The 72,089-nt window shown below is 41.9% G+C and overlaps 2 protein-coding genes and 1 long non-coding RNA gene across 3 annotated transcripts; all 3 read left to right on the top strand.

The window, feature by feature from the left end:
- Window positions 1–14,940: 14,940 nt before the first annotated feature.
- Window positions 14,941–52,940, top strand: LOC112058655 (myeloid protein 1-like). Its single transcript, XM_065553646.1, has 12 exons — window positions 14,941–15,550; window positions 17,320–17,457; window positions 18,716–18,865; window positions 19,772–20,809; window positions 25,706–25,802; window positions 27,482–27,633; window positions 28,257–28,420; window positions 29,345–29,492; window positions 47,481–47,582; window positions 50,409–50,505; window positions 51,726–51,874; window positions 52,519–52,940. Exons 4-12 carry the CDS (start codon window positions 20,653–20,655, stop codon window positions 52,683–52,685), a joined length of 1,233 nt encoding a protein of 410 aa, XP_065409718.1. The 5' UTR covers window positions 14,941–15,550; window positions 17,320–17,457; window positions 18,716–18,865; window positions 19,772–20,652; the 3' UTR covers window positions 52,686–52,940.
- LOC135973196 (uncharacterized) lies at window positions 35,029–37,425 on the top strand. The gene is made up of 3 exons (XR_010589917.1): window positions 35,029–35,126; window positions 36,227–36,383; window positions 37,007–37,425. It is a non-coding gene; the product is annotated as an uncharacterized LOC135973196 (long non-coding RNA).
- A 2,676-nt stretch (window positions 52,941–55,616) lies between the features above and the next one.
- Window positions 55,617–70,328, top strand: LOC101939228 (myeloid protein 1). Its single transcript, XM_005310376.4, has 9 exons — window positions 55,617–55,688; window positions 57,903–57,999; window positions 58,540–58,685; window positions 59,329–59,493; window positions 59,826–59,892; window positions 66,671–66,723; window positions 68,091–68,187; window positions 69,382–69,533; window positions 70,111–70,328. The coding sequence occupies exons 1-9, from the start codon at window positions 55,643–55,645 to the stop codon at window positions 70,275–70,277; spliced, it is 990 nt and encodes a 329-aa protein (XP_005310433.2). The 5' UTR covers window positions 55,617–55,642; the 3' UTR covers window positions 70,278–70,328.
- The last annotated feature ends 1,761 nt before the right edge of the window (window positions 70,329–72,089 follow it).

Below are 72,089 nucleotides of genomic sequence, written 5' to 3'. Positions count from 1 at the left end.
GTACTGAACTGACATCCATGCTACTCTGAAGCCGCTATATATGTATCCTTCCCAGCAGCAGCATCTCCTTGATGACATCTTTTATCCTTAATGTCAATTCTTCTCCTCTTTGTCTTTATTCAGACTTCAGGCCCAATCCTTTTCAATCAGAATTCTTTCTGCATTGGGGCTCTGATGCAGGAAAGCATCTGTATTCAGGAAGATGCCCTTAACCCCTTGCTTAACTTTCCTGAATCAGGGCTTCAGAGCGCAGCATTGATCGTCACTTGGTAGCATTTTCATAAACACCAAAAATACTGGATATACAGTAGCTTAAACACTTAGCAGTAGCTTAGACAGTGGTTTATAATGATGTAGCTTCCTTTCAGAAACCAGCCAAGAGGTCATTCCTATACACAAAAATAAATACTAGCAGGAAGCAGTATTCTTATTAAAGAAGAATTAAAGTATTCTATTAAAATGATCAGCACAGGGAGACGAATGGGCCAGTTCATGCATCTCAGAGCTATGGTTTCAGGCTGTCTGCGGACTCCAGCAGACAACACTGCATCGCTTAGGTTCAGCTCCCGTTTTCCAGGGGTTTCTTTGCAACCTCTAAGGGGCAGAAATTTTTTTTTCTAAATGAAAGCTAAGAGTCTGGAGCACAATTCTGCAGGAATTCCCTGGCCTTGGAATAGCAGAATTCACAGGGTCTCACCAATGATCCACATGCTGCATGACAGAGAGAAGTACAGAATGTGGGCTGGATGGGCCGGTAAGAGAAGAAAGGCAAGTAGGCACCACATTACTTCCACCACTACCTGCAGCAGATCTCCTACTGTAGCAACAGACGGTCAGCTCCTCATGTCCAATAATGAGCACAGCCTGCAGAAAAAAAGGAGTGACTTATTCTGCAACATGCAGCTAATAGCTGCCTGTCTGCACCATGCAGACTCCATCAGACAACTTGCGTATGAGGAGCCAGGAATAGGAGAAACAATAGCCATGTGGCATAGGAGCAGCCAGACAGTGTCCAGTGCTGGTCCCTGATGGTACAAGTGGCCAGATGTGGGTGAGGCAATCCTGAGCCTAGTAGATAGCACACTGGCCTGGAGCTCAGAAGACCCAAGTTTATTTGCAGCTCTGCCACTGGCCCAGTGAGTGATATTGGGGAAGTCACGTCACTGGCCCTGTGCCTCAGTTTCCCCATCTGTAAAATAGGAATAATAAGGCTGACCTTCTTTTAACGTGCTATGAGATTTACTGATGAAAACTGTACACAAGAGGTACATATATATGCATCCGAAGAAGTGGGCTGTAGTCCACGAAAGCTTATGCTCTAATAAATTTGTTAGTCTCTAAGGTGCCACAAGTACTCCTGTTCTTCTTTTTGCGGATACAGACTAACACGGCTGCTACTCTGAAACAAGAGGTAGGTATTTTTATATCCTGAGATCTACAAGTTTTGCATTATGATTCATTTAACCAGAGATCAAGTAGGGTAGCGAAGATGTAATCTGAGGAATCAGGAACTAAGTATGTGCATGCATTGCGGTCAGCCATCCATATACAGAGGCCATGAAGAAGGGGGAGTGGAATTAACTATGAAGACTCTTAGGCAGTCATAGAATCATAGAATCATAGAATATCAGGGTTGGAAGGGACCTCAGGAGGTCATCTAGTCCAACCCCCTGCTCAAAGCAGGACCAATTCCCAACTAAATCATCCCAGCCAGGGCTTTGTCAAGCCGGGCCTTAAAAACCTCCAAGGAAGGAGACTCCACCACCTCCCTAGGTAACCCATTCCAGTGCTTCACCACCTTCCTAGGGAAATAGTGTTTCCTAATATCCAACCTAGAACTCCCCCACTGCAACTTGAGACCATTGCTCCTTGTTCTGTCATCTGCCACCACTGAGAACAGCCGAGCTCCATCCTCTTTGGAACCCCCCTTCAGGTAGCTGAAGGCTGCTATCAAATTCCCCCTCATTCTTCTCTTCTGGAGACCAAACAATCCCAGTTCCCTCAGCCTCTCCTCATAAGTCATGTGCTACAGTCAGTCAGTCCTAAAACAGAATCCAAAAATGCTAAGGAGGAAGCTGATGTAGTTTAGCTCAGAAGGAAGTGCTGTATTTGTATCCACTCTCCTGCAGAGGGCAGTGCTACACAGTCCTTTTCACTCTCCATGTGAGGAACTGTCTAGTACAGGGGTGGGCAAACTACGGCTCGAGCTTTGGATCCAGCCCGTGGGATTGCCCCCCGTGGCGCCGTGGGCCCCGCGCAACTCTCAGAAGCGGCCGGCACACCGTCCCTGCAGCCCCTGGGTAGGGGGGCAGAGGGCTCCGTGCCAGGGCCAGCTCTAGGTTTTTTGCCGCCCCAAGCTCAGATGGGGATGGGGCTCGCAGGCGGTGCTGGAAGCGGAGGGAGTGATGTCACCTTCTCCCAGCGCCTGCAGGGGCTTTACCCCCTCCCCTGCCCGGCCGCGCAGAGACGCCCTGATATAAGGGGTGGCACAAGGCAGCGCAGCCCCGGCTCCCCGGCAGGACTCGCCCTCTCCTCCCCAGGTAGCAGCTGGACCCTGGCAGCTCAGCATCCCTGGGCTGGGGCTTCCCGCTGCGGCCCGGGGTGCAGCGCCCTCGCCCCGTCTAAGTGGCACAGCTCCGAGAGCGCAACTGCCCCCCCAAAGAAAGGGTGGCTGGAATGCCGCCCCTGGAAATGTGCCGCCCCAAGCACCTGCTTGCTTTGCCAGTGCCTAGAGCCGGTCCTGCTCCGTGCGTTGCCCTTGCCTCCAGGCACCGCCCCCCGCAGTTCCCATTGGCCGGGAACGGGGAACCACGACCAATGGGAGCTTCGGGGGAGGTACCTGGAGGCACGGCAAGGGCAGCGCACGTGGAGCCCTCTGTGCCCCCTCCCCCCCAGGGGCGGCAGCACTTCCTGGAGCGGCGTGGCGTGGGGCCAGGGCAGGCACGCAGGGAGCCTGCCCTGGCCCCGGTGCGCGCCACTGCCACCTCGGAGCCGCTTTAGGTAAGCAGTGCTGGGCCGGAGCCTGAACCCCTCCTGCACCCTGCCCCCCAACTCCCTACCCTAAGTCCCCTGCCTGCACCTCGCACCCCTCCTGCACCCCTGCCCTGAGCCCCCTCGTACACCCTGCACCCATGCATCCCAACCCCCTGCCCTGAGCTCCCTGCTGCACCCTGCACCCCTGTGTATCCCAACCCCTGACCTGAGCCCCCTCCCGCAATCCGCACCCCTCCTGCACCCCTGCCCTGAGCCCCCTCCTGCACTCTGCACCCCTCTTACACCCCAACACCCTTCCCTGAGCCCCCTCATACACCCCACACCCCTCCTCTGCCCCAATCCCTTGCCCTGAGCCGCTTCCTGCACACCGCACCCCCTCTCACACCCCACACTCCCTCCCGCACCCCAACCCCCTGCCCCGGCCCTGCATACAATTTCCCCACCCAGATGTGGCCCTCGGCCCAAAAAGTTTGCCCACTCCTGGTCTAATAAATTGTGTGATTTAGCACCACATAGAATCATAGACCAAAAACACACAAAACATCCCACTGACTTTGCCGCAGGCGTAATACTGCCCTTTCCGGATCCTGGTGTGTTTCTCAAGAGTCTGATGAAAGGATATGACTGACCCCAGACATCATCTCTCATCCCCTCCAAAGCTTGGCCTAACCCTAGCTTCATAAACTGACAAGAGGTTTGAACGCCACCGCCGGGTTTGCCTATTCCGGATGCACATGGGCTTCTCCAGAAGCCTCTCCAGGATATTCATGTAAAGTGTCAGTTGCTTGATTGTTTGTTACATGTACAATTTTGATATTTGGTTGCTTTGTTTTGCAGAACTATGGTAGAATGTCATTCACGAGGGCTCAGCTGTGAGCTGCCTACATCTACCTTAAGTCACAGGGGAGGAAGGTGGTATAAGATACATCCCTAGTTCTCTGCACTGGCTTACCCCCATTGCCAGTCCGAGTGCAGGGAGAAGAGAAACTGCCTCCGGGGGATTACTTCCTCCCTGCAGAAATGGGTAGAATCTTGGCTCTACATATCCACTTCTCCCCCCAGTGCTTGCTCTGCTCAGCAAGTTGAGCTGAGGGGGAACTAAGTGGTGCCAGTAACGTAGCTTGCACAGTTTATTTCCTATAGGAAGAGATGGGGAAGCAAGGACTCAGCCAGAATTCAGTCTGCTCTGCTCTGCACCTGGGGCAGTGCGACTACATGATGACAAGGGGCGGTGATAGACTATGAAAGCAGTTTACTCATATTTTAAAGGAGACTGATTATTTAGTGTTGCACATGCGGTATAGCTAGGAGTATGGGATAAAACTGAGTATCAGGAACAGTATTCAAAATTGTGAGATATATTATGGAATAGTCTCTCAAGTCAAGTGCCAGAAGCCCCATCCCTTGGGACTTTATAAGGAAGACAGGATGAAATGCACTGCAAGATATAATCTTGCACTGGAATGGAAATGGGGTGGAGGACCTGATAGGCATCTTCCATCACTAACTTCTTTGATTTTATACTCACAGGCTCCAGTTTGGTTTCCTTTTTCCATCTGAACCGGTTTTAACCCACAGGAAAGATTCCCACATTTTCTCCATGCTGTTCCAAACGATCATTCAACCTCTGTGTTAGCTAATCCTAAAATTCTAACGGCCTCGGAGTCAGAAACCTCTGAGCCTGCTTACTGGATCGGGTTCTGCAGGCAATAGGCGGGGGAAGGCTTATCTTCCCTTGATTTGGGGATCACACTAGGGCTTAGGCATGAGTGAAGCAGCAGTGCAGATATTCAGAGGCCGAAACTTCAGTGACTAGGGAACTTTTCCAACAGAAGTACAGGTGCCCTGTGAGTATAGTCACCAAAATAGTTAGGTGGCTGCTGAGAAAGGATTGTGTAGTTCACAGTGTTGCTAAAACTGGGATTTAGGTGCCTAAGTACCTTTGTGAATTGAGGCCTAAGTCTTCGCTGGTTTTTTTTTTCTTCTTCAGGAGCAAGGCAAGTCTCAGCAATGTGCTCTTCTCCTCCTACTTAGCAAGGCTGAGATTTTCAAAGACGATTATGTGATTAGGCTACACAGCTCCCATTGAAGTTAATGGGAGTTGAGTGACTAATTGCCCTGACCGGCTTTGAAAATCTCAGCCTCCACCTTTAAACGAATCTTAGCTTTTGTTAAACACATCCCAACACAATATAGTCCTGTGGCACGTCAGCTGAGATAATCCTACTCTGAGAGAAGCAGCTGTGAGCATGAAGGCCAGCAAAGGCGAGTGGAATTGCATCCTGGGGGGGAAAAAAATCTGAAACCGTTTTGGGCGGGGCAAAGCCTTGACACTATTTAATGTGTTTAATATTATGTAAATTTTAAATTGCTGTAAATGGTCAATGGCAGAAGAGGATCAGACACCTCTTTACAGCACTGTAACACGGTTCCTGCCACAACCCTAGGGTCTCTACGGAGCCCTGTGTTTACTGCTGGAAGTTCTGAGGCTCTGTATCGGGGGAGGGGAGGGGAGGGTCAGGTGGGATGTGGGAGGAGCCTGCTTTATATATATTGCCTTTGGGCTGCTTGCACCCCTGTTGAGTTGCTTGAGGGTTTGCCTAGGTTACACTTTTTGCTCATGTCATATCCTGCATTAAGGGATTTCCAGTTAACTTGGGTTAATTTACATGCTCTATTAACTTGCAGCTTGCACCAACACTTCTATACACCGTGGAATTTAACATCTGGAGTTCTGACTTTTCGGAAAGATCAAGAGACAATTTGGTGCCAGAGTATTATTTTGCGTACCCCAGCATAAAGCCAAATGTTACACCACTAAGGTCAATGGCACACCTGCCCGCTGTCAAAAAATGTAAGTCGGGTGCCTGCACTTTTGGAAATCTGGTCCAACAATGTCTAAAAGTAACCAGACACCACCTTAAAAATTTCCCTTCCAGGGCTGACTGCTTACTGGGTGTAGCTGATCTGCCCCGCCCAAAACTCACCTGTCACTTAAGAGATTCCTAAATTTGGTAGATGCTTTCAAAATACAGAAGATCTATGAAAATTTGCACTCAGACCTTTGGAACGAGCTATAGGGCCTGTTTTTCTTTCTCTCCTTTCATTTGGTTTCCTCCCACCCACCCCACATTACAGATGGGCTTAGTATTTTGTTATATTGTGCTAAGTCAAGAAGGTGGAAAGTCAGTGGGAGTTAGGTACCTAATAGTCTTTTGTAAATCATACTCGGCCCCTATCTGTATCTTTAGGTGCCCCCCCTCACCTGTGCCTCAGTCCCACATCTGTGAAATGGGGATAATAATATTCCCCTCTCTGACGGGTGGTTGGGAGGATAAATATATATTGTGTGGAGTGCTGAGATACCACAGAAAACCCGGTAAATAAGCCTAGTTGTGTCCTCAGGTGTTGGTGAACAATCTCTTTTACTCCTCTCGGGGGTTCTTTATGAGCTCTTTTGGGGTGAAATCCTGGCCCTACGGAAATCAATAGCAAAACTGCACTTGAGTCCAGTGGGGTTAGGATTTCCTCCATAGGGTTCTGGAACAGTTCCCCTGACACACACACACTCCCTCTCTCCTGTATTGTTCTCAACAATTCTGAATGTTAGCTGTGTTATTCGGAAAGAAAACATTCAGGTTTCTGGCTTCGGTATCTCCAGCCTTCCACACACTCTTACTTACTGGCTCTTAAACTATGGAAGTTAACAAGATCTAAACTTGCTTTTGTATCAGTCTGTCCATCTCTGGCTCTCACACTCACCATAAATGCAACATCCCAAAAGCTATTGCTCCAACCCTTTCTGCTACTAGCCGCTCAGCAATGGAAAACCAGCCGTGGTTAGGGCTCATAGCAAATGGGAACGTCAAGCATTAATAAGAAATTCACTTGGGTGTTCACAATAGGTAAATTTGTACTCATTGTTACTTTGTTAATTCATGCGAGACAAATGACAAGAGAAGGTACAGAACATGAACAAGAAAGAGATTGTCTCCTTGCCTCTCCCACTCAAGGAACCAGCTAATGAACATTAATCTCTTAGCTTTGTCCAAGAGGATAGTGTAAAAAATTTACCACAAATTTAGCAAGTTTAACCTGTTAAACTATTTTCATAAGGAGTCTGAATAAAATTAGCTGAAAAGCAAGCCCAGGGGGTACAAAGGGGGCAAATCTTGCAGTCCGAACTCAGCAATTTCCCCCACTGAACTCCATTTCCCCCTCAGTAAAGAAAGCAGGATTTAGTCAAGGGTCTGTGACAGGGATAGCGTCATATGTGTTAATTTAGGTTTCCAGTGACCTCTTCGCAGCCATTTTATCAGTATCGAGGAAACAAAAGAAACAAGCTTTCAAAGGCCCACTCACCTAAATTCATTTATGGCGCAGCAACGTTTTATATTCACGACGAGCTGAATTATTTACTGTGCATGAGTTTGTTGAGTGTTATGAAAATTTTGTCTTTAGAAATCCCAACGTGCCAATATGTTTTGTATTTGAAGAGTACACGCTGGCTTGCCATTTTCCTCTCCTGATTTAACTCAACATAAGATTGTCCCCTTTGTAGTGGATCAAAAGAGTATATGAATCTGGACTGCTTGGAAAGCCAGTGTGGCCTTCAGTGGTATTCGTAAGTAGCAGGATCAGAAAAAAGTCCAGTGCTTTCTTTGAGCACAGAATTGGGGTAAAATATACAGAATGATTTCACACAATTTTTTTGCTGCCTTTATTTCAACTGGTAAGTCTATAATAAAGTCAGAGGCTGTCTGGATGAACGTACACTGATCCCAATAATCTTGCTTTAACTTCATTGAGATCTATGAATGAAAAGCACTGTATAACAGCTAGTTACTATGATTTGTTATTATTGTTTTTATTAACATTATATTTTAACTGCAAAATCTGCACACATCCATTTTTGTAAAATGCTATAGTAAAATCGACTTTTTATTTAATCTGTATATAATGGCTGTGGAATGTGAAATCAGTAAACAAAAATTAAGAGTTAATCAACATTCTCAGCAAACCGGAGTTATTTCCAGAGGGGTAGTCTCCAAGAGGGTTTTCACTAGGAATGTGAAGTCTGGAAAGTTTTGGATTAGTCTAGTCTTTGTTTCCCATTTAGCAGCTATACATTAATAAAATGGAACTAAAGAGAACCAGACAGTTTTGGTGTTAGGTAAATTTGTTGCTGTTCATTATTGATCAGTTTAACTTATTAATAGCTCTATAATGGAAAAGTTTTTAAAGAAAATAGTTTGGGAAATATCTGAAATATCTTGTGAGACTCGTGTTGAACAAGCATAGCCCTGTCCTCCGTTGGAGAAATTAGAAAATTACTTTTTTAAAAACAACTCTGAAATGTATATGCACATTTTAGGGGAAGTTTGGGGGAAACATTTTAGCAGTTTTTTGACAAGTTTCCAGTGGGCAGTAATTTTATCCTACCTGCTCTAAATAGAACAAAACCTTACAAACGATAATGCTGTTTAGGTGTTTTCATTCATTTCATTCGTGAGCAGCACAGCTAACACCAAAGTCTTTTGGGCTTTTCTCTCCTAATTATCTTTTCTTTGCCAACTGTTCATGGTTGGAAGGAGGAAGAAAATTGCCTGTGTAAATGTTAACATTATTGAGCCTGGTGTAAGCAAAGTTGTGAAATTCACATGAGTAAATGAGATGGGGGAGAATGACACCACCCCTTTGCTGTTGCTGCTGTTGGTGGGAAAGGTTTCTGGAAGGCTGGGTTACCAGGGCAGCTGTATTTGTGATTACAAATCAAAGGCTGGGAGTTCACGAAGAGATAGCAGCTAACTCACCAATCTAGCAATGTCTAGACTGGCCTCCGGCACCTCTGCGGGTCCTTTTGGGACTGGTCTCTGCATGGGCACAGGGCTCTGACCTGGCAGCGACTGGGATCCAAATATGCAGTTGGAGGATTTTGCTATGTGCTTCTCAATGAAACATTTGAAATAGAGCTCAGGCAAATTGTCCCAGAAGCAGCCTGGATCAAGCAGTTCCCCCATGACTCTCAACTTGACCTCTTACTCACTGCCCAGTGCCATTCACTCTGCTCCTTATTGATATTATTTAGCAGAGGTGGGGAACATCTAAACTATATATTTGTAAAAAATAGCACAGGGCCACTTAGCATGCTGAGAAGTAATTTTTCAAGTGGTTAACAGTTTCTCATTGTTGAATGGCACCAGCCCAAAAAGAAAAAAGAAAAAAAAGTGGCTCTCCCTCACACAAGATCAGTTACACATCGTATTAAGACTTTTTTTTTCAAAACAGCACATACAGAACATACTGCTGTTACAATTTTCACATACAAAGAGATGAATGTGCATTTTCAAACATAGACACACACACATCCCCTGCCTCCCACCGCACCAGACCCCCCACACACGCCTTCTCTGTCTCCCACTGCTCCAGATCCTCCTACAACCTCCTCTGCCTCCCACTGCTCTAGACCTTCCCATATCTCCACTGCCTCCCACCCCTCCCAACCCCCCTCAACACCTCCCCTGCCTCCCACTGCTCCAGACCCCCTTCCACGCTTCATCTGCCTCCCACTGCTCTAGACCTTCCTACACCTCTTCTGCCTCCCACCGCTCCAGACCCCCTACACATTCCTCCCCTGCCTCCAACTGCTCTAGACCCTCCCATCGTCCCCTGCCTCCTACCACTCCAGACCCCCTCCATGCCTCCTCTGTCTCCCACCACTCCAGACCCCCACTCCATGCCTCCTCTGCCTCCCACTGTTCTAGACTTTCCCACACCTCCTCTGCCTCCCACTGCTCCAGACCCCCCCCGCCCCCCACACACACATCTCTTCTGCCTCTCTCTGTTCTGGACCTCCCCCCACACTCTTCCCCTGCCTCCTGTTGTTCCAGACCCACTCCCACACACAGATTTATGGTTGTGTTGGAGGAAAACTATAAGAATATTATTGTACATAATAGTGTATCTCAAACTAAACAGGAAAGTTTGTTCCCACACGTACATTACATTCCTATCAAGTTTTTAATAGCAGGAGACAACTGTAATCCCTTTTGCGCTCTAAAGAAAATTTAAAAGAATGAAAACAATTGAGTTCTTCACACAAAAAAACCAGGAGTACTTGTGGCACCTTAGAGACTAACAAATTTATTAGAGCATAAGCTTTCGTGGACTACATATGCATCCGAAGAAGTGGGCTGTAGTCCACGAAAGCTTATGCTCTAATAAATTTGTTAGTCTCTAAGGTGCCACAAGTACTCCTGGTTTTTTTGCGGATACAGACTAACACGGCTGCTACTCTGAATTGAGTTCTTGTATCAATGAGGGATTGCTTACAAACAAAAACTAATGCTCCCTCTGCTGGCCCGTACTGCAAATAGATATTTAAATTCACTGAACGGCAACAAGGCATAGAGAAACCTACAAACCCCTTATGTGCAGGGGCTGACTGTTTCCAAACAGTTTTCCACAGATCTTTGCAACAAGGGCTCTCTTTAAAATTCGACTCGGACTAATTTGGTTCAATTCACATCATTCGCCTTTGGTGCTGATTACACAGAATACTTGCTATGTTTCAGGAAGACATTTTAATGTTAAAAAAATGGTTTCCTTGTGAACACAAGTTTGAAACGCTAATTCACCTTTCTGTAAATGCGTGAGACATTTAGCGGGGGAAAAAAGTTGGTTTTCCATCAGGCCTTTTGACCACTGGAGTACAATGGAAATCATCTCTCAGGATGCTTCAGTGTTTTACTAATTAGCATCAGCTGAAATGCCCTGCTTGCTCTGTGCTTTGTAATCAGCTTTTACCTTTTTTTGTTAAAGAGAAGAGACAGAAATAATGAAATACTGTTGACACATTCTGTAACAGGCGGCTTTTATGACTGAGTCACGCCCCTCTTTTTGTCTGCTCACTCCAACCTGTAGAAAGCTAATGAAAGAAACAGAGAGCCAATGTGCAAAGAAAGAACATGGGAATTGACATAAATGATCGACAAGTGGTCCATCTACTTTGGTAGCTTTGTCTGACAGTGGCAAGTACCAAATACACCAGAGGAAGATCCAAGACTTTTATAATGGACCATTCTGAAATTCCATGACTGGGGGAAATACAAACCTGTGGTTTCCGGAAATCTGAATATTTTTCGATCTAATTCTTAGACTGCAAAACAATCCTCTCTGTCTTCATTATTGGAATTCACAAGTATCCGTCACAAAATAGGCTAGATTTGATTCTCTTTTAATCTGTAGCAGTTTAGATGTTTTAAACTGGTTTAAGGGTGTTTTCATTTGTATCTGCTACTAAAAAGAAATAACAAGACACTTACTAGATGGGCTATTTGTTTTATATACATGGAGTGACTGATAGAACTAAAAGCACAGAGCAACATTCATATTCCTGTACCTGGGTTTCTAAGAAGCTCAAAAAATTAAATAAAGGATGGATACATTTGTCTGCATGTGTTATTTAGGCTGGGAAGTCATCCCGGTGGGCGTTTTGCCCATAAAGCATGTTATACCAAGGCAACTATTCTATTAAAGCTACTTATGTGACCCACCCTGTCTGTGTGATCTATTGCTTCATGATAGATTTTGAGTCAGCCACATTTCCTTTAAGGAAATCTTTATGAGATCACAGCATGGGTAGAGTTCTTGGAGATTGCTTTTGCTGGGTTTGAGGAGTTCTGGGGTAGGATTTAATGAATCTGTTATCTAATTTTGTTTTAATTAAGTTTCATTTGTACTTTTCTGACGGAGGCGGCCTTTACATTTACGCAACCTACACTGGCTTGACTCTGAAATGAAACTGAATCCATTTAAGCTCTTCTACTCATTTTCTGACTCTCGAACACCCAATGTGCAGCTTGCCCCACCATTTCTATTCACTGCGGAATTTAACTGCCAGAGTTCTGACCACCTGGAAGGATCAAGAGACAATTTAGTGCCAGATTCTTATTTCACTTACACTAGTGTAAAGCCAGTGTTACTCCATTAAAGTCAATGGGACACCCACCCGCTATCAAATATGTAAGCCAGGTTCTGTGCTTTTGAAAATCTGGAACAAAAATGTATGAAAATAGGCAGACACCTCCTTAAAAATTTCCCTTTCTCTGCTGACTTCTTACTGCATGTAGCTGATTCTCTCTCCCCACACTCCTCCCATCCCACCTGTCCCTGAAGAAAATCTTAAAATTGATACACACATTCAGATACAGAAAGATCGTGAAAAATTATACCCTTGGAACATGTTATAAGGGCCTGTTTTTCTGTTTTTCCATTCATTTGGTTTTCTTCCACCCATCCCACATCACAAGTGGACATAGTCATTTGTTACATAGTGCTAACAGCAAAAGATCCAGAAAACACTTGTCAAAGAGGACACATCAGTAACCATGCATCTCTTTGAACCTGTCATGATGAAGAAATAAAAAGAGATGGATATAGAGCCCCGATTACATTCTGAATCTGTTACCTTTAGAACAGCGGGCGTACACTGCCTACTCGGTTTGGAATCAGACACATTGTAATTTCACTCACTGCTATAAATTGGCTCTGGGTGTACCTTTATCTAGGTCACTAACTCCCCTTCAGATGTAATTTGCCTCTAGGGTGACCAGACAGCAAGTGTGAAAAATCGGGACAGAGGGTAGGGGGTAATAGGAGCCTATATAAGAAAAAGCCCCAAATATCGGGACTGTCCCTATAAAATCGGGACATCTGGTCACCCTATTTGCCTCCGCTGTTTAATACATTACTAAGTCAATTCTGGTTCCTAAAGAAAGATGACCAAGATAAATCTTTATTCCTAGTAAAAGATGAATATGATGGAATACACTTTACAGATGCATTTCTAGTCCCTGATTAAATTCTTTGTTCTTACCAGATAGGATACAATGGGAGATGGTGAAATTAGGATAGCTGGTCAGGGATCACCTCAGTATGTGTCCTCCTCAGCTTCAAGTAATGGTGATAACTTCTGTGAGGTAGGAAGAAGGAAAGGTCTTATGGACTGGGACTCAGGCAATTTGAGTCTTGTTCCTAGCTCTACTACAGATTTTTCTTGGAGACTTTGGGCAAATCCCTTAATCTCTCTGGGGCAGATTTATAAAGGTATTTTGGTGCCTAAATACACATATAGAGCTAGATCCACAAATGGATTTAAGTGCCTAACAGCCACTTTAGCTATCCAAATCCAAAATCGACATTCTTGAAATCCCTGCCCAGCTGCCACCTCCCCTGTAAGCACCTAAAGTCCCTAGCACCTACAGTTCCGCTTAGCTGCTCAATGCCCAAGCTCTGGCAGGAATCACAAACTTGGTGTTCATCTGCCTAATTCATCTGTGGCACCCAATTCAACGGGCATGCTGAGAAGCTGCCTTAGGGCACATTTAACTGTTTAGGGCACAACAAAACACAGTTGGAGGAGAAGAAGGTGGTGCTGCCCCCATTATATCTGATAGCTCAGTGGTGAGAACATTTACCCAGGATGCAGGAGGTCCATGGTCAAATCCCCACTCTGCCTGAGTTGGAACAGGGACTTGACCATCATGACGTATGCCCTGACCACTGGGCTACAGTACATCATGGGGAGGCTTTTTCTCAATCTCTCCTGTTGAAGCTGTCCCACTTTGTTGTATAAAATACTTAAATATTCATCAGAGTAGGGACCTTAACTTGGGTCTCCCACCTTCACAGGTAAGTGCCCTAACTACCAGGCTATAGAGTCTCTCTCACGCACTGTCTGGCCCACTGAAGATGTAAGAATTGTATACAAAGTGGAATATCATCAAGAAACCTACCCGCGGATATCCTATAGCCCAGTGGTTAGGGAGCCTGAAATCCTAACCCACAGCTGTAGAATCACAGGAGCAGGGTGCTAAAGTTAGGCATTGCAATGTTCTATCTACATCCCTTCTGTGGATCTAGGCCTAGTGGGTTTCACAAAACTCCTAAGCAGATTAGGTGCCTTGTTGAAAGTCAATGGGAGGTATGCACCAAACTCACTTACGCACACTTATTAAGGCCGCTCTCCACCTCGCTGCATCTTTAGGTGCCTAAATACCTTTGTAAATGTCGCTCTCTGTGCCTCAGTTTCATGATGAGAATAATGATACCCCTATCTTACAGGGGTGTTGGGAGGGCACATGCATTGGGTGCTGAGATATTATAGGGTTTTCTGTGGTTTGCCACAGTAAGGCCCAAACTGTCTTCTAAGGTGTGGGTGAACAATCTTTTACTTCTCTTGGGGGTTTCTTTAAAAGTTCTTTTAGGATGAAATACTGGCTCTAATGAAATCACTAGCAAAACTGATATTGACTTCAGTGGGGTTAGGATTTCCTCCATAGGATTCTGGAACAGTTTCCCCGACCCTTACTCTTCCTCCTGTATTGATCTTACCAGTTCTGAATGTTAGCTGTGTTATTCTGAGAGAAAACATTCAGGTTTCTGGCTTCAATATCTCTGGTCTTCCACACACTCTTACTTACTGGCTCTTCAATTATGGAAGATAACAAGGTGTAAATTTGCTTTTGTTTCAGTCTGCCCATTTCTGGCTCTGACTTTCTCTCACTTGCTCCAATTCTTTCTGCTACGAGCTACTCAGCAAAGGAAAACCAGCTATGCTTCGGACTGATGGCAAATATGAATGTTAACCATTAATAAGAAATTCCCTTGGGTCATCAGAATACTTTTCTAGGTCTCGGCCAATGGAGCAGATACTCACATTTGTACTCAGTGTTCCTTTGTACATTCATGTGAAACAAATTATAACTGAAGATACAGAACGTGAACAAGGAAGAGATTGTATCCTTGCCACTCCTGCTCAAAAAAAAGCAGCCAATGAGCATTCACCTCTTATCTTTGTCCAAGAAGATAGCCTAAATTATTTGCTGAATGTTTTATGCTTAGCAAGTTTAACCCATTCAACTAATTTCATGAGAAGTCGGAACAAAACAAGTTGAAAAATAAAGAGAGAGGATACAAAGGGGGCAAATCTTGCAATCCGTACTCAGCAATTATTCCCACTGAACTCCGTTTCCCCCTTAGTAAAGAAAGCAGGATTAGTCAAGGGTCTGTGACAGAGATAGCGTCATACCTGTTAATCCAGGTTTCCAGTGACAGTTTTTGCAATATCTAGGAAACAACAGAAACAAGCTTTCAAAGGCCCATTCACCTAAAGTCATCTGTGGCACAGCAATATTTTAGAGTCAAACATAGCTAGCATGTTTATTGTGCACGACTTTGTGGAGAATTGAGAGAAAATCCTGGTTTTGGATATCTCTCAGGCAGAAATCCCCATGTGCTCATATGTTTTGTATTGGAGCAATACACACTGAGACGGCATTTTTGTCTCCAGATTAGCTCATGTAATAAGACTGCCTCCTTTACACTGAATTGAAAGTATATGAATTTGGATTGGCTTGAAAGCCAGGGTGGCCTTCACTGGTATTCATAAGTAGCAGGATGAGAAAAAAGTCCAATACTGTTGCATGAGCATAGAATCGTGGTGAAGCGTACAGAATGATTTCACTGATTTTTGTCTTTGCCTTGATTTCAGTCGGTAAGTCTATAACAAAGTCAACTTGTCTAGATGAACTTAAAGTGACCCAGCTTAATTGATACCTATGGATAAAAGATGCTATACAAGAGCTAGTTATTAGTAATTATTATTATTGAGATTATACTGAACTGCAAATTCTATAGAAGTTTATTGTTTTAAATTGCTACAGTAAAATAGATTTTAAAATATTATCTATATATAATAGTGGAGGAGTATTACACCAGTAAAAATCAGTTAAAAGTTTATCAATATTTTCAGCAATACAGAGTTAGTTCTAGAGGTATAGTCTCCAAGAGGATTTTAATTAGAAATGTGAGGACTGGAAAGGATGGTGTCATGCTAGTCTTTACTTTCTCATTTAGCAACTCTAATTTAATCAAAATAGAACTAAAGAGAACAGATTTGCTGATAGGGAATTTTGCTGCTATTCAGTATTGATCAGTTTAAATTATAATGGAATATTTTGAAATAAAAGATTTTGGAGAACATCTGTAATGTTTGGTGAGGCTAGTGATGAACAGACCTGGCTTGGTCCTGTGTGGGTTAATTAGGGATGGGATAAAGTTTGAAAATTAAAAAACAAACAAACAAATGTATATGAAAATTTTAGGGGAAGTTTGGGGGAAACATTTTTGCACTTTCTTGGCAAACAAGTATCTTTCGCTTGGCCTGAATAGTATACACCTTCATGAATGGTATTGCTGTATCTAACTTTTTCATTTGCTAGGGGAAAAACTGTCTGTTAACAATTTCCTTTTCTAACAATCCTCTCTTTGCCTACTGTTCGTGGTTGGAAGGAGGAAGAAATTGCCTGGGCAAATGTTAACATTATTGAGCATGCTATAAACAAGGTTCTGAAATTCACATCTTAGATGAATGAAATGGGGGAGAATGACACCACCCCTTTGCTGTTGCTGCTGTTTGGCTGGAAAGATTTCTGGAAGGCTGGGTTACCAGGGCAGCTGTATGTGTGATTACAAAGCAAAGGTTGTGTGTTTGTGAAAGACATATCAGCTAACTTACCTATCTCGCAATGTCTAGTCTGGGTCCCTGCATCCCTGCAGGGTCCCTTGTAGGACTAGACTCTGGATGGGCATGGGATTCTGAACTGGCAGATCACATTGCAGAGCCTGGGATCCAAATAAGCAGTTGGGGGATTTTGCTATGTGCTTCTCAATGAAACAGTTGGAATCTCAGGCAAATTGTCCCAGCAGCAGCCTGGAACAAGCAGTTCCCTCATGACTCTCAATTTGGCCTTCTGGTCACCGCAGAATGTAGTTCACTCTGCTCCTTACTGTTATCATTCAGGTGGGGAGGGGAACAACTAGGCTATACCTAAAATCTTAATAAGTGGCCACTGAGCATGCTAAGAAATACGTTTTCAATTGGTTAAAAGTTTCTCATTTTAGAAATCAGACCACCCCCCCAAAAAACTAAGTCATTCGTCTTCACAGAGGGTGAGTGACATTCTAAATTAAGCCTTTTTTCTCTCTCTTTTTTAAAAAGAGTAGGGCACTTACTTCTGTTCGGATTCCACACTGAATGTGCATTTTCAATGCGGATGACTTATTTTAGAGAACTAGTGAGAAAATCCTCACAGCTCAGCTTTCATAGAGGTACAGCCAAGTCCAGAGTAATAGTTAGTGAGGAACTCCTCAGGAATTTTATTAGCACTTATTTACTATTCAGTTACCCCTTTGCACTTCACTGTAATAGCCCAGCATAACATGTCCGTGACATTTCTGAACCAAGTCTTTTCTACTTGTTAGTTGCTGCTGATGTTCAATGTGAGAAAAAACTTGGGAAGTGCTATGACTACCGGCAAAAAAGATGCTGGTCTGAGATGGTTTCTGGGTTGTGCGGAAGTGATAAAAATAGAAAATGCTGCATGCCTTGCCCTACTTCGTGTAAGTACAAGCTATTTTATAGTCTATTGATATCAGTTTTCGAAAGTATACATTTATAATACATCGAGACTTCATAAGAATAGTCTTAGAAAGACAAGGTGGGTGAAGTAATATTTCATTAGACCAACTTCTGTTGGTGAGAGAGACAAGATTTCAAGTTACACAGAGCTCTTCTTCAGTTCTGAGAAAGGTACTTAGTGTCAAGGCTAACTACAAGATTGAAGAGAGAGTTTACCATAAGTGGTTAGCACATATTCTAAGGAATCATTCAAGGTGAAGTGGCCCTCAACTGACTTGTGACAAACCCTTGGTTCCGCCATCCCTTATCTGAAGTTTTCTTCTGAGGTACATCCCCTTCTCTTCCCTCAGATTCCATAGGAGAGAGCGGGGGATGGCCTGGCTGCCTCCTTCCACCATTTTGTGCTTTCATGGAAGTGTGGAGGAGACTCCTTCCCTCCATGGGAAGGATCATCTGGCTAGGTGGATTTCCATCCCTAAATTAGTAGGAGGACCAGAGAAACACCTCTTCCTGCTTCTTCTGCAATGGCTCTTTACATTTTCTGGAGCTGAGACTCCTCAGAGAAAATTAAGCTCAGGGGAAACCCCATCCAGGCTATGGGAAACCAGCATAAGTGGATTTGAACCATGCCTCGTAGGTGTTCTTTAGCCCAGCATGTCACCTGGTCACCAGCTGGGGTCAAGCTGAAATCTTCCCCTCCTAAAAATATTGCAGATTTAGCCACGTAATGGTGGTGAGGGTGGGGAATGGTGTGCCTTCCTCTGGAGGCATATGGATGGAACCTCTGTTTCATCTGGCCCACTACTGTATGGTACTGAGATCGTGCCTAGATCTCCATATACAGCTGTGAGCAACCAATACCCATAAGGTGCCAGCAAACGGAAGTGGTAATAAAATGATGAAGAGGATCAAAAGATTGGCTTTTGAGGAAGGATTAAAGACTATACATAGCTTGGCTAGATAATAACTAAGGGAGTCAGGATAACCATTTACAAGTGTTTGACATTTGAAATCCCTGAGAAAGGGGAGGAATTGCTTAGGGCTATGCAAGAGGATATAAGGACAAGTAATGGGGTGAGTCCTTTACCATTGGTCTGGACACAGTCCTGGAGAAAATCTTTCATGGACAGAGTCTGTGCCAGTGATTAATGCCGGTGTCACTGTGATCGTGGTTACTCAAATAAATGATGGATAGTATCAATTTCTAATGAGATTTTAAAGAACTCTGTTATTTCCTAGGTAAACTGAACGAGCACGTGTGGATTCTGTTCCGCGATCGAGCTTGTTTAGACCGCAGAGGGATATGTCAGTATAGGAGCAATTATTGTTCTGGTTCATACGCTAACTATAGATGCGGGGGACCTGAAACGCGCCACTGCTGTTTGCTACGTAAGTGCAATGACTAAGGTTAATCAAATAAGATTTGGAAAGGATTTTTAGTAACTTCACAAAAAAGAACAAAATATTCACTCTGTTTTATTAGGAAAAATAATTCATCCAATCTTATTTATTAATGGTTTGAAATACACCTCTACCCTGATATAATGCTGTCCTCGGGACCAAAAAATCTTACCGTGTTATAGGTGAAACCGCGTTCTATCGAACTTGCTTTGATCCGCCGGAGTGCGCAGCCCCGTCCCCCCGGAGCACTGCTTTACCGCGTTATATCTGAATTCGTGTTATATCAGGTCACGTTATATCAGGGTAGAGGTGTATTTTGTGGTCTGTGTATTTGGACTTTGAAAACGAGCAGCCTTTACCCTTTGCAACATATGAATTCCTAGCACTAAATCATACCTTGAGAGTAGAAATGGCCAAAATTTTTCCTTCAAAACTTTTTTGGGGGAAAAATTGCCTTTTATTAAGCACTCGATGATTTCATAACCTCCAGCCCCTTTTCTTAAAGTGTCCAGTTTTTCATCAAAATGAAAAGAATATATCAACATTCGAGGTTTCTTGACTTTTCCCCATTTCCTTCCTTTTTTTCCGTGTTGCCACTAAGTACAGAAGAATACATACCAACACTCTTTCTTTCTATTGTTGTATTTAATTTCATTCTAACCCCCTCCAACTTTATGAGGACAAGGATTTTTTGTTTGAGTCCCCTGTATCTAAACCTCCTCTTCTGGTTTTGTCACCAAGATTGGAAAGGCAATTGCTTTTCAGAAGCAAGTTTGATACTATGAAAGGAAAGAGAGGGGGAATGAAAGGAAAAGGGGTGAGAGTACATCCACCAGGTCTGAACGGCCCATAATCAAATTATATGTAACCTATTTTTTCATTTTTCTTTTACAGGTAGGCCATCTGGGAAATAATGACGCCCTAAAGACTTACACCTGGCAAAGGAAGAGACAAGAATATAAACTTAACTCTCAGCCTCTGGATACCACCAATAGGTCACATTCCCTCCCTTCTCCAAAATAACTACAGTTTGCCTTATTCATGCTTCAGCATTCTCCATTTCTTGAATTTCCTGTAATTTGGTTTAATCACATTACTAGAAGGTTTCCTGTTTTTACATTCAGCCATGCTCCAGACTGTAACCCTGTGGCTTTTCCTGGTGTTAACTCTGAAGGTGTATCAAATCTAGGATGTATAATGAAATAGACTTATGTAACTCAGCAAGAAGTGTCCCATTTTCTGGTGAGACAAGGAAGAACATTTCCTGGAACACTGTAATAAGGTTCTATTTGCCCACAACTTTTCCAAAATAAGGTTGATTACTCAGTGGTCACATTCTGAAGTACAGTATTGTCCAACTAGCTGATTTCCTTCCCAAAAGTGATGTGTGTGTGTGTCTGCAGACCTGCCCAAGTACCTTTACAGATTAGCTGGAATTCTCTTCCTACCTTCCATCCAACTATCTTTCTGAAATCAGGAATTTAGCTACAGACTTCTGAGGAATGCAGAAATAGATATCGCAATTTGTCCTTGAATTCTCCCTTTTTTTAAAAAAAACCCACTGTTCAGTTGTTAAAAATACCCCAGACAAGTTAATTGCATTGCATTCTCCTAAACAACATCATTACTTTTGCCGAAGGGTTTGGCGTTTCCACAATATTTATTATCTGCCCTGCCAGGACGCCCCCACAAAAAGGCTCTGTTCCGGTTGATATTTGGCTTTACAGATTAAGTTCTCAACCAAGATAATGGGTTCCTATTAAATTTCCCTGCTAATGTCTGATTGGCTGGGAACTAAGACACAACCTCTTTTGGAATGCATAAATAGAAAGCAAAGTATTTTAGACCCTTCACTTGAAACCACAACTCTGGTGACACAGACGAAGATGCTCATAGTCAGAGCAATCATTGTTGCTACCTTGATTTCATCTGGTAAGTCAAAATAATATTGTAATGTTGCTGATTTTAAACTAGCATTTTTTGCTGGAAAAACACTCTTAAGGAAGGGCAGATCTGGGCTTAACTGCAACTTGTGCTTTTGAAAAATCACATCTTAATTTTGTATAAATACTTTAACAGCAAAATCCATACAAGTTACTGATAAAGATTACAGTAAAATATTAATAGTATTAATCTATGTCCATTGCATAAGAGAGACTATAGACAGGTAACAGTATATTAACTCCATCAGCAATTTGGGGTTTCTCCCAAAAACCTGTAAATGGTTTTAAATAATGACAAAGATCAAAAGGTATAGACCATTTCAGACTGTTTCTCTATCTGTGATCCTGTAATAAAAGGACCAGAACAACAGAGGAGGAAACGTTCTCTGTTTTTAAATAAATTGCTGTCATGCAATGTAAGTTTCTTGGATGTGATTAGATTTAGGTATTTTTCGGTTACTACTGTATAAAAGGTCTTTCCTCCAAGTGACCAAGTCCTATTCGAGGAAACAGGTTTGAGAGAAATACACACTTTTTACCCCATTTACTCTATATTACTTGTGAAGGCCTTTATGGAACCACTAATAGCTCAAACATATTTCTCACATCCCTCCTTCACTCGTGATTTGGTATGTGTATCCGCTTCTGTATAACCATTGGATATAATTGTTTATGAGGATACCACCACAACACCCATTTAACCATAAATCCCTTTGTTAAATCTAAAGGCCAAATTGTATTTGTGCAATTGCTTCAAACATGTCTAAAAGCTTCAGCAATAAGCAGTCATCCATACAATAAATACACATTCATAAGCATTTGATCAGAATACTCATGAGAGGATCAGTCTCGGGATAACCCCTTGCATCCTGGCTTGCTTCAGCGTGATTGGATAGGATCTGATAAATACCCTTAGCAAGCCTGGTTCTTTTATACTGTGCATCAAACAAGTGATGTCATATTGACTCTCAATATCCTAGCTAATAACCAGGTTTTGGTCTGATTGGAGTCATTGCTGGTTCATTAGGCACAATCCTCCTTTATTGTTAGAACCATCTGGGATAATTGAGGCCTTTTGCAAGGTCCTATGTTATCAGTTACCTTTTAGGTCCATTTTTTTCCAAGTAAGCCACATTTCAAGCCCAGTATTTCCAATCAAGCAGACCATTTTTCAAAGCCTTCCCACAACTGCTAAGTGCAAGGCATATATTTTCTTTAACCAAGCTAACTGACCCCCTTATATACCTATATTATCCAACAACAGCTATATCTATAGTCAGGGCCGGCTCCAGGCACCAGCTTAGCAATCAGGTGCTTGGGGCGGCCAACGGAGAGGGGCGGCACGTCCGGTTCTTTGGTGGCAATTTGACGGTGGGTCCCTCACTCCCTCTTGGATGAAGCAGCGGCAGTAGTGCTGCAGATCGTGCCTTTTTTTTTTTTTTTTTTTTTTTGGCTGCTTGGGGCGGCAAAAACCCTAGAGCCGGCCCTGTACAGTATCTCTCTATACAATCACTGTATCAAGAAATAAAAAATGCTCTTGGATTCTTTGAATAATTGTAGAGGATTTAAAAATACTATTAAAGCATGAAACCATAAAACTATACTCTCCTGTGTGTAGATAAAGGCATGTTATTCTTTTCCATACATCCGCTATGTAATTACTAGGTGAACTCGTTATGGACGTGGCATACATGATTAATGTCTTGTGGTGAGTATCCGATATTACTACCTTTTCCCTCTGCTGTAAATAGTAATAGCATGGCTGAAGAGACATCATCCTAGAATATTTCTATAGGTTTGTTTCTATATTAAATTGCCAAGGGATGGATTCTGCTACCTATACTCACATTGAAAAATATATTATTCTACAAAGGGTCCATAAAAATAAATGGAGCATATCTAGAATAAAGTATTGTTATGAGCTGGGAGGAACCCTGTTAGACATAAAACTGCTACCTAGGACAAAAGAAGGGTGGGAAACTGCCAGGGAGCTTTTGGCTGAGTATTGTTTTGGGGTGGTGTGGGGTATGGAGCAAAACGGGCAATATGACAGACAGAGAGTGCGCCTAGAGTATCAGAAAGTGCAGTGGCTGACCCTGGAAAAAAAATTGGAGAAAGGTTTTTTGGATCAGGGGAGCTGGCTGAAAAGGTGCTCTTGCTATTTTCTGCTATTCGATTCCTTCTGTGTTCAGAGACACAGGACTTTAGACATTATTTGTAAAGAAACAAAACGGCATCAGAGAAAATACCAATCCTATCAATTTCTACTTCCAACTGGAACAGCCCCCAGGGCCCTGAAACTTGGACTAGCCACTTGGGTCAAAAGGGGTAACACTGATGCTAGGGCAGGATCTAGTTTCCAAGGAGAGAGATTGTGAACTGGTATTCTTATTGAACCAAGATGGAACGAATAATGGAGGCACCAGCAGAATTGTATTGACCTTCTTTGGTGTGGTCAGTAGGTACCTTTCCCAACCTGCACAAACACTATATATAGATTCCAAACTCAGCTCCTTGCTGGGGTCTGCCTTTCTTTAAACAAATAAATAAATAAATAAAAAGAGAAAGAACAGTAAGGATTAGCTCAAACCTTCTTCCTCTGATTCCTCCCTCAGGACTGTTTCCCCTAGACAGAGCTACACCTACATCTTTTCTCTCTTGGTGGGATAACAAGTCATTGCCCTAAGGGAGTCAGCAGAACCCACTTATCTCTTTCCGAGCAGGGTAATAGGATGGTATGTTTCATTCCAATGAGCGCCTTTTACAAGAATCTTCAAGGACTAAGCCATATTGCCAGTACCATGGTCACATAGTTTCTTAGCGACCAATCTCCAGCCTTGGATATGCCCAGCACTTACTTCAGTGGGAGCCGCACATGTATTTAAAGCAGTGATTATCAACCTATTTACCATTGTGGGGCACATCCAATACTACCTGTAAGGCCCTGAGGATGTCACATGGGCCACAGCTGTGTGCTGATTGGGTGACAATCAGCTCATGGGTCGCAGGTTGAGAATCACTGATTTAAAGGCAGAATTTATTCCTCCTACAGGAAAGAGACTCCATAATGATATTTATTTCTTCACCTTATTAGTTCTTATTCTACACATTCCCTCACCTCTTCATTTCTCCCATTTTGCTCTTTTGTCTGAACGATGAACGAGCACTAGAGCTGGAAAAACACTTTGGCCACAACTCTTTTTTTTTTTGCAGAACAATGCAGATTTGGGTTGACTGAAACATTTCATGAACATATGTTGAATTAACTGAATTGTTTTGGTCAAAAAAATCTGAAAAAATCTAAGTGTTCCAACCCAAACACTTTCTTGACCGAGACCCATGCTCCCTATAACTAGGTTAATCTTGTGAATATGGGTGTTTAAAAAACTCCTTCCCACACACTCTGTACAAACAACATGGAAGTACAAAGTGTGGGCTCCATTGCACAGCTTTTCAGTGCTCCCTTTCCCACCACTTGGTTTGTTTGTATGTTATCTGTTAAATTGCAAGTTCACCGGGATAGGGACCTTGTCTTCTTACCTAACTATAAAATACGTAGCATGCTGCTGCAAGACAAATAGTAGGCTAAATGCTTCGCCCTTTGCACTGCTCTGGAGGCACAAAATGACACAGAAACTTGGTTTAATCAGCCAGTTAGAAAAAGCCCTTGGATAGGAATACCTGGGGGACACAGCCACCTCCATGCCACCCCTTCCTGCCTACCACTCCTCCAAGAATTAAAAAGTCTTCTGGGGGAGTTGAAGCTCGTGTTCCTCATGCTGGAAGAAAGGTGGCAGAAAGTCAGTTTCACTCTCCCTTCCTCAGCTACACCAAGCAGAGCTCAGGCCCAAAAAGTGTTATCAGAAGGAGGTAAAAAACTCAAAAAGGAACAGTTTTAAATCAATATTGTGAAACAGAGAGGCCTGGCCTTCCACTTAGCAGTTCTCAAAATACATCCAAGTAATTTACGCTTCATTGTCACCTGGCATAGAACCTGATCTAGAGTGCGCTGAAGTCCATGAAGGGATGTCAGGGGGCTTTTTATGAGGGCTGTGTCGAAACAGAAGCTTGCTGGGTCAATTATGTCCTATTAATTATATGACTCTTACAGAATGCAAATCCCCAGCTCTGCAGGTTCACTTTTCTGAGACTCAGGCCGAGGTAAGCTGGAAAGGTGTGTTCTTCCGCTAGCATAATCTCAATTTGCAGTTACAATGGAGTGTTGTTTTGTTTTCTGACTCTCTCAGTGAGCTACATTTTCCTCTAAATAGTTCAGACTGATGGACAGCCAACATTCATAGCCTCCTCTGACCCCTCACGCATATTCTTCTACTTCAGAGCTAAATAATAAACTCAAATCCTTATTACCATCCAGAAATTTCCACTGAAGAGGGAGGATAGTATCTGATCCTTAGCCTAAGTTATTATTCATTATTTCTATTGCAGTATCATCTACATGCCACAGTCATGGGCCAGAATCTCAGTGTGTCAGGTGCTGTACAAATACACACAAAAAAGTGAGCCCCTGCTCCAAAGAGCTTACAATCTAAGTAAAGCATGGGAACCCTTCCAGAGTTCTACAAGAAAAACTTGGGTTGGATCAAAAAATATCAAGATCTTCTCTTCTATACTGTGTATTCTATTTAAAAGGAAAAAGAACACCACTCTGTTCACACTAACTTAAAGAAATAAAGAGCCATTCATCCATGGCACTCACACAACCAATGTATATTTGGAAGTGACACATTATAACACATATTATTAAAGAAAGTTCAGCGTCCTCCTATTTTAAATCTATTAGTTGCATACCAAACATTTAATATGAGCATTATGTCTTGTACAAGCCAAAAAAGCTTTACTTTTGTATATTCCATTTCTTCTTAAGTTGCTGCAGGACCATGGGGACAGATATGTGCTGGGAATCCTAGGAACAAAGCAAGGGGCTGCGATGGATATGGCTGCGGATATTATACAGCTCCAAGGTAGGATACTGAGAGCACTTTTTCTGTGTGTGGAACGGGTGTTTTATTGGTTCATTGTTGTTGCTAAAATAACGAACTGTTCACTAAGAACCAAAACTTCTGAGTTCAACTGTCATTTAAAGCACTCAGGGCTTCTGAAGTCTGACGGAATGACACCACTGAAGAGCAGTTTGCAAAACAAGAACCAGGGCAACAATCCTTCCAGCGTGCATTGATCCCTCATTGACAGAATCACACTGAGAATAGGGAGAGAGTCGTCACCAGGACCCATTCAGTCCTTGGCCCTCATGGATGGGTCCTTAGTTACTTTAGTGCTATTTCTAAGGATTTTTGTGATGGGGACAGGACATTTGCCCTCTAGGAACTGGACTCAAACCACCAGATGATTTCACATGCAGCTCTCTAGAGGCTGTTCAGTTTGTTGTTCTAGACGCGGGTGGGACAGAACTAGTTAAGGACTAACATTGAAATGGTCTCACTTCCACACACTTGAGTGACCCCAGTTCCCAACTCATAGGTCAGGTGCTCAGCTTGTGTAAAGGGGCGTAGCAGCGATGAGGTCATTGGAGTTCTTCTGATTTACACTCGTGGAAGCTCCAGTGTTCTTTTGAGCCTTGTAAGTGAGTGAACAGGCTGCAGCACCAGCAAACTAATTGGAGATATTTAGAGAAGATGGAAATGTTTTGACCAGTTCTATCAAACTTACTAATTTACTGTGGGGTCCCATGCGGAGCGCATAAAGCACACGACCAATGTGGTTGCAAGCTGAATCCGAATTCTGTTTATTGCAAGCTTTCTTTTATAGTTTTTCTTAACATTACATAACACAATTAGGCTATAATCACACATCTACGGATTGGACAAGAAGGAGAATCATGTGTTTATCACATGTATAGCCCCACACCGATTGGTTCAACCGTTCCTTACATAAGGCCATGATTTGTTTACCTCATCTTATATAATCCTAGACCACCAGGGGGCCTTACATAAGGCCATGATCATTTTATATAATCCTAGACCACCAGGGGGCCTTACATAAGGCCATGATTTGTTTACCTGGCAAGTGTCCCATCGTGACCCTTACCTCCTCATGGAACTTTTCATTAGGTTGGTGTAGGGATGATACATCCCCACAATTTACTTTGTTTTTAATCTCAATGATTAAAGGTTTATTTTCCTCCCAGGCCTTCTTGAGCAATTTTCCTTTTGTTCAAGGAGTTTTTATGTGTTTTCGCAAATATCAAAAACCTCAAAATGTGAAGTTTTTTTGTTTTTCATGTTAACAAAGGAAATATGTATATGTTGGTGGGGTGAGGGGGGAGGTTGTGTTACTTTGTTTTGTTTTTTGAAACCCTGGTATATCCCCCAAACACTCAAAAAGTGTAAAAGTGAAGATTTTATTTCTTTCAATAATTTTTAAAGAAAATAAAATATATTTTTGACTCGCTCGGATTAACAGTTGAGAGAGATTTGCAATTATTATAACTGGACTGAACCTTCAAATCCTTCTACCTCCATTGCAGAAATACAAAATTTGAAACATAACTAAGCTAACAATGGTAGCCATATCCCCCTGTGTTGCTTTAAATAATCTACATGGTGTATCTAGTGTGATACTTTAGGGCTAATGAACATGTAAGTCAGCATTGTTTATTACTTGCACATTTACACACTTACAGAGAGGACGGTAGAAGAAAGCACCTAGGGGTGGATGTTATATGCGGAGATGGCTCAACAGTGTATGCTCCTTTCAGTGGCATGATTGAGAGACGAATGAACCCCCATGGAGGGAGAAGTGTCATTAATAACGGGGTCAAACTTCGTGGATCAGGTAACTGAGCTACCATACTCTAATATTTAAATATTTATTAAAGATTTGTCATTAAACAAGTTTACCTTCTATTTTAACCAATTGGAGAGCTATGGTAGAAGCACGATCTAAACCAACTTGGAAGTTAAGCAAATCATAACTGTGTAAAGTAGGCCAATGCCGGTGTTTCACTCAAATCTATCTGGTCCTATATTTGAATACAAGTACAACTCATTCACTCAAACACAAAGCAGGCCAAATTCTCCATCAAAAGGAACAGCAACACACTCCTTTTCCCCTCTAGCTCTCCACCCACTTAGACAAATGAACAAAAATGAGGACCTAAAGTGAAGAAAACAAAGACAAAAATGAGAGAAGGAAAATAAAAAGAGGGAGCTTGAAATACACGGTAGTTTGGTTCCATAAGAAAAAAATTCCTCCCCCGACCTCCCAAAGACACCAGCTTTACTGGTTAGCTGGACTGCACTAGAGCTCCCAGCAGTGCTAACACCAATGACAGTACAAGATTGGAAGATAATCAGAAAATTGTCAGAGTAAAATCAGCCAAGGAGATCAGATAGTGATCAAAGTTTGATGTTTCCTTTATCCTCCCTAAATCTCACCCCCCCCCTCCTTGTCTCAAGGTTTCTGCGTCCATATGTTCTATATCAGGCCTGTTACATACAGAGGTTGGATCGACAAGGGACAAAAAATTGGAGAAATGCTGCCAATGCAAAGAGTATATCCTGGTATAACATCTCATGTTCATGTCCAGAACTGTAACCGCTTTAATGTCACTCGCTACTTATAAACGGAAATGTATATTAAATGGAACTGTACAAAATCCCAAATAAAATCATCTGAACAAACAAAAGCAAGTTTCTTCCCCTCCTACTCAGACAGGGTAAATTAAAAAGGTAGTCCATGGGAAAGAAAAAGACATTTTACACATAAAGCAAAATAAAAATGTATATTGCTCCTGGGGAAATTCTGCGCCACTGCATGCCCACAGAATTCATGTCCCCCACAGATTTCTTTGCTTCCCCACAGAAAAATGACTTTCTGACAGGAAAGCAAAGGGAAGCCGCAAAAGCAGTCACACGCCTCTCCCCAGGGAACCTGGTGGATAGATAAACCATTGTGGGGGTGGGGATGCCCCGGGGCCAGTGGCTCCTACCCTACGCTGGGCTCAGCTGCTAGATTTGGCTGGGCTGCAGGGGGAGGGAGGATGATGGGATTTCCTCTTTCCCTGCATGAAACAGCGGGGGCAGGGGCCAAGGGCGGGGGGCCGGGCCTAAGCTAAAATATACTTAATTAGCTTCACAGAGACTTAGAGGGATAAATTTTGTGACTCAAATATTGGAATAGAGTAGGATAGCTTTTTTAAGAAAGACAGGCAGGGAATAAAGGGAGGAGGTGTTGCATTATACATCAAGAATATGTACACTTGTTTTGAGGTCCAGAAGGAGGTGAGAGGCAGACTAGTTGAAAGTCTCTGGGTAAAGATAAAAGGGGGATGTTAGGGGTGACGTTATGGTAATGGTCTACACCAAATCAGGAAGAGGAGGTGGATGAGGCATTTCTAAAACAAATAACAGAAATATCAAAAACAAATGACCTGGTAGTAATAGGGAACTTTAATTACTGAGGCATCTTTTGGGAAAGTAATATGGCAAAACACAAATTTTTGAATAATTTCTTGGAATACATTGGGGAACACTTTCCGTTTCAGAAAGTGGAGGAAGTAACCAGGGAGTCAGCCATTTTAGACTTGACTCTGACCAACAGGGAGGAATTGGTTGTGAATCTGAAGGTGGAAGGCAATTTGTGTGAAAGTGATGATGAAATGACGGATGTCATGGTTCGAAGGAAGAGAAGCAGTGAAAGCAGCAGAATAAGGACAGTCACCTTAAAAAAAAAGCAGACATTAAAAAACTCAGAAAACTAGAATGTAAGGTCCCATGGGAAGACAATCTAAGGGATAAAGGGGTTGAGAAACGCTGGCAGTTTCTCAAGGAGACAATATTAAAGGCATAACTGCAAACTATCCTGATGTAAAGGAAAGATAGGAGGAATAGGAAGAGGAGCTCATTAATTATCTGAAAATCAAAAAGGAATCCTACAGAAAGTGGAAACAATGCTAAGGAGGAGTACAAAAGAATAACACATGCATATAGGAACAAAATCCAAAAAGCCAGGGCACAAAATAAGTTACACCTAGCAAGGGACATAAAAGGCTATAAGAAAAGGTTCTTTAAATACATTAGGAGCAAGAGAAAAATGAAGGAAAGTGTAGACCTCTACTTAGTGAGGAATGAGAACTAATAACTGATACCAAGAAGACTGAGGGATTTAATATCTATTGTGCTTCCGTAGTCACTAAAAAAGTTAATGGTGACCAGATACTCAACACAAGTAACATTAATAACAAGGGGAAGAAACACAAGCCAAGCTAGGGAAAGAACAGGTTAAATAATAGTTTGATAAGTTAGATGTATTCAAGTTAGCAGGGCCTGATGAAATCCATCTGAGGGTACTTAACGAACTATCTAAAGCAATCTTGGAACTGCTAGCAATTATCTTTGAGAACTCCAAGGTGAGGTCCCAGAGGACTGGAGATGGGTAACTCTCTTTAAAAAGGGAAACAGAGAGGATCCAGGGAAGGATAGAGTAGACAGTGTAACTTTGATAATAGAAAAGATACTGGAACAAATTATTAAACAATCAATTTGTAAGCACTTACAGGAGAACAGGGTTATAAGGAATAGCCAGCATGGATTCACCAAGAGCAAGTGGTCCCTCACACTCAAGTAGGGAGGGAGGCCACTCTGCCTACTACTGGCAGACCATAAGTAACAGTCTTATAGGGGAGAGCTCCAGCCCCCTGGGCCAGGCAAAGCACCACAGTCCTTAACCCACAGCCACCTGGCTGGGGCAGACAGCTACAAACATCACACGGGGCCTCCTGGCCTAGGGATAAATAGGCCGCCACCCCAGGGTGGGGGCTGGTGGCGGGGGGATGCAGGCTCACCTGATTCCACCACTTCCCAGCCCAGGTCCCTAACAGTGCCAAAGTGTTCCACCATTGGATCAGTGGGGAATCCAGCGCAACACGTTGACTCACACTCCGGCAGCAGAGCCAGACGAGAGTCTGGTCCCCCTTGGCTACTTAACCTACCACAGTCTGGGTCCCGTGGTCCAAAGATCCCATCTCCTCTGAGTATTCAGCCGCTGGTAGCTCCAGCAGCTCTTCAGGGTCCTCATCTGCCTCCCCTGATGGCAAGGCGCTGGTCCACTCCAGGGCTGAGATGGGCTCTTGCAGAGGTATCTGCTCTCTTCTGTGGCTCAGCAGCCACCGAGCTCCAGGGTTCTCCTTTTCTACTCCTGTATCACCCTGGTACTTCTGGTGAGGGGGGCGGAACAGGTTTGGATCCACTCACCCAGGGGAGTGTAGTGGTCCCTCACATTCCAGTTTGGAGGGAGACCACTCCGCCTCACGACTGTGCCTAACCAATGTAATGTCCTTCTTTGATGGGTTGTTGGCCTAGTGGATAGGAGAGAAGCCGTAGATGTGATACGTCTTGCTTTAGTGAGGCTTTGGACACAGTCCCACAGGACATTCTCATACTCAAACTAGGGAAATGTGGTCTGGATGAAATTACTATAAGGATCAAAACTGGTTGAAAGGCTGTACTCAAAGAATAGTTAGTGGCTCACTGTCAAACTGAGTATATAGTGGGGACTTGCAAGAGCCAGTCCCGGATCCGGTACCATTCAATATTTCATTAATGACTTGGATAAGGGAGTGTGCTTATAAATTGTGTGGATGACATCAAGCTGGGAGGGGTTCCAAGCATTTTGAAAGGCAGGATTTAGAATTCAAAACAACCTTGACAAATTAGAGAATAGGTCTCAAATCAACAAGATGAAGTGCAGTCAAGACAAAGAAAGTGCTACACTTACAAAGGAAACATCAAATGCCCATCTACAAAATGGGGAATAAGTGTCTAGCTTGTAGTACTGCCAAAAAGGATCTGGGGATTATAGTGAATCACAGATTGAACTCCCACCATTGGAGGTTTTTAAGAACAGGTTGGACAAACGCCTGTCAATGATGGTCAAGGTTTGCTTAGCCCTGCGTCAGAACCAGGGGATGGACTTGATGATCCCTCGAGGTCCTTTCCAACCCAATATTGCTATGATTCTATAAATTAAAATTTCCCTTTTAAATTTGTGTGTGTTGGTTAAAACCGAAAATCAGAAGCCCTATTTATACTCTGAGCCCTCAAGCCCTAGAGGGAGGGAGCTGATACCAGACACCTCTGTGTTCTTGGGGAACCAGGGTGCAATATCCAACCTGACTCATGAAAGACACACACACACACACACACACACACACACACACACACACACACACACACACACACACCCCAGCCTCTGCTTAAACCAAAACCCATCAGAGGGGGAAAAAACTTGCAGAGAGCAGTGAAGGGCGTTGGGAGACACACCTAGACCCCCCCTGACAAGGGTGACAAGATTACGACATCTCAATTAGCATACAGAATGGAGAGCAGAGAACCACACTGAATTCTGGGACCAGAAAAAGCAGGGAAGCACTGCATCATGGGAATCTCTGCTCCAGATGCTAATGAACCTATGTCTGCACACACACCCAGCTCAGCAATTATCAGACCAATTCTAGTAATGAATCCTTAATTGATATCCAAATACTAAAGCAGCCTAGTTGTTGCATTGTGAGCTCCCTGGAAAAAAACACCACCCATAGCCAAGAGTGATCAGCTCCTATTGTCTAGCCTAAAGAAAACCCTTGAATCATCAGCTTACCTATAAACAAATCTAGTGTTCTCCCTTGAACCATTGTATTTTCTCTACAAAAATCCCTACTCACCTTCCAGTCAGTGTTCTGATACTTAGATCCAAACTATGCATCAATTCCACTGGAACTCCATCTTCTCCTGACTCATCGTGCTGGGGGCTCTGCCTGTCTCCAGCACTCAGGACCTTCAGCTACCACCATCACCTGGGAACCCCCACCAGTTCAAGCTTCATGGAGTGGGTGAGATTCCCCTCCTCTTTCTCTCTCTCTGTTTTCCTTTCTACCTTAGGTATTAACCTTTAATAATGTATGTTATGTTGGTTTAGCTCTCCTTGTGTAGTTATCTCTATTATTCAATAAATAACTTGTATGGTTAAGTTGGTTGCTTCCCTCTCTCTCTCTTGCTGAACTTTACTCTTCTGTGTTTTTAGCTTCCCCCATTCACTGTACAGCAACGTTTCTTTTACCTAAGCTAAAGATCCCTGCAGTGCCCAAAAGACTGTGGGGTTTGCTCATCAAGTAGGTTACTGCCAGTACAATTGTGTTGGGGGAGTGGGGATAGGGACGTGCTGAATCTGGGACGCATAAGGGTAAAAGCTTGAAAGTGCTGCTTGACCCAGTCCATGGAGCCCAGGGGCATATCTAAAGATCTAAAGATGATCCTTTACTCTCACAGATCTTGGGAGACAGACCTGTCCTTGCTTACAGACAACCCCCCAACCTAAAGCAAATACTCACCAGCAACCACTCATTACTGAACAAAACCACTGACCCAGGAACCTATCCTTGTAACAAAGCCCGATGCCAACTCTGTCCACATATCTATTCAAGTGACATCATCATAGGACCTAATCACATCAGCCAACACCCCCTTCAAACAAACCCAAACACTTTCTTAACACAGACCAATGTTCCCTTCACCCTGTAACTAGTTTAATCTACTGAATACGAGTATATAGAAACACCTTCTCCACACGTTCTGTACAAACAACATGGAAATACGAAGCGTGGGCTCCATTGCACAGCTTTTCCCGCCACTTGGTTTGTCTGTTAAATGGCAAACTCACAGGGATAGGGACCCTGTCTTCTTACCTAACTGTAAAGTACTTAGCCTGCAGCTAATGCAACACAAGTAGTAGGCTAGATGCTTCACCCTTTGCACTGCTCTGGAGGCACAAAGGACACAGAAATCTAGTTTAATCAGCCAGTTAGGAAAACCCCTTGGATAGGAATAGCTGGGGGGGCACAGCCAGCTCCATGCCACCCCTTCCTGCCTACCACTCCTCCAAGCATAAAAGAGGTACTGGAGGGTTGAAACAGCCTCTGTTGAGAGAAGGGGGCACAAAAAGTCAGTTTCACACTCCCCACCTCCTCAGCTATGCCAAGCAGAGCTCAGTCCCACAAAGTGTGATCCTAATGAACTAAAGAACCCCCAAAGGGAGCAGTTGAAATCAATATTTGCATCAGAATAGGGCCGGGCCTTCTGATTATAATCCCCAGAGAAATGGAGGTTGCAATTAAGTCAAATACTTTGCAGTTCCAGAGTAGATAAGGTTTTCACTATTATAGCTTCCTATGACTTGTGACCAAACGTATTGGCTGGTAAACTGAACTAACGCAGCCTGCTGGTTCCTAATGAAAATTACAATAGAAGTATTTGGTGAGGCAATTGTGCAAGGTTTTTGGACACTGCTTATTTAGTCCTCTGTTAGTATTACAGTTCATCTCTGCTCACCTCTGTCCTAGCATTATTGGAAGTCTTGCAAGCTGCAAATCCCCAGCTCTGTGGGTCCGCTGCCTTGAGAGTCAGGGCTAGGAAAGCTGGTAAAGCAGAAAAAATATTTACATGTGATCTCATGCAGCCGTCAGGCAGCTTCTCAACTTGCAGCTACAGAGGAATATACTTTTGTTTTCTGACTCTCTCCGTGAGCTAAGCTGATATCTGAATAGATCGCCTGATGGAAACCAACATCCATAACCTCCTATGACCTCAGATGTGGCTATTCTACTTCAGAATGAAATAATGCCTTCAAATCCTTGACTGTCATCAATTAATTTGAATTGAAGGTGTAGGGTAGTCTCTGATCCTTAGCCTCAGTTGCTAGACACTATTTGTATTGCAGTAGCAGCTGGGTTCCCTAGTCATTGAGCAGGACCCCACTGTGCCAGGTGCTGTACAAACATAAACTAGAGAGAGTCCCTGCTCCAAACAGTTTATGATCTAATTGAAGCACAGGAATCCTTTTAGAGATCTGTAAGGAAAACTTTTTTTGTAGGATCATTTACTCTTTTGACAAAAAATATCAAAATCTTGTCTTCTGAACAGCGTATTCTACTGAAAAGAAAAAAAAAACCCACCATTCTGCTTACATTAAAGCAAAGACGTGCAGAGCCATTAATTTGTGGGGCGCACACAAGCAAAATGTATTAAGTGACACATTAGAACACAGATCACTAATGAAATTCTAGCATCCTCCTCTGAACTCCATTAGTTGCACAGCCAACATTTTATATAACATTTCTGTCCTGTTTAATACTAGAAAATTTGCTTCACTTTTGTATATTCTATTTCTTTTCAAGTTGCTGCAGGACCATGGGGACCGATATGTGCTGGGAATCCTCGGAACAAAATACGGGGCTGTGACATATATGGCCATGGATATTATGGAGCTCCAAGGTAGGACACAGAGCACTTTTTCTGTGTGTGGAACGGGTATTTTGTTTGTTCATTATTGTTGCTAAAATAAAGAAATGTTCACTAAGAACAAAAACTTCTGAGTTTAGCCATCATTTATAGTTATCAAGGCTTCTGAAGTGTGTCAGAAGGACACCACTGCTAAGCAATTCGCTAAACAAGAACCGTGGCAATGTCCTTCCAATGTGCATTAATCCTTCACGTGATAGAATCACACTGAGAATGGGGACAGTTGTCTCCATGACCCACTCAGTCATTGGCCCTCATTGTTGAGGCTGCCAAGAAGGGTCCTTAAGTATTTTAGCTGACTCAGACCACCAGATCATTTCACATGCAGCTCTCTGAGGCGATTTACTTTGTGACAGTAGACATGGACGGGACAGAACTAGTTACGAAATAACACTGAAATGGTCTCCAGCTCATAGGTCAGATGCTCAGCTGGTGTAAGTCAGCATAGTTTAGGGTGAGAAGATGGCCCGATATTAGGGGTTTGTCTTATATACGCAACTAACCTTCCCCCTAACTGGAAAAAAAAAAGTGCCCTATTTTTCACATTTCTATCAAATTTCATTTAATCAATTATTTATTTATTTAATAAAAAGCGGCTTTTTTTCCTCCCATGTCTTCTTGAGAAAATTTCCCTTTTCTTCAAGGCATTTTTCTGGGTTTTCACTGAAAAAATAAAAAGCCTCACATTTTGAACTTTTTTTAATTTTTCATTTCCAACAAAGGAAAACATTTCAGCGTCTAAGGTTGCTGTGGAGGGGAAAGCTGCGTTATTTTCTTTTGTTTGTTTGTTTGAAACCCTGAGATGTTCCAAGAACACTTAAAAGGTTTAAAAGTGAAAATTAACAGATGAGAGAGATTTGCAATTATTACAACTGGACTGGAACCTCAAAGCTTTCTACTTCCATTGCAGAAATACAAATCTGAAAGCCAACTAAGCTAGAATGGTAGCTATACCCCCCTGCTCCCCTGTGGTGCTTTACATAATCTACATGGTGTAACGAGTGTGAGGCTTTGGGGCTAATGAACATGTAAGTCAGCATTGTCTCATTACTTGCACATTCACACACTTACAGAGAGGACGGTAGAGGCAAGAACCAAGGGGTGGATGTTATATGCAGAGATGGCTCAACGGTGTATGCTCCTTTCAGTGGCGTGATTAGGGGACAAGTTAACCCCACCCCGCTGGAACGAATAATGCCATTAATAATGGCATTGTCCTGAGTGGATCAGGTAACTGAGCTACCATAGATAAATCTTTGATAAATTTTAAATATTGGTCATTAAATAAGTTCACTTTCCATTCTTACCCCACTGGAGAGCTACGGGAAAAGCACAACCTAAACATACACAAAACATAACTGTATAGAGTAGGCCAAGGCCCACGTTTCACTAAGAACGGACTGTTCCTGTATTCAAATCCAAGTTCAGTTCGTTCACTCTTAAAAACATAACTGGCCAAATTCTCCATCGACAGGACCAGCAAAATACTCTCACTCTCCAACCACATAGTTAATGGGAGAAAAATGAGGATCTAACGTGAGGAAAATGGGTGTGTGTGGGAGTATTAAAAGAGGGAGGTTGAAATATACTGTAGTTCGGGTCTATAAGAAAAAATTCTTTGCGCATTTCCTCCCCCCTCAACGCAAAAGCCCCGGTAATCCCAATTTCATGAATACTGTTGGCTGCACTGCACTAATGCTGCTAGCACTGCTAGCACCAATGGCAGTACGAGGTTGGAAGACAATCGAAAAATTGCCATAGAACAACCAGCCAAAGAGATCAGATGATGATCAAAGTTTGATGTTTCCTTTCTCCCGCCTAAATCTTTTTCTTTTTCCTCTCCTCCCCTCAAGGTTTCTGCATACATATGTTCTACATCAGGCCAGTTAGCTACAGAGGTCGGATCAACAAGGGACAAAAAATTGGAGTAATGCTGCCAATGCAAAGCATATACCGTGATATAACATCCCATGTTCATGTCCAGAACTGTGACCTCTCAGATCCCACTCGCAATTTATAAACGGAAATGTACATTCAATGGAAATGTATAAAATCCCAAATAAAATCATCTGAGCAAAACAAAAGCAAATTTCTTCTCCTCCTCCACAGACTGTATGTAGCCCACAGGAAAGGAAAAGACATTTTACACATGCAGCAAAATAAAAATGCATATGTCAGCCACAGTAGCTAGCCACGTGTCTCACAAGCAGTTTAGCATGCCGGTGCTTATTTGCCAATGACATTGTAATCTCGTGCTCAGCAATAAACTATGCCAAACCAACCTGTCCAACTGCAACCTTTTTTTATATCAATGTTCATTTTAATATTGTATCTTTGTCTAATATGTAAACTGGGATCTCTTCATTACATGCAGGGACTCTTGGTGTGAACTCAAAGAAGAAAAGTGCTCTCTCTTTTTGCATTTCTAAATGAGTACAGGTAATAAGAGAAGCAGGACAACCTCTTTATTCAGTTGAGAGGCAGAGAGAGTAGTAGAGTCTAAGAGAACAGCTTATCCATAATGGGAAGAGAGGGGTAATATTTCTATTATCTTTTCATTGTAACTGAAGTTTATAGAATAGCCAGTAAAATCTCTTACACCCCATACCTTGCAGACCAGCTTTATATCCTGTTTGTTCTAATGCTTCTCCTCTGTGCTTTAAAAGGATGCATTTTACTTCATTTACACCTAATTGAATCTGAATATTACACTGGTGGGAAAAAACCTGACAGAATTTTGAGAATGTTCTCTTGTAAGAAGGCAGATCCCATAGCAACTTCCACTATGACCACGTATGCAGGGCTGTTAAGAAGGCACAGGGCTAGTATCTCTCTCTCCAAAGAAGTGAGTGCTGAAGGACCAGTAGGTAGGGGTGGGGTTCAGGCAGCTGTCAAGGTGTTTCTCATATGATGTCACACCTCAACATTCAGCAGTCCCACAATGGCCTGCTTTTAAAGGAACAGCAGAACTATTGCTGATGCCAAAAGTGCACTAACTTGTGTTTCAAGGTTTACCTTTGGTTTCTAACATTTCAAACTCCACATTAACAGTTCAGGGAAATTTTCCTAGGCCCATTTTTATTAATAATAAACTTTACAAGTTGAAATGTTACTTTTGGGCCAGAGATCACCTTGCAAATTATACACAAAGAAAACAAACTAGTTTTGGAGATTTCAGTGTATAAAGGAGCAAGGATGTGAGAAGGGAGAGGTACTTATATGCTTTTCATTAGAAAAAAACCCTTTTCAAAGAACAGCTACTAAATCCAAAATATTTAAAACCTTGTACAAAAGCAAGCACATTTAAGAGCCTTTTCTCCAAACCAGCCCCAATACTGTAATGACTGACGATACTTGCGGGGAGGAGGAAAAGATACAAGAGATCTGGAGTTCAGTTCAGATAAGCATCCAACAGCTCTAATGCTTGTCCAGATTCTCAGAACTTGTGGGCATCTATCATATCCCTTGCCTTCCTACAACATCCATTATTCATAGATTCAAGGACTGGAAGGGACCTCGAGAGGTCATCGAGTCCAGTCCCCTGCCCTCATGGCAGGACCAAATACTGTCTAGACCAGGGGTCGGCAACGTTCGGCACGCGGCTCAACAGGGTAAGCACCCTAGCGGGCCAGGCCAGTTTATTTACCTGCTGACGCGGCAGGTTTGGCCGATCGCGGCCCCCACTCGCCGCGGTTCGTCGTCCCGGGCCAGTAGAGTAAGGGGAATAAGTTATACTTGTTTAGGGCACCTTTATACTGGTATAACTGCATCCACACCAGAGGTTGTACTGGTGTAACTATTTCAGTAAAAAAAAAAAAAAAATCATACTCCTAACTGACATAGTTATACTGGTACAAAAATTGTGTGCATTCCAGGTGTTAGAGGCCAGTTTATTTATTGCCTTTAACTGCAAGAACAAGGAGCTGAAATTTGATCCACGCTTACTCTCATTCTCTCTTTCTGAAGATAATATCCATAATCAGTCATAACTTTTGTTGCTATCATACTCCCGGACATTGACTTGTAGAGGATTTCTATTGATTGCTCAGGCCATCCAAATGAAAATATTTAGGCTCTGAGCCTTGCCAGGGCCTTTGTCAATGACCAGGGAGATGCCAGCAGTCATGTATGCCAATCTAGTTGCATTGCCTTCTTACCTGCTGAACTATGGTCAGGCTGTCCACACCTCTTAGCAGGCTTCTTCAGGGTAGCTGCCACTGTATACTATTTGTGCATCATGGGAATGGTGTTGTCCTGTTTTTTTTAATCGCAAATTCTGATGGAGATTTGAGTACGTGGGGTTAACCCTAATAAACTTCAAAACATTGACCTAGAAATCAGGTATGCAAATTTTGAGGGTATCTCTCACTAGCTTAACTAGCAGTTAGGGTTGTACTGAAAATTGGCCTCAAGCACAGGAGGTGTGCCCCAACATTTTGAAAGGGTTACATACAAGAAGAACTTGATCTTCTCTAGTAAGCCTCTAGGGAAGGAGGTGTGGCGCTCCAGGTTGCACAAATCTTATGAAACATGTATGGGAATGTGCTGATTAAAGCTGTGAGGAGAACTTTTTTTTTTTTTTTTTTGGTTTCCTGGCCATTAAATTTTTTTTTGAACTTTTTAATTTTTTTATTTTCAAATAAAATTGAAGTAAATTTCCAAAGAAAGTAATTTTGGCTCACAAATTTAGTTCTGAAAATGTCAAAGTGGAACTTGTTTTGGTAAAACAAAACAAAAAAACAACTCTGTGAATTCATATGTTCCTGAAATGTTTCAGTCAACCCAAGTCTGCATTTTTTTTTTGGGGGGGGGGGGGGGGGAGAAGTTGTGTCCACAAAGTTTGTTTTTTCCCAGGTCTAGTACTCATTTGTAGTTCAGATAAAAGAACAAAATGGGTGAAATGAAGAGGTGAGGGAATGTGTAGAATAAGAACTAATAATATGAAGAAATAAATATCATTATGGAGTCTCTTTCCTGTATAAGGAATAAATTTTGCCTATAGATACATGTGCGGCACCTACTGAAGTAACTGCTGGGCATATCCAAGGCTGGAGTTTGGTCAGTAAGTAACTATGTCATCACAGTACTTGCAACATGGCTTAGTCCTTGGAGATCCTTGTAAAAGGCTGTCATTGGCCTGAAACATATTATCCCATTACCCTGCTGGGAAAGGGTTAAGTGGGTTTGCTGACTCCCTTAGGGCAATGACTTGTTATCCCACCAAGAGAGAAGAGATGTGGGCGTAGCTCTGTCTAGGGAAAGCAATCCTGAGGGAGGAATCGGAGAAAGACGGTTTGACCTGATCCTTATTGTTCTCTTTTTTTGAGAAAGGCAGACTCCAGCAAGGATCTGAGTTTGGAATCTATATATAGTGTTTGTGCAGGTTGGGAAAGGCACCTACTCACCACACCAAAGAAGGTCAATACAATTCTGCTGGTGCCTCTGTTATTTGTTCCGTCTTGGTTCAATAAGAATACCAGTTCACAGTTGAACATTTGAGATAAAATAGAAGGTGTGAAGTTTAAGGACGGGATTGTATCCAGGTTAATTTTCCAACCATCCATCCAGTTGCCATTACCTCAGAAGTCTAAGGAACTCAGCCTTCCCCAATAATTTCACTGCAGGCCCAACAACAAACTGAATTCCTTCCCTTTGGTTTGTGCATGTACGTACTGGGGTGGGGGAGGAAAGGAAGGGAGACTGACAATAAATGTGGGAAAGCCAGCAATTAATTAAGCAAGAATATCAATTACGTAAGACTGCCATCACTCCAGGTGTCTTGGCAACAGTCCTCTCCTGGATGTGCATGGTTAATGGGGCAATGCATGTGACCATCATCCACTGCCCTGCTCCCTACTCACAGTTTGTTGTCCAAGAAAGTTGGGCAGGTCCATCTCCAGCCTCTGAGGGAAGAGCTGCGGGGACAGCTCTGGGGGCTCTACCACCTCTCCCAGCTGGAACCATTGCATTATTGATTGCTAGGGAAGAAGCCTGCAAAGAGTCCCTCAGCGAGCCTGCTGCTGCTGTCCAAGCCACCTCAGTGATGCCTCTGTGTCACTTGCTATCTCGAAACTGCTGCAGCCCAGCTCCATATGCCCACTCAAAGCTGCCTCAGTCAGCCCCACCCTGTCCACTACCTCGGCTCAGCATGGCCCACTACCTCAAAGCCACCTCAGCTCACCCCACAGCTTTAGCTCTGTGCTGTTTCTTCAGAGATCGATCAACCCTTTCCCCTTGCTCACCCACAGATGGCAGCAGAGAGCTTCCACCCCTCTGGAGCCTCTGTCTATCTGGAGTTCTAAAGCACCTCTGGGCTGTTCTTTGCCCTAGTCCCACACAGGTGTCGACAGCCAGCTCCCTCCCTCTAGGGCTTCAGGCCTCAGAGTATAAACAGGGCTTCTGATTTTCGGTTTTAATCAACATACAGAGATTTAAAAAGGGAAATTGGAATTTAGCAACGTAGGGCTGGAAGGGATCTCGAGAGATCATCAAGTTGAGCCCCCTGCACTGACACAGGACCACACAAACCTCGACCATCACTGACACGTGTTTGTCCAACTTGTTCTTAAAAACTTGCAGTGATGGGAGTTCACTATAATCCCCTGATCCTTTTCAGCAGTACTACAAGTAGCCACTTATTCCCCCTTTTGTAGTTGGGCATTTGATTTTTCCTTTGTAAGTGTAGCACTTTGCTCGTCTTGACTGCACTTCATCTTGTTAATTTGAAACCTATTCTCTAATTTGTCAAGGTTGTTTTCATTTCTAAATCCTGTCCTCCGAAATGTTTGCAACCCCTCCCAGCTTGATGTCATCCACACATTTTATAAGCACACTCCCTTATCCACGTTATTAATGAAATATTGAATTGTACCAGATCCAGGACTGACTCTGGCAAGTTCTCACTATAGATTTAGTTTGACAGTGAGCCACTGATAACTATTCTTTGAGTACAGCCTTTCAACCAGTTTTGATCCACCTCATAGTAATTTCATGCAGGCCACATTTCCCTAGTTTGAGTATGAGAATGTCCCATGGGACTGTGTCACAATCCTTACTAAAAGCAAGATACATTGACTGTTTCTCCCCCATCCACTAGGTAACCTTTGGAAGAAGGACATGAAGTTGGTTTCGCATGATTTGCTCTTGATAAATCTGTGCTGCCTATTCCTTAAAACCCTATTATCCTGTAGGTGCTTACAAATGGATTGTTTAATAATTTGTTCCAGTACCTTTTGTATTAGCAAAGTTACACTGTCTAGTTCCTTGGATCCTCTGTTCCCCTTTTAAAGGGAGTTCTCCTTTTTTCAGTCCTCTGGGACCTCACCATCCTCTGTGAGTTCTGAAAGATAATTGCTAATGGTTCCAAGATTGCTTCAGTTGGTTCCTTAAGTAACCTAGGATGGATTTCATCTGACCCTGCTTATCAAAATATTCTTTAACCTGTTCTTTCCCTAGGTTGGCTTGTGTTCCTTGCACCTTGTTGTTAATGTTACTTTGTTGAGTATCTGGTCACCATTAACTTTTTAGTGAAGACTAAAGCACTATAGGTATTGAACCCCTCAGTCTTCTTGATGTCAGTTATTAGCTCTCATTCCTTACTAAGTAGAGGCCTATAGTTTCTTTCATGTTTCTCTTACTCCTAATGTATTTAAAGAACCTTTCCTTACTGCTTTTATATCCCTTGCTAGCATTGATTCCACTTTTTCTAGGATGCCTTTTTGATTTTCAGGTCATTAAAGAGCTCCTGATGAAGCTATATTGGCCTCTACCTATTCCTTCTATCTTTCCTTTCATTCAGGGTACTTTGCAATTATTCCTTTAATATTATCTCCTGGAGAAACTGCTTGCTTTCTTCAAGTCATTTGTCCCTTCAGATTGTCTTCCTGTGGGACCTTACTGTCCAGATTTCCAAGTTTGCTAAGGCCTACCTTTTTTATTACAGCAACAAGTCACATTGATCATTTAATCTTCAAGGTTTGGAGATATATGACCTAATTCTGACCTCCCTTACACCAGTGTAGTTTCACGTATAACAACCAGAATGAGATCAGAATCAGACTCAGAGTCTCTGGCCTTGTCTGCAGTAGGCTTTTTCTTAAAACTTCATAGAGTTTTTATTATTATTATTATTTTTTAAAGGCGACTGTCCTTATTCTGCTGTTTTCACTCCTTCTCTTCCTTAGGATCATGACATCTATCATTTCATTATCACTTTCATCCAAACTGCCTTCCACCTTCAGATTCGCAACCAATTCCTCCCTCTTGGTCAAGAATCAAGGCTAAAATGGCTGTCTCTTTGGTTACTTCCTCCACTTTCTAAAACAGAAAGTTATCTTCAATACATTCCAAGAAATTATTGGAAATTTTGTTTTGCTGTATTATTTTTCCAACAGATGCCTCAGTAATTAAAATTCCCCATTACTACCAGGTCTTTTGTTTTCAATATTTTAATTATCTGCTTTAGAAATGCCTCCTCCACCTCCTCTTTCTGATTTGGTGTAGACCCTTACCATAACATCACCCCTAACATCCCCCTTTTATCTTTACCCAGAGACTTTCAACTGGTCTGCTTCTCACCTCCTTCTGGACCTCAAAACAAGTGTACATATTCTTGATGTATAACACAACACCTCCTCCCTTTATTCCCTGCCTGCCTTTCCTAAAAAAAGGCCAATGGGGGCGCGGGCGAGGGATGTGCTGGCCGCGTCTTCCCGCCGCCCCTATTGGCCCGGGACAGCAAACAGCAGCCAGCGGGGGCTGCGATTGGCCGAACCTGCCACGTCAGCAGGTAAATAAACTGGCCCGGCCCGCTAGGGTGCTTACCCTGGTGAGCCGCGTGCCAAACGTTGCCAACCCTGCATTAGTCTATAGCTATCTAAGATACTGAGCAGATTCCCCCACTGATTTCCCTCTTGTTGCTCTTATGTCCCTATTGTAATTTTCCATGCCCTCCTCCCCCCACCAACACCTAGCCCTCTGTTAAGATTGCCTTTTTAATGCTTACTTGTGGGCTTTTGTCACCTGCCCCCTTTGAACCTAGTTTAAAGCTCTCCTCACTAGATTGGAGAGTCAGGGCGCAAAGATGCTCTTCCCCTTCTTGGTCAGGTAGACCCCATCTTTTCTCAGCAGTGCTCCTTCCCAGAACAGCATCCAACGGTTGAGGAAGCCAAAATCCTTCTGTCAACACCATCTGCGAAGCCGTGCGTTCATCTCCAGGATGCAAGTATCCCTGCCTGGGCCTTTATCCTCAACAGAAAGGATGGGCGGGAGTTCCACCTGTGCCTGACTTCTTCACCCTCACTCCCAGAGTCCCGTAGTCACTGATGATCTGATATGGGTCATACCTGACAGTATCATTAGCATTTACATGGATGACAAGCACAGGGCAGTGGTCAGAGGGACAGTTAAGCCTCAGCAACCTTCCCATAACATCTCCGTTGTGGGCTCCAGGAAGGCGACATACCTCCCTGAGACATCATGTCAGGTCGGCAGATTAATGACTGTGTCCCACTCACAAGGAAGTCCCCAACCAACAGAACTTTAAGCCTCCTCCTCTTGGGTGTGGTGGCAGTGAGCTTCCCACAGCCTTGGGGGCAGATGACACTTCCTTCAGACCTCAGCCATTGGGATCTGCTCCTCACCACCTGTTGCCGGTGTAGCATACTGTGATGGATGGGGACCTGGGTGAGGGGTGGAGCACTGTCTACTGCCTGAAGTGACCAAGAGCCACCTCCTCCCCATAGAGCAACAAGTTCTCCTTCCTCCTTTGGTGCCACTGTAGCCATTGATAGTTGGCTAGCATCCTGCACCCCAGATATTTCCAGGTGTGTCCTGTGAATGGAGTCCTCATGCTCCCAAACTCTGCAGATGAGCCAACTCCTCCTAGAGCTTTCTTGCCTACTTCCTGAGGGATTCCACCAACATACACCTCTCTTACCAGGTGGTCTCCAGCATGGCTTTCGTCAGCAGGGACATGCAGGCTGCAAACAGCAGAAAAGATGACTTGATCTAAGAGCTTGTCTCCATAAAGCAATGTAACGTGGATTGTGAGGTGTGATTTCTAAAGCACATTAACATGTTGTACATTAATTGGTCCATGTAGACCCTGCTGGTGCACACTAAAGGTTCCCTTCTGTGCTTTAACTTAGTACTCTTGGAAACAGTACTAAATTAAGATGCATTAGGGAACATTACAAAGAGACTACTAACTACAGAATGCAATGTACACACACACACACACACACACACACACACACACACTATTCAGTTCTGAAAAACCCTGATATTAGGGCAGCTGCTGAAAACTCAAAACCAGCTCAATATAAATCCCCCAAAATGAAATTAATAAATGCCTCAAAATTATGAAGGGTTGTTTCTGGAAGTTGCAATGAGGTCAATAGTTCTCAGCTTTACAACAGGTAATAGTTGATGACACCCCTAATTGCTGTCAAACAAATCTCTTCATGACAAAATGTAGTGCAAAATATCAAATGAAATTCTACTTTGGAAAGTAGCTAAGTAAATATGCAACCTTCTTACTTCACAATTCTGCTCCCTTGGCTTCTTCAGAACTGCTTATTTCAGTGATTATTTCCCACCAGGGCTTTTTACTCCTGTTAGCCCTAGACTGACAGCTACCTGTAAGAGACTGAACTGAATTCTAGCCTACTTGTGTACCAACAGAACTGTTTACTAAGTTTCATTCACTCATACTTATAAAAAGCTACTAACAGAACTGAATAAGGACAGGACAAGTATTACTGAGGCATAATCTGGTGACCATGAGTTGTATCTTTCCAACTCAGGGCAGAATCTGGCCTACAGATTTTTAACTGGTGATGATATACAAGACTGCAGTTTAAATTTCATGTTTGCAAATTTCACCTGTGATCTGGGGTTAAGAAACAGCTTTCACAGTTGAACAAATTTAGTATTTGAGCCCCACCAACTTTTGTTTTGAAGTGACTTTGATCATGTGTTTTTAGATTCAGGACATACAGAGTTTGTTACTGTTAGAGTCAGACACTTACCCATGGTCAAAGAACAGTCACATTTACCATAGCCACCTTAACATTCAGCTACAAGACGTGTGTTTAACATTTTCATTCAGCTGCACGGTTTTTCAGTGCTCCCCTTCCCACCACTAATTATGTTGTCTGTTAAACTACAATCTCTCAGGGTCAGGGACCTTGTCCTGTTACCTACATTTACAGCATCTAGTAAAGAGATAATGCAATTAATAAGGCTGGTCTAGATCCTTGGCCATTTGTACAGTCCTGGAAGCACAAAGGATATAGAAACCTGTCTTAAAGAGCCGGGTAGGACATACTCTTGCATAGAGGCAGAGACAACACTGCAAATGAATACAGATCATGTCTTTCTCAATCTCATAATTATACAAACTTCAAGGATAAACTATTTTATTGACCTAATAATAAGAACGTAAATGAAAAAAAACCAAAACCTCAAATTCTTTGGTTCTATCAGAGAAGCTAACAATAATGTGACAGATTGTGAAAAAAAATTCTTGAGGGCTACTTTTCAAAACCACCAGCTAATAACTGCTGCCACGGAATAAGGTAGAACAATAGCTTGAGCCCTGCTCGTCAAACAACCACATTTGGTGATCCCTATGCTTCAAGAACTGCATTGGGAAAGGAGAAAGGTAATTAATTACTTCATATCACCATGAAGCCACCACCAGCTGCTCCACACAGTATACTTGTCAGTGCTACTGCACCACTGGAAAGGAAGAACACCTGGCAGGCTGGGATAACGGCTTTTTCCCTCTGAAAGCCTCAGAATATCTATGGAATTTTTAAGTGCAAGTTTATACTAATCCACCCAGCATTTAACTTTGCCTGTTACATTTTCTGTGATCCCATTGGAAGGGTTATAATGAGCACATCAATGGAAGGAAATAGTGGGTATAGGAGCTGCAAAGTAAGAGACACATATTGGTTATGCATAAAAGACCCAACGTTTGGTTCATCTGCTCTACTTTGGATCCACAGAGCCTAGGCAATGTATTCTTGGTACCCTTCCCTTTTCTGCAGTTCTCTTTGTCTCATCAAATGTTGCAGGGAAGACATGTCACAACTGTGGCTGCCCAAAAGCTATGCAACTTCTCAGGCTGTTGTTCCATTTCCGTCAGTTTTTATGTGGCAAGGGGCTAATTATTACATTTCACAACTGGACATATCAGTGGTTATGTTTTTTCTTAACATCAAGGTTGCCTAATCTGGGAATACTGCCCTCCATAGTTCTAAACTCTGATTTGCCAGGCACACAGACTAAGCCATTCCAGAACACATAAATAACACACAGACACTGTACATCGTAACTTCAACTCGAGCAGAGAACTCTGGCGAAACGGCTGTAACATGTTCCCACTCAAAGTGATTGTTTTTGTTGCCTTGGTTTCCATTGGTAAGTTCAGATTACTATTTCATGTATTTTCGTGAGGGTTTAACAGACTTTTTAGCAGAAGCTTGAATATCAGCTAAATATTCTTGCATCAAAATCCATCCTGATTTATTTAGTTTTTGAAGAGTTAATGTAACATATCATATTTTAATGAACTATCTATTAATAATATAAAAAAGCACCCATGTGCATCTATTTTATCAACAATTTGGTGTGATTACTATAACTCACTGGGATTTAAAGAAATGCCATGAAAATTGCAAAGTTAAGGTGGTTTTAAATTACTCTTAATAGGTCTGAAAATGAGAATACATACAAACAACCAAATTACTAACTTTGCTTGGTTTCTAGGTGCCTTTGTTATGCAATTGCTACTGTACAGCAACAAATCACATTGATCATTTAATCTTCAAGGTTTGGAGATATATGACCTAATTCTGACCTCCCTTACACCAGTGTAGTTTCACGTATAACAACCAGAATGAGATCAGAATCAGACTCAGAGTCTCTGGCCTTGTCTGCAGTAGGCTTTTTCTTAAGACTTCATAGAGTTGATTCTATTGTGGCAGTTGCATCAGTGGTATAGAATCATAGAATATCAGGATTGGAAGGGACCTCAGGAGGTTGTCCAGTCCAACCCCCTGCTCAAAGCAGGACCAGTCCACAACTAAATCTTCCCAGCCAGGGCTTTGTCAAGCCTGACCTTAAAAACCTCTAAGGAAGGAGATTCCACCACCTCCCTAGGTAACCCATTCCAGTGCTTCACCACCCTCCTAGTGAGAAAGTTTTTCCTAATATCCAACTTAGACCTCCCCCACTGCAACTTGAGACCATTACTCCTTGTTCTGTAGACTCAGCGGTGGGAAATGAGAGCTTAAGCCAGACAACTGTTGCTATAGCCTTTGTACCATCCTGTCATCTGGATCCAACCTGGGTGAATTAGATAATAGAATGGAAAAAGCCCAGTGACTGGTCTACACTATCTGGTCTGCTGTTCCTACCACTAGTGGAAATAACCATGGGAAATATAAAGAGAAATCTAGCACAGATGAAACCTCTTCTTTTGAAAACTGGGGCTGGGAGAAACCAGAGCCAAAAAAGGTTTGGTGAAGCAGTCAAAGGTTTGTTCTAAGGACTGTATTTCCAATGTAAGAAAATTCTTATTCTAGCTAGGGAAAAAAAAAAAACATATTTCAAGTTCTATAATATTTTGATATCCAGATGCTATGAAAGTCTAAAAACTCCTCTGTTTATATTGCATGTAGATTTATATGCTAAATTCAGCCTGCAGCATGTTGAGTAGCCCTTCCTTCCCAAAAATTAATATAATACTCATGGAAAAGAAACCTTTGCTGGAGTTCAAAATAATACCGGGACTCACTTTTACAAGTTTAGCATGTATTGATTCCAGTCTGTCAACCAGGCATCCTACCTCCCACTGAAGTTGAACTTCTGAGGTTACTGCTACTGTTCTCTGAATGCCCAGCTTTGGAACATGGTGCTGGCTACGGTTGACACCAGCTAGCACTTACAGGAGAACGAGACTATGTCTCCTGTAAAGATAATCCTATTGAAGAAACCAACCAGGGAAAGGGAGAGCAAAGTACTCTGAGGAATGCATCTGTTACTCTCCATAATCTTCTGAGTTCTGGGTTTTCCATCTCTAAATAGACAGCCTGTGTAATAGCAAGGCCTGTGTAATAGCAATGGAAACACCACTACTGATATAAGTATCTACCAATGAATATAGAGCTTTTCTACATAAAGAGATTTGGTAGGAACAGAGGGCTCTGCTCCTACATGTCTGTCAAATTGACACCACTCTTCGATAATTTTACCTCTGTCAACACACAAACAAGTGAAGGAGACAATAGATTCACTTTTCCTCAATAAACTCAAGTAACTTGGTTTTCTTTTTGGCCTGGCACAGAACCTGATCTAGAGTCCATTGAAGTCCATGAATGGGCTCCAGGGGAGTTTAGATGAAGGCTGTATAGGAGCAGGGACTTGCAGCTGCTCACTTCTCACCTAGCATTAATGGAACTCTTGCAAGCTGCAAATCCCCAGCTCCACGGGTCAACTGTGTTGAGAGTCAGGGCTAGGACAGCTGGAAAAGCAGAAAAGTTATTTACGTGAACTCTCATGCTGCACTTGGCAGATTCTCAACTTGCAGCTACGGAGGACTATTCTTTTGTTTTCTGAATCCGTCAGTGATCTAAGCTGACATCTGAATAGATTGGCATAATAGAAAGCCAACATCCATGGCATCCTACAACCCCATATGCATACACTCTTCTACTTCAGAGTGAAATAATGCCCTCAAATTCTTGACTGTCATCAATAAATTTGCACTGAAGGTGGAGGGTAGTGTCTGATCCTTAGCCTCACTTACGGTACACTATTTGTATTGCAGTAGCACCTAGGTGCCCTAGTTATGGGCCAGGAACCCCACTGTGCCAGGTGCTGTACAAAGACCATAAACCCTTTTAGAGTTCTGTCAGGAAAACCTGTTGGTAGGATCAGTTATTCCTATCACAAAAATATATATATATATATATAATTTTCTTCTGAACTGTGTATTCGACTTAAAAGAAAAAAACAACCATTTTGCTTACATTAAAGCAAAGAAATGCATAGCCATTAGTTTGTGAGTCACACAAGCCATGTGTATTGGAAAGTGACACATTATAACACAGATTTCTAATGAAATTCTAGCATCCACCTTTATTAACTCCATTAGTTGCACAGCAAACATTTTATATAAACATTTCTGTCCTGTTTAAGGCTAGAAAATTTGCTTCACTTTTGTATATTCCATTTCTTTTCAAGTTGCTGCAGGACCATGGGGACAGATATGTGCTGGGAATCCTAGGAACAAAGTAAGGGGCTGTGACAAATTTGGCTGTGGACATTATGGAGCTCCAAGGTAGTATATTGAGAGCACTTTTTCTGTGTGTGGAACGGGTGTTTTCTTTGTTCATTATTCTTGCTAAAATAATGAAATGTTCACTAAGAACAAAAACTTCTGAATTTAGACATCATTTATAGCACTCATGGCTTCTGAAGTCTGTCAGAAGGACACCGCTGCTCGGCAATTCGCTGAACATGAACCGTGGCAATGTCCTTCCAATCTCTCATATGATAGAATTACACTCAGAATGGGGGGAAGGTGGGGTACTGAGAATGGGAGAGCTCTGATTAAAAACGGAGAGAGATTTGCAATTATTACAACTGGACTGGGAACCTCAAACTCTTCTATCGCCATTGCAGAAAATACACAACTAAGCTAACAATGGTAGCCCCTGTGTTGCTTTAAAAATCTACATCAGAGGGTCTCAAACTGTGGTCCGTGGACCACCAGTTGTCCGCGAGCTGCATTCAAGTGGTCCATGGATAGTTCCGGCTAAGGTGCGCCCCTGGGTTCCCGCTAAGGTGCGCTGCACACAAGAGAATGAAGGGCCACCCTCCTAATTAGTGGCGCCGCGCAGGCGTGGTTCCACTAATTAGGTGCCTGGACCCTGGAGAAGACACATATATAAAAGTGAGGTGGTGGCCTTGCGGGGGAATAGGGGGTAGGTGGGAGGGAGCAATGGGGTGAGAAGAGTTGGTGGGGGGAATTTGGGACGTGCAGGACTGTGGCGGCCAGAGAAAGAGGCGACTTTCTCCAGCTCCAGGGCTGTGGCTGCTGGGGAGAGATCCCCCCTCCTTCCCAGCCCCAGCTCTGTGGCTGCTGCAGTGGGGGGAGAGAGGACGAGACACCCCCCATCCTCCCTCCCAGCCCCAGCTCAGGGGCTGCCGCAGCAGGTGAGAGAGGGCACATCCATCGCATTAGAAAGATAAGATTACGGATATTAAAATATGAGTTGTGTGCTTTTATTTGTAGAACAAAAAAAACGTTAATTATTATAAAGGGTTTTTAAAAAATATAGCGCTTTTATCCAAAGCGCTTTACAATAGTTAGCTCACGGTATAAACAACATTTGGAAAGATCATTAAGGGGTCCGCCGAGACCCTCAGCAATTTTCACGTGGTCTGCGGGGAAAAAAAAAATTGAGAACCGCTGATCTACATGGTGTATCAGGCTTTAAGGCTAATGAATATGTAAATCAGCATTGTCTCATTACTTGCACATTTACACATTTCCAGGATTGTAGGAGGAAAGCACCGGGGAGTGGACGTAATATGCAGAGATGGATCAACAGTGTATGCACCGTTTAGTGGCACAATTGGGGGACGAGTTAACCCCTATAGGAAGAATAATGCCATTAATAATGGCCTCCTCCTCCGTGGATCAGGTAACTGAAGCTATCACATATACATCTTTGATCAACTTTAAATATTAGCCATTAAATACATTCCCCTTCCATTCTTAACCAACTGGAGAGCTATGGAAGAAGCACAACGTAAACAAATTTAAGCAAAACAACTGTATTGAGTAGCCAAGGCTTGTGTTTCACTTAGAAGAGTCTGGTCCTGTATTTAAATCCAAGTACAATTCATTCACTCTTAAAAACATAATGGGCCAAGTTCTCCATCAACAGGACCAGCAAACTACTCCTTTTCCCCCTATAGCTCTGCACCCACTTAGAAAATGGGAGAACAACGAGGATCTAAAGTGAGGAAAACAAAGAGGAAAAAGGGCGCAGGGGAAGGAGGAGCATGAAAACACAAAGCTTGAAATATACTGTAGTTTGGGTCCAGAAGAAAAAAATTCTTCACCTTTTTCCTCCCTCCACAAATTGCCCCGATAATCCCAATTTCATAAATGCTGTTGGCCGGACTGCACTAGTGCTGCCGGCACTGCTAGCACCAATGGCACTATGAGATTGGAAGACAATCTTCAAATTTCCATAGTTCAACCAGCCAAGGAGATCAGATGATGATCAACTTTGATGTTTCTTTTCTCCCCTCTAATATTTTTTTCTCCTCTACCCTCAAGGTTTCTGCATACATATGTTCTACATCAGGCCAGTTCGATACCGTGGTTGGATCAAGAAGGGACAAAAAATTGGAGTAATGCTGCCAATGCAAAGAGTATATCGTGGTATGACATCCCATGTTCACGTCCAGAACTGTAACCGCTCAAATCCCACTCGCAATTTGTAAACGGAAATGTACATTCAATGGAAATGTACAAAATCCCAAATAAAATCATCTGAGCAAACAAAAGCAAATTTCTTCTCCTCCTCCACAGACTGTATGTAGTCCATGGGAAAGGAAAAGACATTTTACACATGCAGCAAAATAAAAATGCATATGTCAGCCACAGTAGCTAGCCACGTGTCTCACAAGCAGTTTAGCATGCCGGTGCTTATTTGCCAATGACATTGTAATCTCGTGCTCAGCAATAAACTATGCCAAACCAACCTGTCCATCCGCAACCTTTTTTATATCGATATTCGTTTTAATATTGTATCTTTGTCGAATACGTAAACTAGGATCTCTTCATTACATGCAGGGACTCTTGATGTGAACTCTTGAAGAAGAGAAGTGCTCTCTCTTTTTGCATTGCTAAATGAGTCCAAGTAATAAGAGGTTTCAGAGTAACAGCCGTGTTAGTCTGTATCCGCAAAAAGAAGAACAGGAGTACTTGTGGCACCTTAGAGACTAACAAATTTATTAGAGCATAAGCTTTCGTGGACTACAGCCCACTTCTTTGGATGCATATAGCTTATGCTCTAATAAATTTGTTAGTCTCTAAGGTGCCACAAGTACTCCTGTTCTTCTTTTTGCAAGTAATAAGAGAAGCAGGACAACCTCTTTATTCAGTTCAAAGGCAGAGAGAGTAGTAGAGTCTAAGAGAATTGCTTATGGGAAGAGAGGGGTAATATTTCTATTATCTTTTCATTGTAACTGAAGTTTATAGAATAGCCCATAAAAATCTCTAACACTCCATATGTGGCAGAGAGAATTCATATCCTGTGTGTTCTAGCGTATCTCCCCTGTGCTTTAAAAGGATGCATTTTACTTCATCTGCACCTAATTGGATCTGAACGTTACACTGGGGGGGGGGCGGGGGGAACTGACAGACTTTTGAGAACGTTGTCCCACAAGAAAGCAGATCCTATAGCGGCCCACAACATGCCCAAGTATGCAGTGGTTGTAAGCAGGCACAGGGCTGATATCTCTCCAAAGAAGCGAGTACTGAAGGACGGGTTGGTAGTGGGGAGCAGGGAGCTGCCAAGGTATTTCTCAGACTATGTCAAACCTCAACATTCATCAGTCCAACAATGGCCTGCTTTTAAAGGAACAGCCGAACTATTGGTAGTACTATTGGTACTATTGGTAGTGCCAGAAATACACTAACTTGTGTTTCAAGGTTTACCTTTGCTTTCTCACATTTAAAACTCCAAATTTAATGAAATTTTACTAGCCCCATTTTTATTAAACTTTGCAGGTTCAAATGTTTCTTTTGGGCCAGAGATCACCTGGCAAATTATACACGAAGAAAACAAAGTAGTTTTGGAGATTTCAGTGTGTAATGGAGCATGGGTGTGAGAAGGGATATTTATATTTTTAATTAGAAAACACCTTTTTCAAAGAACACCTACTAAAACCAAAATATTTAAAACATTGAACAAAAGCAAGCATGAAAATATTTAAGAGCCTAGACAGAAGTTAAATCTTTGACGTTGATGAGCTATGCTAATCTATACCAGCTGAGTGTCTAGCCTATGACTAATAAAACTGTGCCCGTCAGTGTGCACCCCTTATATGCTCCTCTTCTACTTTTTATTCATGATGTGCAAATGGCTTTCCTTCATTACACCATCTCACTACCCAAATGCCCTCTTTGGTGGTCTCTAAAATAAAACCGAGCAGACCATATTTTGCACTTCATTGCCAGTGAAGCCAAGCTAGACCATTAGTGGAACTACATTATCATCCTGCCAGTTTTGTTTCATGCTGGCAGGATTTTTTAATAGCCTTTCTTTAAAAAAAAAAAGTGTTGTGGCTTCAAGTATATGTAATTGTCCCTCAGCTGCTAATTACAATTGGTCTCTGACAAGAAAACAGAGAAAGAGTGAACACTGCAAATCAATACAGCACATTTCTTTCTTAATCCCATAACTACACAAAGCACAAGAGCAATCTATTTGATTGCCCTAGTTCCTAGTAACAAGAATGTAAATGGGGAAAAAAAATGAATTAGACTTTGACAGAAGTTAAAAGTAAAGTCACAGACTCGGTGAAATAAAATTTATTTACAGCTACTTTTTGAAAACCATTAGCTGATAACTGCTGCCAGGAACCACGATAGAAAATCGTTTCAGCCTGCTCTTCAAACTATCACAAATGGCGATCCCAATACTTCAAGCAGTACACTGGGAAAAGAGAAAGCTAATTAATTACCTGATATCACCATGCAACTACTACGAGCTGCTCCACACAATTCACATGCCAGTGCATCACTGGAAAGGATGAACGGCTGACGGGCTGGGATTATGGCATTTTCCCTCTGAAAGCTGCAGAATATCTAGGGACTTCTTAAGTGCTAGTTTATACTAATCCACCCAGCATTTAACTTTGCCTGTTATATTCTCTGTGATCCCATTGGTAGGGTCATAAAGAGCACACACATCAAGGGAAGGTAATAGTGGGTATAGGAGCAGCAAAGTAGGAGACACATTCTGGCTGTGCATAAAAGACCCAGAATATTTTATTGAGTTAGGCTCATCTGCTCTACTTCCAGTGGATCCACTGGGTCTTGGGCATGTGTTCTTGGTATCTTTCCCTTTTCTGCACCTCTCTTGGTCTCATCCAATGTAGCTGGGAGGACATGTCATAACTCTAGCTGCTCAAGAGTTGTGCAAGTTTTCAGGCTGTTGTTCCTTGTGGCAAGGGGCTAGTTATTACATTTGCCTTTCACAACTGGACATATCAACGGTTATATTTTTTCTTAACATCACAGTTGCCTAATCTGGGAATACTGCCCTCCATAGTTCTAAACTCTGATTTGCCAGGCACACAGACTAAGCTATTCTAGAACACATAAATAACACACAGACACTGTACATTATAACTTCGACTTGAGCAGAGAACTCTGGTGCGACAGCTGCAACATGTTCCCACTCAAACTGATTGTTTTTGCTGCCTTGGTTTCCATTGGTAAGTTAAGATTACTATTTCATGCCTTTTTTCAAACAGACTTTTTAGCAAAAGATTCAATATCAACTACATATTCTTGCATCAAAATCCATCCTGATGTATTTAGTTTCTGAAGAGTTAATGTACCATACAATATTTTAAAAGAACTATTAACTGACAATATATAAAAAACATCCATGCGCGTCTATTTTATCAACCATTGGGCATCACTAATATAACTCATTATGTGGTTTAAAGAAATGCCATGAGAATTGCAAAGTTAAGGTGGTTTTAAATTACCCTTAATAGATCTGAGAACTAGAGTATATACAGCCAACCAAGTTATTAGCTTTGCTTGGTATTTAGAGGAGCTTACCATTTGCTGTGCCTTTGTAATACCATTGCTATTGTACTGGAAAAAGTCACATTGAGCATTTAACCTTCAAGATTTGGAGAGATATGACCTAATTCTGTCCTCTCTTACACCAGTGTAACTTTGCATATAACAACCAGAATGAGATCAGAATCAGGCTCAGAGTCTCTGGCCTTGTCTATAGTAGGCTTTTTCTTAAGACTTCCTAGGGTTGATTCTACTGGGGCAGCTCTATCAGTGGTGGGCTCAGGGGAAGGAGAGTTTGAACCAGACAACAGCTGCTATTGGAATTTTAACCATCCTGTCATCTGGATCCACCAGGAACGAGTTAGATAACAGGCTAGAAGAAGCACCAGCAACTGGTCTACACTATCTGGTTTACTGTTCCTGCCACTAGTGGAAAGAACCATGGGAAATATAAAGAGAAATCTAGCACAGATGATACCTCATTGTGAAAAATAGAGCTGGGAGAAACCAGAGCCAAAGGAGGTTTTGTGACGCACTCAAGGGTTTGTTTTAAGGATTTTATTTCCCGTGAAAGAAAATTCTGCCTCTAGCTAGAAATGAACATATTTCAAATTCTACAATGGTTTGACATTCAGGTGCCATGAAAGTCTTAAAACCACCGTGTTTCCACTTAGATTTATATGCTAAATTGAAAGTAAAACAGGTAGAGTAGCCCTTTCTTCCTAAAAAATAACATAATACACATGGAAAAGAAACCTTTGCTGGACTCGCTCTTACAAGTTTAGCGTGAATTGATTTCAGTCTTTCAACTGGTCATCCTATGTCCCACTGAAGTTGAAATTCTGAAGCTGCTGTTACCTTTTAGAGCTGCACCAGTTTTCAGAATTTCCCACTTTGGAACATCATGATGACTGAACCTGACACCACCTAGCACACAGGCTCTTCAAGTACTGTCTTGTATGTATATAATTCTTTCACACACAGAAAGGGAGTGCAAAGTACTCTGGGGAATGCATCTGCGACAGTGTTACAGTTTCCAAGTGACACTCCCTAATCTTCTGAATTATGGGTTCCGGGTTTTCAGTCTCTAAATGAAGAGCTGAGTAAGGCCTATATAATAGCAATGCAAACAATACAATTGATGTAAGTATCTACTGATGAATATAGATCTTTCCTAGATTAAGAGATTTTAGGAGCAGGGCCCTTTGTTCCTACATGTCTGTCAAATTTCCACCACTCTTTGGTAATTTTCGTTTATCAACACACAAAAACAAGTAAAGGAGGCAACTGGTTCCCTTTTCCTCAATACACCCAAGTAATTTACTTTTCTTTTTAGCCTGGCATAGAACCTGATCAAGAGTCTATTGAAGTCCATGAATGGGCTCCAGGGAAGTTTAGATGAAGGCTGTATAGAAGTAGGGACTTGGAGCTGCTCACTTCTGACCTATCATTAAGGGAACTCTTGCAACCTGCAAATCCCCAGCTCCGCGGGTCAACTGTGTTGAGAGTCAGGGTTAGGAAAGCTGGAAAAGCAGAAAAGTTATTTATGTGGGTTCTCCTGCTGCCGTCAGACAGCTTCTCAACTTGCAGCAACAGAGAACTATACTTTTGTTTTCTGACTCCCGCATTGAACTAAGCTGACATCTGAATTGGTCAAAAAACCCACCAATCTGCTTACATTAAAACAATTACATGCAGAACCATTAGTTTTTTGGGACTCACACAAGCACTATGTATTGGAAAATGACACATTTAACACAGATTACCAATTAAATTTAATGTCCGCCTATATTATCCCCATTAGTTGCACAGCAAACATTTTATAGAGAATACTTCTGTCCTGTTTAAGGCTAAAAAAAAATTCTTCACTTTTGTATATGCCATTTCTTTTTCAGGTGCTGCAGGACCATGGGGAATGATATGTGCTGGAAATCCTTCAAACAAAATAAGGGGCTGTGACAGATTTGGCTGTGGATATTACGGAACTTCATTGTAATATGCTGAGAACAATTTTGTGTGTGTGGAATGGGTGTTTTGGGTTTTTTCCATTGCTGTTGCTAAAATAATGAAATGTTCACTAAAAACAAAAATTCTGAGTTCAGACATCATTTATAGTATCCATTTCCAACGCAGGAAAACATTTCCGTTTCTCAGGTTGCTGTTGCTCTACATGGGAGGTGGAGGGGCAGGGCGAATATTTTCTTTTTGTATATTTGAAATGCTGGTATATTCCAAGAAAACTTAAAAAGTATAGAAGATTTGAATTTTTTTTCAGTAATTTTCTTGACAAATGAAATGAATTTTTAACCAGCTCAGTTTAAGAATTGAGAGATTTACAATTACTACAACTGGAATGAAACCTCAATGATTTCTACCTCCATTGCAGAAATACAAATCGGAAACACAACAAAGCTAACAATGGTAGCCATAGCTCCTTTGTTGTTCTAACAATCTACATGGTGTATCTAGTACCAAGCTTTAATGCTGATGAATATGTAAATCAGCATTGTCTTATTACTTGCACATTTTTAGAATTGGCAGAACGCACCGAGGGGTGGACGTAATATGCAAAGACGGATCAACAGTGTATGCTCCTTTTAGTGGCACTATTGAGAGACGAGTAAACCCCTATAGAAGGAATAATGCCATTAATAATGGCATCCAACTTCGTGGATCAGGTAACTGAACATCGATAAATCTCTGATAAACTTTAAATATTAGTCATTAAATAAGTTCACCTTCCATTCTTAACCAACTGGAGAGCTATGGAAGATGCACAACCTAAACAAAGTTAAGCAAAACATAACTGTATAGAGTAGGCCAAGGCCCGTGTTTCTCTCAGAACGGTCTGTTCCTGTATTTGAATCCAAGTACAATTCATTCACTCTTTGAAACCTAACAGGCCAAGGTCTCCATCAACAGACCAGCAGCACACTCCTTTGCCCTATACCTCTCCACCCACTTAGATAATGGGAGAAAAATGAGGATCTGGAGTGAGGAAAAGAAAGAGGAAAAATTGGAGGAGGGAGTATTAAAAGAGGGAGCTTGAAATATACCATAGCTTGGGACTAGAAAAAAAAAAAATCTTCACTTCTTCTCCCCCACCATGCCCAAAAAGCCCTGGTAATCCCAATTTCATGAATGATGCTGGCTGGACTGCACAAGTTCTGCCAGCACTGCTAGCACCAATGGCAGTATGAGATTGGAATATAATCCAAAAATTGCCATATTACAACCAGTCAAGGAGATCAGATGATGATCAACTTTGATGTTTTCTTTGCCCTCCCTAAATCTTTTTGTTTTTCCTCTCCTCTCCTCAAGGTTTCTGCATACATATGTTCTTCATCAGGCCGGTTACATACAGAGGTCAGATCAAGAAGGGGCAAAAAATTGGAGTAATGCTGCAAATGCAAAGCATATATCCTGGTATAACATCTCATGTTCACGTCCAGAACTGTGACCGCTCAAATCCCACTCGCAATTTATAATCGGAAATGTACATTAAATGGAAATGTACAAAGTCCCAAGTAAAATTACTGTCCCACTTCCCCAGACAGGCTACATTACAAAAGTATAGTGCATGGGAAACAAAAAGATGTTTTAGACATACAGCAAAAGAGAAATGTATATGTCAGGCACAGTAGCCATGTGTCTATCAACTTGGCGTGCTGGTGCTTATGATACTATAATCTCATGCTCTACAATAAACTATGCCAGAAATACCAACTTGTCCATTGCAACCTTTTTTGATACGAATACTCGTTTTAATGTTGTATCTTTGTCTAATACCTAAACTACGATTTCTTCATTACATGCAGGGACTCTTGGTGTGAACTCTTTAAGAAGAGAAGTGCTTTCTCTTTTTGCATTTCTAAATGAGTCCAGGTAATAAGAGAAGCAGGACAACCTCTTTATTCAGCTGAAAGGCAGAGAGATTTGTAGAGTCTAAGAGGACTGCTTATCCATAATGGGAACAGAGGGGTAATATTTCTATTATCTTTTCATTGTAACTGAAGTTTATAGAGTAGCCCATAAAAATCACTTACGCCCCAAGCCAGGCAGACAGGATTTATATCCTGTGTGTTCTAGTGGTTCTCCCCTGTGCTTTAAAAGGATGCATTTTCCTTCACCTAATTAGATCAAGACTAGGTTAGGTATGTCTACACGTGCTGCAATTACACTCACACTCTCCTCACCTTAGCTTCACTCCACACCTGGTCATCCCACCTCTCCTCTCCTGCCCTGTCCCACTCAGCCCCCTCCCTTTCCCTTTAGCTGACCCCTTCCTAAGTAACCTCCCGCCAACACACACCAATACCACATCAACAACAGGTTCTCTGACTTCTTTCCCAGGCTACAAGCAGCTTCTGTCAAACTGCCATGTGTTTCTTTCATTTCTTCTGCTCTAGAGAAGCAACAACCACCTCTTGCATTGACTAGCTCAGGGAAGGTTAGAGAACGTGCTCTCACATGTGCTTTTCTACTTGTCATTCATCAATCTCAAAGCACCTGACCCTTGTTCATGCTTTCATTATCTCCATTTCACAGACAGGGAACATGCAGCCTAGAATGGGGAAGTGATTTTCCCAAGCTAACAGTTGGAGCAGTTTACAATCAATATTTGCATCGGAATAGGCCTTTGCCTTCTGATTATACTTCCCTGAGAACAATGATAAAGCCAAATACTTACAATTCCAAAACAAATTATAGCTTCAAAGTGACTTGTGACCAAATCTAGAGGCTGGAAAACTGATCAACTAGGGAAGCCTACTGGTTCTTAGTGAAAACCACAAAACAAGCAATTGGTGTAACTATCCAAGCTTTTTGGATACAGCTTATTTAGTCCTATATTGGAATTAAATTTCATTTATCAGAAGAAGAACAGGAGTACTTGTGGCACCTTAGAGACTAACCAATTTATTAGAGCATAAGCTTTCGTGGACTACAGCCCACTTCTTCGGATGCAAGCTTATGCTCTAATAAATTGGTTAGTCTCTAAGGTGCCACAAGTACTCCTGTTCTTCTTTTTGTGGATACAGACTAACATGGCTGCTACTCTGAAATTTATCAGAAGGGTAGCCATGTTTGTTGCTTTTTACAGATCCAGACTAAGAGTCCTGTGGCACCTTAAAGACCAACAGACGTATTAGAGCATAAGCTTTTGTGGGTGAATGCCCGCTTCGTCAGACCAGTGGGCATTCACCCACGAAAGCTTATGCTCCAATACATCTGTTAGTCTTTAAGGTGCCACAGGACTCTTTGTTGCAAATTTCATTTAGTTTCGTTTTATTTTTGTTGGGTTTTGAGTTTTATTTTTTCTTATTGTTCCTCCTTCTGTATTTTATCATTCTAATAAATCCTAATATATGAAACAGAATTCACTAACTCTTGTTCTAGTAGTTATACACATGGTTAGAAATTGAGCCCTCATTTTATTTTATTTTTTAAATGAAACCAATTCACTTTTAAGATACAGAACTGAAAATTTACACTGTGCTATCTGTGCGGGGGTGCACTTAATCCTTCTATAAAATCTATTGCTAAAGATAATAAGGATCCTACTGAGTAATTACTAAAGACAGAAGCCTTCACAATATCCCTTTTTATGGGAATCAGCTTTTTAAATTCTTAAACCAGGTTAGGAAAGCATTGAATACAGCTCAGAAGAAAAGTAGTGCTCAGAATCAGTTTCTGTGCCACACTAAACACATTTGACTTACTATCATGAGGTAAAAATCAATACACGCTTCAAAATGTTTAAATCTCCACAGAAGATGTAATTTGTTAAATAATCTCACAAACACTAGAGGCTTGTTATTAGGAAATCAAATCAAATACCTTCAGTGAAGTGGATGGTAGGTCTTGGGAAGTTATGTTGCATCTAGTAGAGAATTAGGTAAACTCTTATGAATGGCTGTGAAGAAGAACCTCATTGGCCAGATCCTCAGGTGCTGTAAATTGGAGTTGATCTACTGACTATCCACATATGTAAAGAAGGATCTCAAAAGAATTCCCCTCTGGGCTGAAATCAAACCAGCAGGATGGCATTCTAGTCACATTATGTAGTGTAGATTGGCTGGTGTGACACTGATGAGCTATGCTAATATAGACCAGCTGAATGTCTAGCCTATAACTAATAAAACTGTGCCAGTCAGTGTGCACCCCTTACATGCACCTCATCTACTCCTTTTATTTATGATTAGCAAATGTCATTACACCATCTCACTGCCCTCTTTGATGGTCTCTAAGATAAAATAGCACAGACCATATTTTGCACTTCATTGCCAATGAAGTCAAGCTAGACTATTTAGTGAAACTACATTGCTATCCTGCCAGTTTTGTTTCATGCAGATAACCCACACACCTCCTGGGTGTGGTGTTCTCTCCCATCTAGTGGCATCGAGACCACTTAGAGAGAGATTAATGAGTCTGCGCTACAGCCTTAGCTAAGAGTAGGGTGACCAGATGTCCCGATTTTATAGGGACAGTCCCGATTTATGGGTCTTTTTCTTAAATAGGCTCCTATTACCCCCCACCCCCTGTCCCGATTTTTCACACTTGCTGTCTGGTCACCCTAGCTAAGAGGCATATGACTTTTAGTGCATGTAGTAGAAGCTCATGCACTAAGCACCAGAGGTCCCAGCTTCAATCCTGCCCTCCGACGACTGGGTCTGTCAGTGTTACACAGGCAGGGTATTTTTTATTAGGTCTTTCTATAAAAATGTTGTGGCTTCAAGTATATGTAATTTTCCCTCAGCTATTAATTACAATTGGTCTCTGAAAAGAAAACAAAGAGACAACACCGCAAATGAATACAGCACATTTCTTTCTGAATACCACAACTACAAAAGCCCAGTAACCATCTATTTTATTGCCCTAGTAACAAGAATGAAAATGAAAAAGAGAAGCTAACAAAGTGACAGGCTGAAAAAAAATCAGTTTGAAAACCACTAGCAGATGGTTGCTGCCATGGAACAACGTAGAACAATAGCTTGAGCCCGGCTCTTCCAACAAACACATATAGGTGATCCCTAGGCTCCAAGCACTGCATTGGAAAGAGGAAATATAATTAATTACCTGATATCACCATGCAGCCACCACCAGCTGCTCCACACAGTATACTTGTGTCAGTGCCACTGCAACTCTGAAAAAGGAAGAATACCTGGCAGGCCGGGATAATGGCATTTTCCCTCTGAAAGCAGCAGAATATCTGTGGACTTTTTAAGTGTAAGTTTATACTAATCCACCCAGCATTTAACTTTGCCTGCTATATTCACGGTGATCCCATTGGAAGGGTTATAATGAGCACACACATCAAGGGAAGGCAATAGTGGGTATAGAAGCAGCAGAGCAAGAAAGACATATTGGTTGTGCATAGAAGACCCAGGATATGTTATTGGGTTTGACTCATCTGATCTACTTCTTGCAGATCCTCAGGCCTTAGGCACTATATTCTTGGTACCCTACCCTTTTCTGCACCTCTCTTGATCCTATCCATTGTAGCTGGGAGGACATGTCGCAATTGCAGGTGCTCAAAAGCTGTGCAATTTTTCAGGCCGTTGTTCCAGTTCCATCTGATTTTATGTTGCAAGGGGTTTATTGCATGTTCCTTTCACAACTGGACATATCAACAGTTGTATTTTCTCTTAACATCCCAGTTTCTTAATTTGAGAATTGCTTTACATAGTTTCAAAGCTCTACTCATGTGTGAATGGGTAGGCAGACAGATTTAACCTTTCTAGAACACAAATAGCAAAAGACACACAGTACATTATAATGCTGATTTTATGAGAGAATTCTGCTAAAACAGCTGCAAAATGTTCACACACATACTGACTGTGTTTTGGCTAGGTTCCCATTGGTAAGTTGACTATTTAATGTATTTTCATGAGGGTTTAACAGACTTTTTAGCAGAAGCTTAAATATCAGCTAAATATTCTTGCAGCAAAATCCATCCTGATGTATTTAGTTTATGAAGAGTTAATGGAAAATACAATATTTTAAAAGACCTATTAACTGACAAAATATAAAGCATCCATGTGCATATATTTGATCAACTATTTGGCATGACTAATATAACTCATGTGGTTTAAAGAAATGCCATGAGAATTGCAAAGTTAAGATTGTTGTAAATTACTCTTAATAGGTCTGAAAACTAGAGTATATATAGCCAACCAAGTCACTAGCTTTGCATCTGGAGGATAACTCGGGGGGGGGGGGGGGGGCGTCTGTGTACTGGGAGGGATATTTGGGCTCAGTCCCTGAAAGTATAATCTAAAGAGGTTAACGAAGTTCCAAATGAAGCCATTTTAAATCAGTATTGGGAAACGGAACAGGACCTTGTCTTCTGCTTATCCATGAGTGATAACAGTGAGGTTACTATAAAACCAAATAGTTTGAAGATACATGCTACAGAACTGCCAATAGTGACTTGCCACCAAATCTATCAGCTAGCACAGCCTGCTGGTTTGTAGTGAGACTACAAGAAATTGTTAGGAAAGCGATACACGTTTTTCAGACAAAGCTTATTAAGTTCTGTATTTTAGTTAAATACATCTACTTTATTCTTAATTCGTTATTATTTCTCTTTCTGTATTTTATCATTCTAGTACATCCTAATACATAAAACAGAAACCGCGGACTTATTCTAGTGGTCATACACAATTGCACACTGAGCTCTAGTTACTTGTTCTATGGTTAGCCAACACACTTTTCAGGTACAGTCACAGAACTGAAAACTACATTATGCTCTCTGTGCAAAGGGGATGCATACCCTTCTATACAATGACTCACTAAACAATTTGGTTCCTACTAAGTAAATACTAAAGATAGTAGCTGCCTTCACACTATCCATTTTCATGAGCATCCCAGTAGACTGTCAATGGGATTTTGGCTCCTAACTGCCTAAATCACTTTTGAAAATGAGATTCAGGATCCTAAATCAGTAAGGCAACTGAGCACAGCATTCAGAGTCTGTATCCATACGCCTTCCACATGCCTCTGTTATGCAAGCTGAGCAACTATATTTGCCTTCATTGCACTATGGGTATGTATTTAGGCAACTAATTCCCACTGAAATCTACGGCAGCTAAGGGCCTAAATACTTTAAGGATCTGCACCCAGCTCACTACCCCATTTCTCTTTGGTTGTCTCTAAGATTAAATATTGAAGATCATATTGTGGACTTCATTGCCAATGAAGTCAAGCTAGTCCATTCAGTGTGACTAGACTGCCATTGTATAAGTTTTGTTTCAGACTGGTGGAGAATTTTTTGAGCTCCTGTATATTATATAAATACAAGACTTTTTAATTTTCCATCAGCTACTAATTACAGTTGGTCTCAAAAGATGACTGCTAAATGGATACAACGCTGCAAGTAAATGCAGCACATTTCTTTCTCTCATAACTATACCAAGTTCAAAGCACAATGTATTAATTCTCTTTCACATCATCCTTGGCAGTAGGGAATCAAAGAATGTCAGTTTATCAGAGAAGCTAACTACAAAGTGACAGACTGTAAAATACCATTTTGGGCTACTTCTGAAAGCAACCAGCAGATTACAGCTGCCATAAAATAAGGTAAGACAACAGTTTGAGCCCTGCTCTCCAAAAACCAAATGTTGGTGATCCCTATGCTCCAAGCCCTGCACTGGATCTCTCTAATTTCATGAATGTTAACAGCAATAGTATGCAGCACAATGAAAGGCTTAAATAACTCAGCCCCAGTATAGCTGAGGGAATACCTATGGACCTACATCCCTACAGACACCAAGAACAGCGGGGTAGGAAGTCACCAATATTCCTGAAGTGCAATCCTAACTAATAATGCCTTTTCCATGGAAGGCCCATGACTTCTGGTCCATTGCTTCTTCAGGCACAGATATACTTTCTCACTACAAGACTGATAGCTTGTGTTCATTGTAACTTGCAGACTTGTTGCACATACTGCACGGTACAGAATGCACAATGGCTGGGAACATGGAGGGGAAAGGTAACTATCCCATATCACCATGCAGTCACCACTACCTGCTCCACACAGTTTACATGCTAGAAAACATGAGCAGCTGGCTGAGTGGGATAAGAAGCTGCTGCCACTACAACTGGCATGTCTCCCTCTGAAGCGGCAACATTTTTATGGAGTTTTTAAGTGTAAGTTGATACTAACTCACCCATCATTAACTTTTTCTTCTACATTATTTGTGACCCTATTCAAAGGATTATAGTGAACACACATTTCAAGCAAAGCCAATAGTAGGTATAGGAGCAGTAAAGACATTGGGTATGCATGAAAGACCCAAAGTAATTAATTGGGTTTGGCTCATCTGTTCTATTTCTCATGGACCCTCAGTGCATAGGCACTATTTTCTGAGTTCCACTCCCCTTTCTCCCATCTCTCTTGGCACAATTACAGCACCTCATCAAAAGCTGTGCAATTTCTCAGGCTGTTTCATTTGTCTGATTTTATGTGGCAAGTAGGTAATTATTGCACTTGACTTTCAACAGTTGTATTTTCTGTTAACATCTTAATTGCCTAATCTCTGCCTTACACGGTTTCAATACTCTACTCAAGTCTGATTGGGTGGGAAGGCAAACAGCCTTTCTAGGACACGCAGAGAGACTATACATTATAACTTTGATTTGATAGAGAACTCTGGTGAAACAGGTGCAAAATGCTCACACTCAAACTGATTGTTTTTGCTGGTTTGGTTTCCATTGGTAAGTTAAGATGACTATGTCATATATTTTCTTGATGCTTTTATTTCAAAACAGCCTTTTTATAGAAGTGCATCAGGTTTACTATTAACTAAATATTCTTGCAGGAAAATCTATCCTGAAGTATTTATTTTATGAAGAGTTAATGTAAAATACAATGTTTTAAAAATCTATTATCTGAGAAAATAAAAAATGTGTGTCAGTGATATGGAGTTAGTGATTTGACACACTAAGTGGTTTAAAGAATTTAAATTAGTTTTTGAGACATAAGAATACAGGTATATACAACCATCCAAGTTATTAGCTTTGCTTTGTTTCTAGAGGGTTTTACCATTATCTTTAATGTATCTTTGTAACATCATAGCTACTCTGTTACAGATAATCACACTGAGAAACTCTTGAGATTTAGAGAAATGACCCAGTTCTGATCTCACTCCAGTTTAACTTAATTGATTTATAACCAGAATGAGATCAGAATCAGCCCCAAAATCTCTAGCCTAGTCCACACAAGGTCTTTCTGTAAATTTCTTACCATTGATTTTACTGGTGAACCCATGAGAAATTCCAGTAGTAGAATCAGGGGGGTGCTACTTGTTGACTAGACCTGCCCAGGGCAAAGTTAGATAACAGGATGGTTAGAACACCAGTGATCAGTCTACACTAGCTGTTTTGCTGTTGCCACTAGTGGTAGTAACTGTAGAAAATTTTAAGAAAAATCTAACACAGATAAAGCCTCATTGTAAAAACTAGGATTGGGAGCAAACAGAGCCATAAAATGTTTTGTGAAGCACTTCTCTGAAGGTCAGCATGATGAAAACCCAACATCTATAGCGTCCCCCATTATATACTCTTGTATTGCAGAGCTAAATCAGGTCCTTATATCCTTGATTAACATCAATACATTTCCACTGAAGGCATCTGACCCTTAGCCTAAGTTAATTATTTGTATTGAGGTAGCAGCTAGTAGCCCTAGTAATGGACCAGGATCCCGTTGTACCAGTGCTGTACAAAACAAAAAGTTAGTTAGGGAGGCAACAGCGAAGCATGGTAATCTTTTTAGGAGTCTGTAAAGAAACTTGTTGGTGTCATTAGTTATTCTTCTACCTAAAAAATCTAAGTCTTGTCTTCTGAACTATATATTTCACTTAAGACAAAATACATCACTCTGCTTCCACTAAGTTAAAGAAAGAGCCGCTGTTTTGTGCAAGACACACAATGTGTATTGGAAAGTGACACTAACAGATCACTAATGAATTTCAATTTCTTATTTTTAATCAATTATTTGCACAGAAAACATTTAATATGCAACATTCTGTCCTGTACAAAAATAAAAAATGTGCTTACTTTTGTATTTTCTATTTCTTCTTAAGTTGCTGCAGGACGATGGGCACAAATCTGTGATGGGAATACTTGGAACAGCATAAGGGGCTGTGATAAGTATGGCTGTGGATATTATGGAGCCCCAAGGTAGTATAATTTGGACACAGGGTTTTTGGTAATGGCTTTTTTTGGGGTTGTTCGTTGTTGCTTAAATAATAAGAATGCTAATAAAGAAGAAAATAGACTAGTGAGCTTAGCCATCTTTTCCAAGCATTTAAGGCTTGCGAAGTGTGTCAGAATAACACTGCAAAGCAATTGACTAAACAAGAACAGTGTGAACATCCTTCCAATGTGCAGTAGTCCTCATGTGATAGAATGGGAGTAGAAGTTGTCTCCAGGCTCATTCATTCATTGGCTTTCATTGATGAGGCTGTCAAACAATTGTCCCAAAGTACCGTACTTTAGTGCTACTTTAGTTTATTTTTGTGATAGAGACAGGATACTTGCCCAGTAGGATCTGGTCTGGAACGACCAGATGATTTCACTTTTCTGTTGACTGTTGCTGTAGATCTGGGGCAGAACTGAACCAATTAGTAAAAAATGATATGGTCTGTAATCTCACGTCCAACCAGCTGAGTCACCTCAATCTCCCAGCTCATGGGTGAGATGCTCAGACAGTGTAAATCAGGATAGTTTCAATGAAGTTCCTCATTGGATTTACACCAGTGAGAGGTCTCACTTCAAGTGTTCTTTTTAGCCTCATATGCGAGTGGACAGACAGCTAATATCTCTAATTTCATGGTGCTAACAGCAGAGATGGTCAACTTTCCATAAAATATTTTTGTTTGTTTTAATGAAAGACGTCTTTGCCCCACCCCCAACACTAGCAAAAGAAAATTTCCATTTTGTTCATAGACCTTTTTTTTTCCCCCTGGATTTTCACTGAGAAACAAAATCTCCAAAGTGTGATTTTTTTTTTGTTTCGTTTTTTTCCAGTTTTGACAGAGGAAAATATTTCAGTTTAGGAGTTTGTTTTTTTGTTTAGCAACCTGGGAAAATTCCACACACAAAAATTAAGTGAACATAAAAAAAAAAAAAAAACATAATCAAATCCATTTCTGACCAGTTCTGCTTAGCAGTTGAGAGTTTTGCAGTAATTCAATCTAGATTGAAACCTAAAACTTTTCTACTTCCATCGCAGAAATAAAAATTTTAAGTGCAAATAAGCTAAGGATAGTCCATTTTGCTTTAAAGAATCTACATGGTACATGGTAACAGTCTTTAGGGCTGGAGAACATGTCAATAGGTAGTGTCATTACTTACATATGTCCATATTTTCAGAAATGGCGGAAAGCACCTAGCAGTGGACGTTATATGCCAGGACGGATCAGGAGTGTATGCTCCTTTTAGTGGCCTGATTGTGAGACGCATTAAACCCTTTGGAAATAATAATGCCATTGATGATGGAATCTTACTCCGTGAAGTAAAATCAGGTAACTGAGCTACCATAGATAAAAGTCTTTAAATACTGGTCATTAAATAATTTTACCTTCCTAGGCAATTGTAGCCCTATGGAAGAAGAACAATCTACACAAAAGTTAAAAGTTAAGCAAAGCGTAACTATAGAGTAGGCCAAGGCCCATGTTTCACTCAGAACTGTCTGTTCCTGTATTCAAATCCAAGTACAACTCATTCACTCTTAAAACAGTCCAACGTCTCCATCAACAGGACCAGAATACACCCTTTTCCCCCTATAGCTCTCCACACACTTAGATGATGGAACAAAATGAGGACCTAAAGTAAGGACAACCTTGTAGAAAGGGGAAAGAAGTATGAGAACAAGGAGCTTGAAGTATGCCACGGTTAGTTTAAGGAGAAAAAAAATCTTTTCCCCATCCCTCAAAAATACCAACCCTGAAAATCTTAATTTTATGTTTGCTGCTGTCTGGACTGCACCAGTGCTAGTGCATTTTCTTGAAAACTGCCAGAGTAGAGATAGCCAAGGGGATCTGATGCCTATCAGAACTTTGATATCTTCCTTTAATCTCTCTCCTTTATCCTCCCCTAAAGGTTCTTGCATAAAACTGGCCTTTATCAGGCCTTTGAGAAGCAGAGGCTGGATCAGGAAGGGATCTAAAATTGGAATAATGATGCCAATGCAGAGCGTGTATCCTGGTACGATATCTCATGTTCGCATCCAGAACTGTGACTACTCAAATCCTACTGGCAACTTATAAATGGAAACTTACATGAAATGGAAGTGTACAAAACCGCAAATAAAATCTGAGCAACCAAAAGTGAGTTGTTGTTTTTTTTTCCCAATCCCCCACCTAAAAATTTAGACCATGGGAAGGAAAAAAGACATTAGTGCACACAGCAGAGTAAACGTGTACATAGCCTGTAGCAACTCAAAGAATGTACCATCCTCAGGGCAGACTTAAGAAACAGGGCACATACCCCAAATTGATTGCGAGTTCTATACTTAGGCTATGTTTACACTACCGCTGGATCAACGCTCTGACAATCGATGCACTGGGGGTTTATTTAGAAGGTCTAGTGAAGACCCACTAAATCGATGGCAGAGCACTCTCTGGTCGACCCCGATACTCCACCCGGAATGAGAAGAGTAAGGTAAGTCGACGGGAAAGTGTCTCCCATTGACCTAGCGAGGGGTAGACACCACAGTAAGTCAACCTAAGTTATGTGGTCTCCAGCTATGTTATACACGTAGCTGGAGCTGCGTAACTTAGGTCGACTTACCGTGGTACTGTAGACATCACCTTAGATTTCACCAACCAATTATCAAGTGGAAACACTTCAGGCACTGTAACAGCCTAACCATGGAGTCACAGACAGTCCACTTGTGTACGCCAATCTATCTCACTATTCAGGGGAGCATATTTTTGTGATACATGGCCACTAACACCAAGAATCACAGCAATATTCAGGTTATTCCTAGCTCCAAAGGACCAGTCACTTACCCCAGGTCAATTGCACCTTAGATCTCACATCAAAGACGATGAATATAAAGATTCATTAACTAGGAAAAGGAAATTACAGTGTTATTTACAAGGTTAAAGCAAGTAAACATGTACACAAGTTACAATTTAAGTTTCAAAATGCAACAGAAGCCTCTATATTCAGCAAGCTCTGTATGTCCTTTAGGGGCTAACTCGTGATATGTCTACACTACAAGCCGGATAGTGATCGATCTATCAGGGATCAATTTATCTCATCTAATGTAGACGCGATAAAATTGATCCCCGATCGCTCTGCCGTCGACTCCGGAACTCCACCGCGTCGAGAGGTGGAAGTGGAGTTGATGGGGGGAGCGGCAGCAGTCAACTCGCCGCCGTCCTCACGGCCAGGTAAGTCGACCTAAGATACACCAACTTCAGCTACACTATTCGCGTAGCTGAAGTTGCGTATCTTAGGGCGACCCCCCCACTAGTGTAGACCTAGCCTCAGGCTAAGCAACTGGGATCTCTTGCTTATGCCTAGAAAATCCCCATCCCTGCTTCCTCTGAGTCCAAGCATAGAGATAAATCAGTTTCTTCATGTTAGGGTTTTTTTCTCTCTCCTGCCACATGCCCTGAGCTGCAAACTCCCGATAGGAGGAATCCACTCATGTGACTCGTCTTCATGGGGGAGGGTAGAACACCCATAATTTGTCCTCTTTAATGCCCCACAATAAATACATCTGGTGTCAATGGACCTTTCCTGTTGGGCAGGACATAACACCTTCTGTTGCAGATCAGTACTTCACTTTAATTAATGTCCCTCTCCTGTCTGGTGATTTACATACTCTGAGGCTCACAATATAACCTCTCAAATAAATATAGGTGTGACATTCTGCACCTCGTGGGAACACCCTACACCCCCATGTTCATCCTTATAAAATGATTGTGTGGTATCTAATGCAAAGTTTGTCATGTCCGGTCTCTTTGGAAGGCTCATGATGCACTGAGCATTGTTGTTATAGTGATGTTATAGGTTGTAATTTCATGTATATAGTTATGAGGCTGAAAATGTGTCTTCATGGCTTAAAA

The sequence above is a fragment of the Chrysemys picta genome, chromosome 8, assembly GCF_011386835.1.
Source record: "Chrysemys picta bellii isolate R12L10 chromosome 8, ASM1138683v2, whole genome shotgun sequence".
In the NCBI taxonomy this organism is placed as follows: Eukaryota; Metazoa; Chordata; order Testudines; family Emydidae; genus Chrysemys; species Chrysemys picta.
Note: the sequence above shows the minus strand (reverse complement) of the source record. Positions and strands in the feature narration are given on the sequence as shown.

Coding starts and splice junctions, on each gene's coding strand:
- LOC112058655 (XM_065553646.1), top strand. CDS start 20,653: ATGTCTGATTGGCTGGGAACTAAGACACAACCTCTTTTGGAATGCATA. Junction 20,810..25,705: donor TGCTACCTTGATTTCATCTG/GTAAGTCAAAAT, acceptor TTTCTTCTTAAG/TTGCTGCAGGACCATGGGGA. Junction 50,506..51,725: donor GGACATTATGGAGCTCCAAG/GTAGTATATTGA, acceptor ACACATTTCCAG/GATTGTAGGAGGAAAGCACC.
- LOC101939228 (XM_005310376.4), top strand. CDS start 55,643: ATGTTCCCACTCAAACTGATTGTTTTTGCTGCCTTGGTTTCCATTG. Junction 58,686..59,328: donor CATCCAACTTCGTGGATCAG/GTAACTGAACAT, acceptor CCTCTCCTCAAG/GTTTCTGCATACATATGTTC. Junction 59,893..66,670: donor GCATTTCTAAATGAGTCCAG/GTAATAAGAGAA, acceptor CTGGTGAAACAG/GTGCAAAATGCTCACACTCA.